The sequence below is a fragment of the Drosophila ananassae genome, unplaced genomic scaffold, assembly GCF_017639315.1.
Source record: "Drosophila ananassae strain 14024-0371.13 unplaced genomic scaffold, ASM1763931v2 tig00000115, whole genome shotgun sequence".
In the NCBI taxonomy this organism is placed as follows: Eukaryota; Metazoa; Arthropoda; class Insecta; order Diptera; family Drosophilidae; genus Drosophila; species Drosophila ananassae.
The window spans coordinates 1,424-73,512 of NW_025319118.1; the positions used below are offsets into that span (position 1 = coordinate 1,424).

The 72,089-nt window shown below is 41.2% G+C and overlaps 2 protein-coding genes across 2 annotated transcripts; both read right to left on the reverse strand.

The window, feature by feature from the left end:
- Positions 1–17,176: 17,176 nt before the first annotated feature.
- On the reverse strand, positions 17,177–37,643 carry LOC116656485 (WD repeat-containing protein on Y chromosome-like). The gene is made up of 4 exons (XM_044718169.1): positions 37,639–37,643; positions 24,184–24,638; positions 23,931–24,129; positions 17,177–17,330 (listed from the first exon to the last, which is right to left on the reverse strand). The coding sequence occupies exons 1-4, from the start codon at positions 37,641–37,643 to the stop codon at positions 17,177–17,179; spliced, it is 813 nt and encodes a 270-aa protein (XP_044574104.1).
- An 8,465-nt stretch (positions 37,644–46,108) lies between these two features.
- LOC123258299 lies at positions 46,109–48,149 on the reverse strand. Its single transcript, XM_044718170.1, has 2 exons — positions 47,567–48,149; positions 46,109–47,454 (listed from the first exon to the last, which is right to left on the reverse strand). Exons 1-2 carry the CDS (start codon positions 48,147–48,149, stop codon positions 46,109–46,111), a joined length of 1,929 nt encoding a protein of 642 aa, XP_044574105.1.
- Between the last annotated feature and the right edge of the window lie 23,940 nt (positions 48,150–72,089).

A 72,089-nucleotide genomic window follows, 5' to 3' on the forward strand; every position in this document is an offset into this window, starting at 1 on the left:
CTTCGTTTGTAACTGACATTTTGACATTTGACAGTTTCTTCTTAGCTGTCTGCCTAAATAAAAAAGTATGGGCCAGGGAGGAACGCTGTCGAACGGGACAAAAAGTATCCTATGTCCTTCTCCAGGCTCTAAGCTACCTCCCTACCAATTTTCACTCAAATCTGTTCTTCCGTTCTTGATTTATAAGTGGTGTAACATAAAACACGATGTTCTTTTATATATATAGATACAAATTTTATACAAATTTTTTATATAAACCATTTTTGGGATATCTACCTCCCAATATTGTTTGAATTTCTTATTCTGTATGAATAAATAAATAAACATTTTTATACAACAACGCAAAGTTGCAGAATAAAAAATTCTTAACCAAGATAAAAAAGGCACTAGCTCAAATTTCAATTTTCAAATTTAATTTTCAATCAAAAATAATTCATATAATTGTGTGCATTTAATTCAGCTTTTATATGTCTCTTTTGTTACACAAAAATTCTTGGTATTAGCTGTACAGTCTTGGTTATTTATTTTCCCTTTCCGTTTTGTTTCCCCACTCCATTTCTGGGAATACGATACGGCCGCGCATGCAGTGTGTGGCACTTTGTTATTTTTATTTTTTATCTTTGTGTCATAGCGGAGGCCCGCACACATATGTAACTAAAGCGAAGGCTCAGCCCTCGCGAGCCCCCTCACCCTACCAATCGCCTCTGTGGGCATGCAATTCGAGCATGAAATTGTTTTTTTTTCTCGGGTTTTATACATAACGTCAGCTCCACATGAGCAATCCCATCCGACGATATAGAAGCGTAAGACAATTCTCCAGTGCTTCTGAGTCCGAGTCCGAAAGACCGGCCAGATCTTCCACCCCAAAAAGCGCGAACGCTAGAGCACTCAAACACGCGAAAATGGCTTTCAGCATGGAACAAATGACAGCCACTATACAGGCGGCCGTTCAGCATGCCGTCCAATAAGCCAATATTGAGAGCCAACGTAGGGAAAATGAACTTCGCCTGGCTATACAGCAGCTTACCGAACAGGTCAACGCAGTACAAATCGCTCGCGCGCAATCGGAAGCTCCCAAAAATGAATGCGTATGAACCCATAGAATTTTGGGACAACGTCAAATGTGACGAGCCCCTAGATGTCGTCAAGTGCCTGCCCGAATTTACGAATTTACTGGCGGCAAGCGGCGGTAGCCGCATATTATATTTTTAGTAACTATGTAAATAGCTCTCGCCATTATCAGGCCGTTATAATTATTAGGAGTTAAATAAGAGGCCCTGCCGATGCCGTACTATCCTCGTTTGGCACTGTGCTGAATTTCTTTCTTTCTCGACTTTACGTACAGTGATAAGCGCCAGATTCACGTTATCGAGCAGGAGATGGGTACTCTCAGGCAGGGAAATTTGACCCTACTGCAGTACTATGACGAGGTCGAGAAAAAACTGACCTTGCTGAAGCCTCGGTGGCAAAGGTTTTGTGTGACAAATTCCGGGACGACGCACTTCGAGTATTTATCTCGGGACTTAAGCGTAGCCTTACGGATGTCCTCTTTTTGGCAAAGGCACGCTTTGGCGTGCCACGAGAGGTACTCCTTCGCGGCTTCGTTTGCCAGAAGCCAGGAGGACAAGGATAAAAAACAATATTCAAAAACACAAGACCACCGTCAGGCTCCTGCGCCGGCGAATGCCCAGAAAAATACTGGCAAAAATCCGTACTACGCCAAGCAACACAAGGCACAAGTGCACTCTGCCCCATACAGCGGAAGCACCCCTGAACCCATGGACATTGACCCATCACTTTCCAGGATGCTCAAGCCGTCTCTAGCCCCGGCATACCAAAACAGGAATGAACTTGAAGGCCACTTTCTTCATTTTACCAGATTTGTCCTCCTTTGATGCCATCATCGGCCTTGACCTGTTAAAACAGGCAGGGGCATCGCTTTGCCTAGCTTCCGGACACCTCAAATGGGGTTCCGAAATAGAAAAGCTAGAATTCCAAGCATGACCCTACCCGTACCCGATGGGGGCAGCCGATGCCAGTCGGCAGAGGCAGTCTCTGTCTCTGTCTCTGTCTCTGTCTCTGTCTCTGTCTCTGTCTCTGTCTCTGTCTCTGTCTCTGTCTCTGTCTCTGTCTCTGTCTCTGTCTCTGTCTCTGTCTCTGTCTCTGTCTCGGTCTCGGTCTCTGCCTCTGTCTCTGTCTCTGTCTCTGTCTCTGTCTCTGTCTCTGTCTCTGTCTCTGTCTCTGTCTCTGTCTCTGTCTCTGTCTCTGTCTCTGTCTCTGTCTCTGTCTCTGTCTCTGTCTCTGTCTCTGTCTCTGTCTCTGTCTCTGTCTCTGTCTCTGTCTCTGTCTCTGTCTCTGTCTCTGTCTCTGTCTCTGTCTCTGTCTCTGTCTCTGTCTCTGTCTCTGTCTCTGTCTCTGTCTCTGTCTCTGTCTCTGTCTCTGTCTCTGTCTCTGTCTCTGTCTCTGTCTCTGTCTCTGTCTCTGTCTCTGTCTCTGTCTCTGTCTCTGTCTCTGTCTCTGTCTCTGTCTCTGTCTCTGTCTCTGTCTCTGTCTCTGTCTCTGTCTCTGTCTCTGTCTCTGTCTCTGTCTCTGTCTCTGTCTCTGTCTCTGTCTCTGTCTCTGCCTCTGCCTCTGTCTCTGTCTCTGTCTCTGTCTCTGTCTCTGTCTCTGTCTCTGTCTCTGTCTCTGTCTCTGTCTCTGTCTCTGTCTCTGTCTCTGTCTCTGTCTCTGTCTCTGCCTCTGCCTCTGTCTCTGTCTCTGTCTCTGTCTCTGTCTCTGTCTCTGTCTCTGTCTCTGTCTCTGTCTCTGTCTCTGTCTCTGTCTCTGTCTCTGTCTCTGTCTCTGTCTCTGTCTCTGTCTCTGTCTCTGTCTCTGTCTCTGTCTCTGTCTCTGTCTCTGTCTCTGTCTCTGTCTCTGTCTCTGCCTCTGCCTCTGCCTCTGTCTCTCTGTCTCTCTGTTTGTCTAAAAAATAAAAATAAAAATTTAGGGGTGGACTACCCCTTACATTTAGGGGGATGAAAAATAGATGTTGGCCGCTTCTCATACCGGATAATCACAAAAAATTTCATCAAAATCGGTCAAGCCGTTTCGGAGGAGTATGGTAACGAAAGCTGTGACGCGAGAATTTTATATATTAGATATTTCTAATATGTATACATAATATGATACATATATTTCTAATATGTCTATATTTCTATGTAAATCAACATCAGTTATATGGTTTTAGTACATAGACTAACAGTGGTTAGTATTTTTTAAGTAGTGTTTTCGCGCTCAAGCCTATATGCAAATATTTGTCACGGTCGCCATTTAATAGTTATGTTTGGTAGTTAAATGTAGTTGAAATACTTAATGCATTTAATAAGTTTCGGTGTCGGATCATTAGGCTGTTTAGCTCTTTATTTTTTGCGCAACAAATGCTGCGGCTCACAGCTCACTGAGGCTGTGTATCGCTCCACCGAATTTATATATCCGGCGTGACTATCCGACGTTATATTCCGTGATATATCCGACCCAGAAATAAAATCGAATGCTTCCTTTTATCAATGACTCCTTTATTATAAGTGTGGTTTGTTTAAAATTAGCTAGTAAGAAAATTAAAAATTAATTAATAAAAAAATATATAAATTGTTAATAGGCAATAAATTGTTATATAATTGTTAAATTTAAAAATAAAAATTTTATAATAAAAGTAATATTATTTTCGTTAAAATTTTAATTTAAAAATTGCATCGTTTTTTCTTTTTTTAGAAAAAAAAATCACTTTTTTTTAATGGTGAGTAATAAACAGAAACCTAAATCCACATAAATTAAAAAGAACATTAAATGTTAATGTAAAAAGTATTTGCTAAAGAAAGAATTATGTTCTAATGTAATGCCTTCTGTACAGAGGATTCCCGCCCAGCTACTGCAATTTCTGCAGCCCTACTCGAGCTAGACTTCTCAGTTTAGCATTACCAAAATTCAGTGGAAATTATTCGGAGTTCAAAAATTGTATAGGTCTTTTCGAGACCTTGTATCCTAAAATTTTATTATTTAATTTCTTGCCCCTCTTGTGAAGCCTTAGGAACTATCAAGGTCACCGAGGCCAAGGCCAAGGTCGAAAAAGTGTATATGATAACGAATGTCTCATCTTTGAGAACCGTCTGCGTCGTCGTTGAGGGGTCTCATCGACACTGGATCATTATGGATCATTATTATCCATTGGAGAAGATACTAAAATTGCAATCTCAGTTATTATAATCTTTAAATTGTCTGCGAAAAGGTCACGCGAAAGCAAAGTTCAAATCGACTAGATGTCAAATCTAAATTTCCCTGCCTTCTGCGTCGTCATTGAGGGGTCTCATCGACACTGAAATATGAAAATAACTTAGATGTTTTACCACCAATCAAATGATGGGTCCATAAAGAGCTTTCACCCTTACCAGTCAGTGTACGTGTAAGATTGGACCCTACCAAATAACTTGCCATTAGCAGACCCATATTATTATAAGCCTTACCGGATAGATATATTAATTGGAGCTGAGTCATTTTTCGAACTATTCTCAGTTGGTCAAATAAAGCAAAGTCCGAACCAACCCACACTTTAAAAAACGCTCCTTGAATGGAGAATATCTCGAAAATATAATGGAAAATTTCTCATCTCCTGAACAGCCGGTCCCTAGCCTGAATTGCCAAGAAGATATATTAGACTACAATTTGAAAAAATTCTGGTCTTTAGAAAAAGATCCATCTTCGAAAAAGGTGTTGTACTTAAAAACATAAGTTTTGTGAGGAACATTATCGGAAGACTACTAGAATACTGCCTTCAGGTCGAGTCAGACTTCCGTTTTGTCATCATATTTTGTAGGTCATATGTTCCCTGCAAGAAATGATTTTCTAGCTACTTCACAAAACGTTATGCTCAACCAGTGTGTCTTCGGCCTCAAAGGTACTTCAATACGCTGGGTTTGAATTAAGTAAATTTTAAAACTCGCCTGAAGTTACTGATTCAGGGCTGACTAAAGCTTTAGGAATTGCTTTGGTTTCTAAAAAGTCATAGTTCAAAGGGCGACTAAGCGGAAAATTCTTTCGGTGACATCAAAGCTATTTGACCCCCCAATTCTTATTAAAGGAATGATCCTGTTGCAGGAGGTGTGGCATAATGAGCTATATTAGGATGCGTCGATTCCACTGCATTTTGAATTAGCTTGGAACAAAATTCAGCTTGCCATGACACAAGTAAAAGGTATCTCAATACCGAGATTTGTGATGAGTGAGCCGATGTCACCAATTCCAATTCATGCCTTTTCTGTCGCATCGATAAGAGCCTATGGAGCCTGCGTCTATATTCGTTGCGAATCTGCAGAAGGTATTAAAGTCTCGTTGTTGACTGCAAAGTCCAATCTAGCGCCGCTCAACACAAAGACGCTCCCCGGTCAACTACGTCTCCGCTGGCAAATGTATTACCTTCGTTGGTGAATGGAACAAGCAATTCAAAATGTCTGTTTCAAGCTCCTGGACGAAATATCAGCCGAAGACGCAAAACCGCAGTCCTCTTTACCTGCTCTCACAACACCCCCGACCCGCCAAGCTAAATTGTGGACCTCTACCCCACTCCACAAGACGACTGATTCTTTCTCTGCAAAGGCATTGGGTAGCAATCGATTCGCGATTCTGGCTGCTGAAGCAGAACCAATGGAACAGGATCTGGAGGATGTTGATTTTATCAATGGGGATACAGGAGCCCTTGGAGGAGATGACCAATCTGCAAAACCTACCAAAATCCGTGCTATCTGCGTTCCGAATGTAAGTGATCCGGTCTTATTGGATAAATCTCTTGATCATAGCATTGGCTCCTCAAACTACTACATTCCCACACAGCGGAGGCACCCCTGAACCCATGGACATTGACCCATCACTTTCCAGGATGCTCAAGCCGTCTCTAGCCCCGGCATACCAAAACAGGAAGCCGGCAGAGTCCGATCGATCGGGTCCACACAAAAGGCAGAGGGTTAACCATATCGTGCAGGCCGCAGGTGAATCCGGGGTGAAATATACAGTCGCAGCTTCAGACGCGGCTCAAGAAATTGACGACGACGCCATTAGGGAAAACGATTCGGACGTCATTAATTTTTTAGGGGAAAGCCCGTCATCAGACGAAGAGTAGCGGGGCTAGAAATGAAGCTTTTAATAGACACGGGCGCGTCAAAAAAATTTCATCCGTCCATTTGAGGGGTTGAAAGGCGTTCGCCCAGTGGATTCACCATTTTCGATTCATTCTATCCATGGCGTTACCACGATCACAAAAAAATGCTTCATATCCCTATTCAACTTGAAGGCCACGTTCTTCATTTTACCAGATTTGTCCTCCTTTGATGCCATCATCGGCCTTGACCTGTTAAAACAGGCAGGGGCATCGCTTTGCCTAGCTTCCGGACACCTCAAATGGGGTTTCGAAATAGAAAAGCTAGAATTCCAAGCATGCCCCAACGTAAATTTTACTGAAGTGGACTGCTCCAGTGCACCACCTTCAGTCAGAAAAGCATTTCAAAAATGCTAAGCGACAGGAAAAATGCCTTCGCTAACATAAATGAGGCGTTACCTTACAACACTTCAGTGGTTGCCACCATTAGAACAGTTGATGAGGAGCCCATTTATGCCAGACCCTACCCGTACCCGATGGGGGCAGCCGAATTCGTCAATGGCGAATTCGAAGTCGATATCCCCAATTCAATAACCCAATATGGGTAGTAGACAGAAAGGGCTCCGACGAGTCTGGCAACCGTAAAATGCGGCTGATATTAGACTTTCGAAAGTTAAATGAGAGGACAATACCGAATCGCTACCCCATGTGAAAATACTTCCTTTTCCGTAAACGGGGGAAAATACGAGTTCCGCCGACTGCCATTCGGGTTGAGGAATGCTGCCAGAATCTTCCAAAGAACCATCGACGACATACTGCGAGAGCAGATTGGCAAATTTTGCTATGTCTATGTCGATGATGTTATCGTCTTCTCAGAGGACGAAAACGCCCACATACGGCACGTAGACTGGGTACTAAAGAGCCTGCACGACGCCAACATGAGAGTGTCGGCGCAAAAATCGGTCTTCTTAAAAAAAGCGTTAATTTTTTGGGGTTTATAGTCACCAGTGAAGGGACTAGAACAGACCCAGAAAAGGTCCGGTCCATCAAGGAATTCCCGGAGCCTAAAAACGTATTTGAAGTAAGGTCATTCATGGGCTTGGCTAGCTACTATAGGTGCTTTATCAAAGATTTTGCATCAATAGCTAAGCCCATTTCGAGCATCCTAAAAGGGGAACATGGAAATGTCAGCAGATACAGATCCAGAAACATCCAGGTACAGTTTACCGAGCCACAACGGCTGGCCTTCGAAACATCCTGGCCTCTGAGGATGTCATACTCAGATACCCAGATTATAAATTGGCATTTGATCTAACGACAAATGCCTCAGCATACGGCATTGGCGCTGTGCTTTCCCAAAACGGACGACCCATTACTATGATCTCTAAAACCTTAAAGGACAGAGAGGTTAACTACGCTACCAACGAAAGGGAGCTGTTAGCCATAGTTTGGGCTCTAGAAAAGCTTCGTCACTACCTATATGGGGCCAAAGACATAAATGTCTACACTGACCACCAACCACTGACCTACGCGGTGTCGGATTCTAATCCAAACACGAAAATTAAAAGGTGGAAAGAACGCATCGACGAGTGTGGTGCCAAGGTTCATTGCATGCCTGGCAAAGACAACCTCGTTGCAGATGCCCTCTTGAGGCAACAACTCAACGTTGTAGAAGAGGAAGAGACATTTTCAAGCGCGGCCACAATCCACAGTGAGCTGTTGCTAACTCACACCATCCCATCCACGGACAAGCCTCTCAATTGCTTCCAAAACCAGATAACTCTGGAGGAAGCTCGCATTTCGTCTAAACGCAGCTTTGTTCTCTTTGGAAACAAGAGATGGCATAACATTGACTTCACTTGCGAGGAGTCATTGCTGGAGGAGCTCGCGGACGTGATAGTTCCTAAAGGCGTAAAGGCCAACCTTTGCGATTTGCACACGCTAGCAATGGTACAGGACAAATTGGTTCGGCAATTCCCTGCCACCAAATTTTGGGCACTGCAAAAACCGAGTAACGGATATTTTTGCAATTGACGAGAGGCGGGAGATTCTCGAAATTTGCCGTCGTCCAACCGGTTCCCTCTAGATCCATAGAGGACCTCAAACCAGCGCTACTACAGCTGATGAACATTTTCCCTAAGGCAAAGGTCATATATTGCGACAACGAACCATCGTTGAACTCGCACACCATCGTGGCCATGCTGAAAAACCATTTCAGCGTTAGCATTTCAAATGCTCCGCCCCTCCACAGTGTCTCAAACGGACAGGTGGAACGCTTCCACAGCACTCTGGTAGAGCTTGCTAGATGCCTTAAAATCGACAAAGGCATCAGCGATACCGTAGACCTAATCCTACTGGTTACAACCAAATACAACAAATCTATCCATTCGGTCATCGACAAGAGGCCGGCTGACGTGGTTCAGACTCAATCAAATGGGCCACAAAACGAAATACAGGATAAGATTAAAACAGCCCAGGACAAGCTCCGAAACACGGAAAACGCTTCCCGACAAAATAGAGTTTTCGAGGTTGGCGAAAAAGTCCTAGTGAAGTCCAACAAACGCCTGGGCAACAAACTCTCACCTTTGTGTGAAGAGAAAACCGTTGAAGCGGACATGGGGACCGCAGTCCTCATTAAGGGGAGGGTGGACCACAAAGACAACCTTAGGTAGGCCAAGCGTGACTATATTATCCCTCGCCTGAAAATTTTTAAATTTTTTATTATCCATTTTTTGTAGCCACTTTTCATAAGTTTTGCTTTCAATATTTTAATCACGCGTTGGTGGTGGGCTACTTAATTTCAAAAATACTTACAGCACTTCCAAATTACAGGTTTACAACCTTATCCTTATCCTTATATCCTTGATTTTCTTTTTGACCAGCTAAATACATTCACATCGTTGATGGCCGAATTCTAGTTTGGGAGGAATTTGCGTTTGTAAACCATTCAGCGAAGCTCTCGGAATATAGGCGCGACATAGAAGAAACATGTTCCCTCAGTCTCACATGCAGAACCTCTTGATTGTTGATGTCGCCCATTTGCGCGACCTGCTCGACTCGTTGAGCATCCATCATAGGGTAGCAAGAAGCTTAGACTTCCTAGGGATCGCGTTGAAAGTAGTGGCGGGAACGCCGGACGCGGAAGACTTCGAGAAAGTTAAATTTAGAGAATTCGAATTAATAAATGCAAACAATAGGCAGGTCAATATTAACAACAAGGTACAAATTCAAATTAATAAAATTTCCGCTACCGTCAACCAACTTCTGAAGTCAGCTAAAAAGTCCCAATTTGATACAGGGCACCTATTCGAGATGCTTTTAACTCGAAATAGGATGATAACAATGGAGCTGCAGGGTTTAAAACTGGCAGAAGCTCTTGCCAAAGTTAATGTCGTTAGCCCTAGCATCTTAGATCATGCAGACCTGGAAGAGCCCACCGAGACCGCGATTAGGTATGTTTTGTCCGTATCGTCCGTTAAGATATTGCAATCCAATAACATCTTACACTTTATTATTAAGTTTCCAAAGATTAAGTCGGCCTGCAACAAGATCACCGTTTCGGTGTCACATCACAACACCATACTCAGGCTGGAGCACAATATTATTGCTGAATGCGACGGCAATATTCACACGGTAGAAAACTGCTCTGTGACAGCAGGGGCTACATTTTGTCAGCTGGCGTGAAGAAGATCATGCGCTCAAGAGCTCCACGCTGGAGGCACGGCACATTGCGAGATCCAGCAAAGCGATTTACACCCCATCACCTATGTTGAAGAGGGGATTGTAATCATAAATGATAGCCCGGCTCGAGTGTGTGTGGATAATGGCACCTGTGCCCAAATAAGGGGCACATACCTCGTCACCTTTGAAGAAGGTGCCACCGTCAACGAAACCCGATTGGTCAACCATGACACAGCCCAGAAGAGGGATCCAGGAGTGGCCAGCTCGCCTACCCTAAACGTCACTGTGGAACGCAACGTTTTCAGTCTTCCTTCACCGGCTGAGTGAACGTAACTTGGAACACATCAAGGAGTTCAGGAAGAAGATCAACCATCACCAAACATATCAGATGGTGTTTATAGCGGGAGCAATATGCTGCGCTTTGATTTGCATCGGCTTAGCCTATCGGCGGGTCACTCAGGCCCGAAGAACCGCGGCCCAACTAAAGGAGATGATAGCCCAAATAGGGTCGGCCGAGGGCGGCCTCATTCTTGAAGGGGGAGTTGTTAACTGAAGTTAACCGCGCAACGGCAATGTCCGATTACTTAAGAGCTCGCTCTGGCCAAACTGCTGACACAGCGTCTGGCCGGATGCTCGTGCATAGCCGGCGAACACTGCATATTTGCGTGGCCGCTATGAAATACATTTTTGTTAGCTTTAAGTTTCAGGTTGTACTTGAGTCTCACACAATAAAGTCTCACACTCCGGCACAAGCCGTAAGATTCAATTCACTTGTACTTGATTGGTTACTCAGCCTCAAGGGCGGTAACAACGGAGTTAGTAACTCCCAACATAACCTCCTCTTAGAAGGAAGAACCCTAGGCAACCGCCAGGGATATTAAATCACCCTCCACTGAAGACATCCTCTCCAGCGAAGAACATACAACAATCCTCATCACTGAAGACATCCTCTACAGCATCCTCTCCTCAACATACAACTATCCTCACCACCTTAATTTAATTAATTTGTATTTACATTCTCTTTTTTAAAATGTAACATGCTATGGTGTAATTTGCACATAATATGGTGCAATACGAGCTCGCTTGGACATTTTGAGTTTGAAATGTGCTTTAAACATCTGTAGCACCAATTCAATTTTTTAACAATATTCGTTCTTTCTTGTGGACTTAATGCTTTAAATTTATAGCAAAAAAAATTAATTGATGCCCGGGCATTTTACACATCGGGCATGTTTGTTAAATTGTGTGATTATTTTGTATTATTTTTCTAGTTGGCAACTCATTTCCAACTGATGTCAACGAACAAAGCCGTTGATCTAAAAATTCTATGACATCTTTTAAATTTTGGATATCATTTGACTATTTTACTCGGCCCTCATATTGTTGCAGAGCCTCAATATTAAATTTCCTCTGATTCTTCGGTCAGATTTGCTTTGAGACGCATCATATGAATTGATTCATTTATAGAATCAATTGTATTTTTTAAATGCCTATATGAGTCCAAATTTATTTTTGGAAGATCAATCAGGCGATTCAATTGGTCTGAAAATATTTTCCTATTATTCTCATACCTTTGTATGAGCATACCATACCTTTTTATGGCTGCATCATAATTATTGCCTGAGCCAAGAAATAAATGGGAGACCACATTTCGTGCTTAGTATCAAGGATGGACTTAAATCCATTCTTGAATGCACAATCTTCTTGAATAACTCATAAAAATGGTCCCAATCTTTGGAGTTTCCAAAGAAACTGGGAACCTCAATTTTTGGTAGGGTAGGTAGTTCGTTTTAGGATTCCTACCTTCTAGCTTTTCTAAACGACCTACTTCGATTTTATTATTCATGAGCTCAATGTGTATTTCAATATGAGCTCTATAATTTTGTGCATATATTTATTATTTAGCCCCACAATATTCTACTCTGCTGAGGAACATTTTTTAATTCTTTTTAAAAAATGTTCCTCAGGAAATGTTTCAGCTTTCCTTTCCTGGATTTCTATATAAGTTTGCTCGAGGTAATCCTCGAGATTCTTTATAGCACCCTCAAGCCTAGAAGAAAGCTCATCCTGGCCAATAATAATTTTAATTTTTTCCTTAGCGGACTTAAATTTTGATAGCATGCTATCGAAATGATTTTTAGTAAAATATTCGTGCTCTACAGCACCAAGTTTACAATATTTTTAAGTGACTCTCTATCCTCTTCTAAATAAGAAGTTTTTTGCGAGAAGCGCATCTACTTGCCGGGTGAGACTAAAAAGAAACTAAACTTGCTGATGACTATAATTTCGCTGTTGTTTTGATGATTTTGTTGTTGATGTTGCTCCTGATGTTGGTGTTGCTGAGGATGTTGTTTCTATGTAGGTGACTGTTGTTACGGCCGATATTGCTCCTGATGTTGTCGCTCGAATTTTCCTTCTGCTTGGGGTGTTCACTGCTGCTGTGACTGATGTTTCTTCTGCTAGTCACGGCTGTTGCTGATGTTTTTTGATTTTGTTTTTTTTGTTAATGTTTTCCGATTTAATTTTCGTTGATTTTATTTTATTTTTTTTGCATTTAATAGGAGTCGGATACGCCAACACACATATTTTTTTTTTATATATTTTAATGTATATATATATATTTTTTTTATTCCGACGTTGTTTTGGAACAAACACGATACAAGGAAACAAAAATATTTATCTATTTATCTATATTTATCTAACAACAGAGGACTACGATATTTAAACTGGGCTATTTTTTACCCAGATCGCAGCCTTATTTTTTAGCTACCCTGGGCTGAGAATTTTAATTTTTTCTATAGCCACTTATAGGTGCCAGTTTTTTAAACCTGAGTCTCTTACCACAGGGGGGAAAACGTAAGGGTGTCACGATGGACCAAATGTTAAGAGGAGCCCCTTAAATAATGCTGTTACTCCAATGAGTTCCGTTTAAAAACTGTTTTAATTACTTACACTTCTCTTACAAGAAACATCTTAAATATATTTAAAACTACTTATCAACGGACTGCACGCTGACATGCTATGTGACCCTTTCTATAGTGCTTCAAGTGCACCACATATATATTTGGTCAGACTGCAGGAGATCGTTTTTCAAACCATGCTGTTAATCACTTATTCCCATGGGTCCGATCTCTTACATTCTATGTTTGGAATTCGTATCATGTTCAATGCTTGAACACTCTGTGAGCTAGCCGCGGCAGTTTTTGCCAGAACAAACAAGCAAAACAGTTCGTTACACCTGTCCCTAGCTACGCGATTGCCTTCGAGTCGAGAAATAACGCAGCTTCAAGATGGGGAGAAGAAGCTGTATATTCGCGCTCGACGGTCGACGAGACAAAGGTCGACGAGATGTTGGTGGTCACGCGTGGATTTGAAGAAAAATTCACAGAGAGCTCCACGCCGAGACAAGGAGTGGTGATTGAGTCAGAAAAGCTCATTCAAAGTCTGGCGGTACCAGAAATTAAAAGTATGAGGAGCATGGAACCGCAAGTTCGAAAGCCGGTCCCGTGCTGACAAAAGTGCCCAAACAAGTCCGGAAGTGATCATTCCGATTCGACGAAATGGGAGATCCACTAGAATTCGTGGACCGAGTGGCATGATCCGCTAAAACAAACGATCCCGAAAAAATATTTTATATTTTATCTTATTGCTAATATCATTTTTTAAATTTTGTAAAATTTATTTTAGAAAATAATTCCATTATATTACGGTTTTTTTCAAAAGGAGGGAGATGTAATAAGCACTACTAATATATTATATATATTTATATGAACCACCAGAAGTACTTAAAGGGTACACACTGTAACACTTTGTCGCAGTGTTTGATTTATTCAAGGTCTCGGTCATAAACCTAAAAGCACCGAAATATGAATCGCCCGCTGTGCCTTTGCTGTACGCCGAAAAGTGCATATGTCCGTATATATGTAACACGAGTGGACCTTATGCATGTCCACATACCTCCGCCTAAGCGAACATATATACTTAACATAGCTATATACTTAAGAATACATAGCCGTATCTCCGCTGCCGCTTCAGCTGCAGCTACGAGACTTAGACTTCCTTAACTCCTAAGTAAATTTGTAAAATCAGAAACTCCCATGAGCTCGGAGCGGCGACAACAGCTGCTCTGAACATAATCTAAAATAAGGAATGATTAAACTTAACAACAGCTATCTGTACAATTAAATTGGGAATGAGTTTACATTCAGAAACAAACTACATAAAACTACATGGAGAAACTTCGATAAAAATAATACATGGCGACCGTGACAGGACATCAAAGGATCTCCAACAAACAGGACAACGAAGGATCCACAAATAAGACAAAAAAAAAAACAACACAGCAGCGGCCACTTATGAGACAAACGGAAAACAAAATATCGCAGTAAGTAGAGTGTGATGTGTGAAAAAAGAAGTACATGGTGCAAGGACTAAAAGCCAGAAAGGCTGAATTACTGAAGCTACTAAAAAGCAGAAGTAAATGAAATTAGAACAGCTTGGTGAAAATACACGCCGAAGTTGAGCACATTAAAAATCTATTCAACCAAAGAAAAAATAAAACCACAGCCAAACACCCATTCACCTACGCTGCAATTGAAAATATAGCAAAAGCTACAATAAAATCATATCCACAACCAAAGCAGGAAATACCCAAGTGCTTCCAGCTCAACCCGGAACAGTAAACCGACAGCGCTACCCAGAGCGCAACTGCAACTGCGTTGCATATTTTTTTTTGTATAAAAACCATAAAAAAACTAATCAGGTTTTTATGTAAGAAAAAAAATAACAAAAACAATAATATAATATATATATAGCCAAAGAGGAAAATTTACGATTTAAATGAGCCAAGCTGAATGGCGAATAAATAATAAATTATATTATACAATTTACGCAAAAAAAAATTATATACCAATTTCGACTTCCTCTCTTTATCTCAAAGTGGACGGACGTGTTTTTTTGTGCGCACTGCGTTTTCATAAAATTTGCTTACTAGCTTTCCATAAACAATCGGTGTTTATTTCTATTCACATAAATAATAAAAATAATAAACAAATTGCAATTCATAGATCCGTATCGCTTCGGGTGTGCAGTGATATATTTGGAGGTAAAATAATAATTTTATTAATTTTTCTTCCTAACATAGCACTGCTCTGCTTCTTTATCTCTTACGGTGTTGCTTCTATTCTATTGCTCCTATTTCTCGCTCAATAGAGATTCTTATCTCTATTCTTTGCATTTTACTAACTCGCACTAACTGCTCTCTTCAATCTCCCCCTTTCGTTTCCCTGGTAAAGTGGTACAAAGTTCATCAATACTATTAATAAATTAATTATTGAAGTTTTTAATAATTGTTAATAAATTAATTATTTATATTTTTAATAATTATGGAATTTAAATTGGTCTGTGCGTTGAAGTCTTTTAATAAGACAATCTCGTCTTCCCAGCCTACCATCCACTGCTGGCTTTGTGAAAACGTTTTACACGCTAAGTGTGCTGGGTTCACGGCCTCAGTTTCGGATGGAATCTCACGTAGGTCTGGTCTCCACTTTTGCTGTGACGGTCGTCGTGCTGTTCAGGAAAAAATGAGATCGTTCATAAGGCAGACTAAAAGCGGATTCAAGGAGTTGCTTAATGGTTTTCGTAAAACAATGACCAACTCTGTGCGCTCGATATACAGTTTAGTTGTCTTCAACTACTAAATGAGTCTCCAAAGCGTAAGAAATCCTCTTTTAGTGATGTGCTTGTGGTGAATAATCTTCAGCCTGCTCAGCCGACAACTATGCAACCGCTTATATTTCTGGCCACCCCAGATATGTGAGGTAAAAGTGAACAGACGTCCCGTTTGGCGCTCCCCCCGAAATGCCAGCTGATGATGCAATGCACGTAGGCTGAATTTTGAGCACAACGTGACCCCTACCGGGCGCTACCCATAAAAACGCACACCAGATGGATCTGGGCAAGGGGGCTATTCTGGCCAAGTGCTGGACCCTGGCGGTCTACCAAGCGAACCCAACACCAAACCCACAACCTTAGAATACTAACGGGGCATGACCTGGTTTGTTGTAAGAGCCCTTCACTCCAGTTTCGGAGGGGGAGGTCAAAAGCTACGCGAGAAAGTTCGACACTATTTAGACTCCAGGGCACGACGGAGTCGCAAACGCCACCCTAAAACAGGCAATGGAGGAAAAACCAGTGTTCTTCTCAGAGACCTTCAACAAGTGCCTCCAGCAAAGACGCTGATTTATGAGACGAATGAAGGAACAAAACTGTATGTTCCACAAGGATCGGCTCTCGGACCGCTTCACTGGAACATCATGTACGACAAAGTGCTCAGGATCGAGCACCCGGAGGGATGCAAGCTCATCGGCTTCGCGGACGACCTTGCCCGGGTGGTGGTGGCCAAGGAAACAAGGAAGTGGAGACCAGGGCTAACAAAGCGATAAAGTGCATATCGTCATGGATGGCGGACTCGGAATTATACTTGGCGGCACCCGAAACGGAGGCGGTCCTCTTCATAAGCAGAAAGAAGGTGGAACATAATACCATCCAAGTAGGCAAATGCTTCATAAGATCCTAGGATACAATTAAGTATTGTGAGGAGATTAGATATCCTACAAGCCAAGACAGGAGGCAAGAGGGGCAGCATGACCTACACATTAACAATACGGATCGGAGGCCCAAGCGGGGCGGCGGGAATTGGAGAAAGTTAACGGCGTGATCAGAGGAGCAAAGGATTAACGGCAGGATGCGAGATTTGCAAGGAATAACGGGCGCCTCAGGCACTATATAAGGAGGGCCCCTGGAGCAAATCGGAACCGAGTCTTCTAGGGAAGCTGGAGGAGTTGAGTGAATGAGTTTGCGATCATTAGCTTAAAAACCTCCTGTGGGTAAGTCCGGCGACGGTACGCGAATCAGTCAAGGAGTAGTAATCAAGGAGCAAGTGGGAAAAGGATCAATGATCCGCGGTGGAACTGAAGCCCAAGGGTAAAACGAGTCGGATTGGGTTATTATCCTGGTGTCATAGCCATAGCGACGGATCGGCCAGGCGTACTCCTTGTCGATTCCTGACCGTTAAGACCACGTGTGATCCTGTAGCGAGGTGTAGCCAGCTCGGGAACTCAAGCCCAACAGTGAAACCAAACAGGGACACCCCGGTAAAGTCAATAGAATCCTGATCCAGGCGCTGGGGCGTATGCACAGCGTATCACCTGGAGTTAAAGGAGACGCGACGTCAAAACCTCTGGTCTGCCATAGATCCTGCGGGGCGTATGCACGCAGGTGTTTGGAGGCAAGTGGCGAACGCAAGGGAGGCGTGTCCTGTGGGCTAGGTAGGCGCTTCGTGCCCTGATCTGGTCTCCCTAACGCCGCATGTCAAACGTAATAATGCTGCGTAATATTGCTGCGAGCGCTCTCCAAATCCTTCTCCAGCTCTGGGATCCTCTTCAAGGCATCGGCCACCTTTGGTTTCTTCTCGGCTTCAGTACCGCCTGAGCAGATGGACCGGGACTTCACTGCCTCGGCAAACCTGGAAGATAAAAAATCTTATTTTGCTGCCGAAAGGGAATAAGCCGACTGATGACCCATTAGAATACAGGCCTCGATATGGTAGAGGTCATCCTCGAGATGACCATTGCTACTCGCATCTCGAAATCCATGGAGGAGAAAGGAGCTCTCTCAGTGAACCATTATGGATTCCAGAAGGCACGTTCTACGATTGACGCGATCAAGGCGGTGAGCTACTAAATCTGTAAAGTTTTACTGAACCTGCTGATACTGCAAGGGATTTTTTGAACATAGAAACAGTTCTTTCTTCTATTAACTCCTATTAACTCCTATTTAATTGGAGAAAATCTTATTTAACTAACTATATTAAATTCAAAAAATTTATTTTGAGTTTATCCTTAAATATAAAATTAAAACATGGTATAATCTATAGTTTTTAATAAGAAAGACAAAATCTTCCATAGGAAAATGTTTGAAACAAAATCAAAAAAGCACTGAAATAAATGTAGAATATAGAAGATTTTAACTTTGTATGAGTATTCCAAAGATATGGTAACTGCTAGATGTAATATTTATATTTTATATATGTTCAATGATGGTCAACTCCATTGCTCCCCCAATAGACCAATGCGGGAATCGAGTTCTCCTAACGAGTGTAGGGGGAACGTTGATTCTTCTCTGCTTCTCCTTCTGCATAGGGCAATCCAGCCTCCCACGTCAGTCTATTGCGTCTAGAAACCACACATCCAAAAAGTGTATTTTGGGCAATCGAGAGGCAGTGACCTAAATGGATTTGGCCAACTGACAAAAGGTTGAAGAACAGACTGGCTGCAATTAGCAGGTCCACACCCTGCGGTCTGTGGAAGTTGGCATCGGCCAGAACTACTTCGTGAGAAATATTCCAAAATATAAATTTATGTATGTGGTTAGTCGAGACTTCACACATACATTATCGCAAGATCCTTCCGTACCAAACCCGGCGAGACCGGCGACCGCTACACAGCATTTGGAGCGACAAATCTGAAGTTGACTTGCCAGCCGCGATGATATAAGGTGAACTTGTGACCCAGAGTCCAATAACACTCTGCAAGGCAGGAAGACACCTGATAGACTACGGATGAGGATATTGGCGGTTGGCAGAAGCACTTCAGTATGGCGATCCTGAGTCAAGATGGTGTTGATTGAATGGTAAAATGGGGTAGCAACGGAAACACAAGCGGTTGCACGTTGGGCATCGGGAAACTGAACATCCGCGTGCAAAATGATCATCCTCCAAACATACAAAACAGCGGGACAGCCGTCGCACTTCGTCGTACCGTTGACTAATTGGCAAGGCAATAAAGCTTGGATTAATAGGAAGCGCGTGCGCCAAAACACCACACAGGGCGCATAGAGCTGGATAGGCGTTAATAATCATGCACGAAGATTGGTTATCCGAAGATCTACCTCGGCCCACTTGGTTAGCTGGTGGATACGCAGCAAAAGAGAAGTCCCACTTGGCTTTTGTGACAGGTTCCAACTTCTGAAGGACAATCTGGATGAGCAAGCATCCTTGGATCTCGGCAGCTGATCCGGATCTCATGAGAGCCCGCATATGTCCATTGAACCGATCCGATAGCTCCCGCAAAGTAGCATCAGACTCTGGCTCGACCACACGAAGCTGCAGGATCTCATTGATGTGAGACTGGAAAATTAAACGCCGATTACAAAAACGATTGCGCAATAGGTCAAGGGCCACATCGTAGTTTGCGTCAGTAATTCCCAGCACTCTCACCGTCTCCAAGGCTGACTCCCGCAGGCATGAAATAAGCCACCGGAGCTTTTCCACTTTTTTGGGGGGGGGGGGGGGGGGGGCTGGCTTGTATGGCATGGGTGTGACATCGGCCTTATCGAGAAGTGTTGTGTGGGCAGCGATTTTAATGGAGCGCTTGGCTACCTCCACCTGAATGTCCACCTCCAACTGCGAGTCGCCAACTGCGAGAATTTCCAATACAGCTCACTTCCGTCGGGGTCACCAAATTATAGCGCTGCCAGCTTTTTGATAGCGGCCGAATAAAAACAGTGGCAATTCCGTTTTATACTTAATTGAGAGCTAATTCCGCTCAATATCACAAAATAGCGGCCCGTCAATAACAACCCCAAAATATGCAAGCTTTTCCAAAGCTCCCAAAAGCGTATGCTCTACAAATGTCAACAAAGTGCATGCGAAACTGGGAGACAAAAGAGAAGATTAAATGAAGCTGCAGCTGAACAAATCATCAATATTCTAATTGGCTTATCTGATGGCTGCTTAGCCCAACAAAGAGAATCAAAATAAAGAACTAGAAGCAACATTTAAAAACGAAGATGATTTACAAAATACAGGAGCTAATATCAGCGCCCTAGAAGACATTAGCACATGTATTTAAATCATTAAAAAGATTTCAAACATCATCACCTACCTAAGCAGATTTTCACGAGAAAGTAATAAATATTCATGAGAAAACTATTCATCAATGTATTAAAAAAACATAATAAAAACATAATAAATAAATGCGATATTTGTAATTTATGCAAGGCAGAACATAGAAAAGTAGCATTAACCTTTGAAATTTTAAAGAAACCAACTTATGAAAATTTACAACCGGCAGGGTCCGATGCGCTTTCCGGGTGCTGTGGGCTGAAATTTAAGTTCAGATGTTTTTTTTTTGGTTTTAAGCCCTCATAAGGCTGTTTCACTAAATAAACTACTATCACTATTACCACGCTCATTAAAAAAAACTTACAACATAAAACTTAAAAAATATCCTTAGACTTATGCGCCTTTCGCTATGCGCTGTCTCGTTCTCCACAGGATCTGTTCTCCCGCACTCACAAATACTGCGATGGCACTTTCTAATGTAAGCCATTAGATTACATAGCTTTTCCTCCACTCCACCGAAATCACTAGATTCTGCGAAAGTTATCCTGCAGAACTGGATGAGGAGTTCGATATTCGAATATTTTACATATTTTTTTGAGAAACTTTAGTTTAGCCAAGGGGAGGGGAGTTCAGAGTGGGTTTTTTCCTTTTTTTGTTTATTTATAATTAGCCTATCCTATCCTATCCACCGAGGTGTGATACGCGTTTTGCAAAAAAAAAAAAAAAACACAAAAAAAAACAAATTTTTTTTCAATAGTAGTGTATTTTCACAATTTTCAAGATATTGATCTGAAAATCAACCGTACGATAGCCGCAAGTCTACAGATTGTAATACAATTGTACAACTTTTTCGCTTCAGACGACTTGTTTCAGCCGAAGTCGGAACACCAACTGCCCCACTTTTTTTGGAAGGCCTAACTTTGCAGCGGTCCTGTCGCTGCCATTTTCAATTTAAAAAAAAAAATTGTTTACGTTTTTGTAGATAAAATGACAGAAAAACATTTGAAAAAACCCGCTGGATAAAATATTGATTACTTTTCCTACAGCAACTTTTCAAAAAACCCGCCGTAAAAAGGCGTTTACATGGTAGGACCCCCCTTATGATCTAAAACAACAAACATGGCAACATTTCCACTCTTTGACTTTTGGTACAGAAACACGCTGGAAAAATCTTTGTGATTCTGCCGGCTGGGTGGCCTCAAATTTGGGACGTTGGTCCTCTTGCACTGACTATCAGCTGCGATGTAATCTTTTACGTCTGCAATTTTACCCGGCCAATAAAAATACCTCCCCTATCATGTTTTCGACAAAAAAGGCATTTCTCCTTGTTCCGTTTGCAGGACTAACAACCCACCAGCTCCGGATTTACTGGCGTCGCAGTGCATCAAAAATGCCCGAGATAAGTCTGGACTACGTAGCAATTGAAAGCATAATTTTCAAGGACTCGACAGCTTTTTCCCTTCCGAAGTCATACTAAATTTCTGCTTCGGCTTCAGAGAATCGGTGAACGTTTCTGATATGACTGAAAAGTTATTTATAAAATTCCTATACCACCACGCTAAACCCAAAAAACTCCTTAATGCCTTTAATGTGGTTTGTTGGGACTTGTGCCAACATCAAACTTGGTAGAGCTTCTGCGCAAGCTCTTAGTTATTTTCTTGTATTCACGTGTCCGAATGAACTCCACCTATGCGCAAGATACTTCACTAAACGCATACAAAAATTGCTTTTTGCTATGTTGATTATTATAACTTTGCAGAGGGTATTATAATTTTGGTCGAAAGTGTGCAACGCTGTGAAGGAAACAGATTCTTGGTACAGATTCTATTTTGGATAAAATAATATGATTTGCTGAATTGCACAAGGATCGGCCGACTATATCCAATAGCTGCTATATAATTGAACGATCTGAATTGGCATAACTTTGGTGTATTTTAAGCTAGAATGCGGATTCCATTTTGAGCAATCTAATTTGTTCTGCGAAATTTCATCAGGATCGGCCGACTATATCCTATAGCCGTCATATGACTGAACGGCCGGAAATGGAACAACCTTAACTGCAAGGGTATATCAACTTTAGCTCCGCCCGAAGTTAGCTTTCTTTCTTGTTTTTTTAAATTATTCCTATCATGGTTTTCCAAAATTCTCAGAATTGCACATTATTACGATTAGATTGAAAAATAGGTTATCCGCTAACAGACTGCTGAATCTAACTTATTTTCTCTGAGCTGCTGGATTCGCGGGAAACCTGATCGCCTGGCGTGTTCCAGATGTGTTCCTTACACCGTTTTTTAAACATTTTATTAAACTGTATATTAAGAATTTCTGGTTTCTTCTAAAACGCACTCTTTTTTTGCGCTAAACATCCTTAAGGTGTTCTATCGACGTTAACGCAATATTTAATATTATGTGTTGGATTTCGGGCATTAAATTTCGTTGGACTGGTATAAGGTATATCTAGTGTCTGATGTGTGCAAGCTTTTACCCTATATATAAAGTTGTACATCCTTAAACCGCAGTTTTTGCAGAAAAACCGCAATTTCCTGGTATTCCAACTCGGCCTCTGAGCTTTTTCATCTTTCATTATGTACAGGAATTGGAAATGCCTAATAGGTGTTCCAAAGGAGCATTCCGCCCATATACACTTTCATGTTGCACATTTCCCTCAAGCCCTTGCCCTAAATGAGCTTCAATATTAGTCTGAATATCTGCCCTGATTGAATTGTCCTAAGACGATAAATCTACCAAATTTGACTCACTGTTATAACGCAAAAGCGATACATATAAGACCAAAACTTGCAGTCCCTTTCTGTTGCAAACTAGACAATGTGATGTCACTATATACTAGGTCTTAGTACATGTTATACGAAATTCAATAATTCCACACCTCCTGGTGTGTTTATTTTCTGGTTCTATCAAGCTGCTACAAAGGCTGCAAGTACTGACCGGAGAAGATACCTACCTTTCAAAACTCCTATCTAATTATAACCACCTGATAGACGTGATCAGCAATCAGCTACTTATAACCATACCGACTGCATACCTAAGCATCTTGTCAAGCTATCAAATTCTCCTAGAAAATAAAGAAAAACCAATCAAAACCACATTATTTTTTTGAACGACAAACGAAGCATCCTTACAGAGGAAAAGATTTTTATTATTTTTTTGGTCAAACTAACCTTGATGAAGATGGTCATCCAAAAAAGTATAATTGCAGCCCAATTACGGAAAATTAATAAAACTCAACTGCTTGACAAGCACCAAGGCTTTTGAAATAAAATAAAATGGATAGAAAACTGTCATTCCAAAATATAATTTTATATTTTCTTTGAAGAAACTTAGTCAGGACAATTAACATCTGGCACGCCACGAAAGCGCTTTCTGGATCTGCAGCTAATTTCACTAGGGGGCCCTTAGAAAGGTCGATGCACTTTGTATAAGTTATATAAAAACAAAAAAAGAATTAAAAATAACTACCCAATCCCACATGCGTTTTATTCGCAGTCTCGTTTGCGCCAGCCCTTCTCCAGCACTCATATTAGATAGTGCAGGTGTTTGCTTTTGGTACTGCTGTCAGCTGGTTTTTCAGTTTTGTCTCCTCTTCTTACTCCTATATAGCACCACAGTCGCGGGCGATGTATTCTTACTTCAGGCTAAGGACTTCTTTTTTTTGGCACCAGCTAATCTTGGAACTGTATTCCCTTAATCGCGACTTGGTATTTACCTTAATAACTTATTCTACTTATTTAATACCTGGTAAAAATACTTCAAATACCAGATTCCCAAGTGAAAAAAATTAAGGGCTCCTTCGACCGAGAGCAGCTACATGATACATTGGGACTTTTGGAGCCCCTATTGGTGGTGTTGGTGGCTTGTTATCAGCATTATTCTTCTGTCGCTGATTCTGTCCAGATTCACATGGACTTTGTTGTTATTCGTGGCGCAAGCGCTTTTAAGAGCTTAGAAGAGCTTCTGCGAGCTTGCTCTTTGTTATGCATTTGTTTAGTGGAAGTGATCGTTTCACCGGTTAATTTAGGTTATTTTCGTTCTTCTTCGCAACTTTCTAATCTCATAGTTTCTGAAATTCAAGAGTGGTCGGATAAATGCCCATGGCGGCACGTACCAACAAAACAGAACCCCCTAGATATAGTAACAAAGGTAAATAAAATTATGCATAGAGCAAATTAAACATATGATTAAAATAAACAATAAAAAACATACCAAAAGTTTACAATGTACCAAATCTTAACATAACCAAAAGCAGTACCAGTGTAAAGGAAGCGATTCTTTCGGTCTGTACACATGGTAAGTACACAATCTCCGGTCTTATGAACGGCAAGAAATTCCATCATGTAGCCACCGCGTTGGTGGTGAGAATATACCTGAATGTAACCGGTGTCAAGGGAGATAAAAACACTTCCTGTGTGGAATAAAATGTAATAATAGGTTTACTTAAATATTGAAAAATGCTCACCATGTTTTAAAGTTTGAGGTCGCGTTTGAAGGAACAAGACAGCCTGAACCGAAATAGGTATATTGGCTCCATAGTCTCTATTATCTTCAGGTCGATTAGTAACTGTAGATCTTCCAGCACGACTCATTTGTAATCCATGAATACCAGTATGTGTCGGACGTGAAGCTAATCGTTTACTTCGTCTTAACGACTTTTCTTCTTCAGCAGTTAATTTAAGCTCTATGAAACGGGTAGGATCCATAACACTATATCGACGATAAGGCTGTCCGGTTTCAAGTTTCCAAAAAATTATTTCTCCGGAGTAAGTTGCTGTTACTACTCCTTCGCCAAGCTTAACGTCAGCGCAGGTAATATCATCCGTGTGAAACTTGGGCCATTTTTTCGGATCACCATACTCCCGCCCCACTACATCGTTAAATTCTGTAACTTGCCTATCCCAACCCATTGCAAGAATTCTGAAAAATTGAAAATATAGATCAATATAGATCAATATAGTCTAGCAAAAATAAGAAAAGTCGAATACTGTAATATATAGCTACAGTCGATTTTTCCGACTAAATGATACTCAGTACCTATCTTTTCAATCTAAACTTTATGCAATCTTTCAAAAAATAGATTCCCTAAAATCTATAAGGAAATTTTAACAAAAAATTCAACTGTGCCAAATTCATATCTTTATCTCATATATTCTCTGAGATTCACGTATTGAAAAATACAATAAGCCAGTATGTTAGGCCGATTGTAATTTTCTATCTACTTGTCTGCAGCTTGTTTTCCAGATATAAATTAGCCAGACAATTAAAATGACATCCAAATACCATAGAATATCAAACTCTTTCTAATAGTTTCCTGAACTAACGTTACCAAAATATGTCCATGCCGAAAAAAAACATAAACAATCAATATCAACAATCAGAAAATAATGCATTTTTTTTTTTTTGTGGTCAGAAAATTAAGTCCCTGCTTAATAGAAATTTTTTAAATTTATATTGAGTTATTGCATACATTTTTAATTAAATACAATACATAATGAGTTTACTTATTTGTTGCTTATTACATAGGCCAACAGCAAAAAATCTCCACGCATAAATTCACCTGCTCCATAACCTTTAAGCTCCCCTGAACCAAAGGTTTTATCGTCATAGGTTCTAAAGCTGTTTCTATGTTGAAAACGAATCTATTGCAGGTTCAGCTTGTTTATTAAAGCTTTACAGAAATTGTAGATAGTCATGGCTTTTTGAAAATATGAGATTAAAAAATGCAATTCAATCGACGAAAATATTGTTTAACCACGTATAAAAAATTCAATAAAATTATTTTGAGTTTTCTTTTAAATCCAAAATTAAAACATGGTATGATCTACTGATTTCAATAAGAAAATACAAATTTTCCATAGGAAAATGTTTGGGGAAAATCCATAGAAGACCAAAAATTAATATAGAAAGTCTGAGATTTTAACTTTGGGTGAGTGCTGCTAGATACCATTTTTTAATTTTAGTTGGTACACATACATTTCAAAAATGAAATGAACTCAATTAATGATGGTCAAGGCAATTACAAGGCCTTTATACCGCATACAGCGGAAACTGTGGGTGATAGAACCTATGTTTTTTCTGGACTTTGGTTCAGGGGAAAATCTATAGAAGACCAAAAATTAATGTAGAAAATCGGAGATTTCAACTTTGGATGAGTTTCCAAAGATATTGTAAGTGCTAGATACCATTTTTTAATTTTAGTTGGTACACCTACATTAAAGAATGATATGTTCTACAAACAATGATGGTCATCGCCGTCAGCCTAAATATTATGCAGGTAAGATTATGCGTGAAGGAAAAAAAAAGTTGGAAATTGTCGGCCTGTGTTTTTTTGTTGTTATTCGCAAGCCGTTTTTTTCTCAACCGCATCTTAAGCAAGCGAGTTTTCGTCCAGCCTGCAATCTAAGGCGGCGGCTTACCCTCAGAAATTGGACCAGTTTTTGTTATTTTCCAATTTCATCTGCATTTGGTTATGTTTAATACTATAAGGTTTTGAGTATAAATCCTTTTTGTTCATTTTGGAACCTCATTGAAAAATCTCTGGACTTTTACTTTTATAAATGTAGAAATTTTATTCTTATGAGCCGCTGCTACCCAATTGGCAGCTTAATCTAATCATCTATAACAATTTAATATGAAACTAAGTCTAAGCGTTGCTTAGGGCGAGAAGGGATTTCATGGGATCGTTTTAGTCTTCTCTTGACTCGATTTCTTGGATCAGCGCTGCAAATAGCAGCGGTGCCAAGTCTTTTGGCTACGCTGTTAAGGTGATCATTTAGTCGTTGTTGTCGTTGTGTTTGGTTCGGAAAAATCACAGAGATCCTTCGAAGAGTTTTCGCTTGCCAAAACCCGGATTTTGTTGAGGTTGGTTTTAGCAGCGATACCATAAACCTGGAATCCGTAGAAAAAAATTGGCGCTAATATGGACTTATATATTTGGACCTTCCATCTCAGCCCAAGCTTATTGCGTGGTGCGAGAAGCCAAGCCACCCGAGCCTTTTTGTTCCTAAAGGAGTTTTGAATACATGTAATGTGCCTGCCTCTGATTGGACTTCTATTGAGATTGACTCCAGGGCAGGTACTTCGACAATTGGTGAATGTAACATTGGCACATTTTTTTTAATTTATTCGAATGATCCAGTTCATGGCCCATTGGTGAAATGCATCCAAATACTCTTGCAAAGCAAATGTTGCAGCCAAGATACTACTGCTTCTGGCCAGGGCAGCAGCGTCATCAATATAGGTCGCAATTAGAACGTCTTGCTCAATCACTTCAGTGATTGGAGTTTGTGTAGGCATATCTGACGTATAGATAGAGTATAGAGTAGGGGCGAGGACGCTACCGTGGGGAACTCCGGCCGAGATGGTGTAAAAAGACTTTTGGCTTTATTCAGGAGCCCAGCGTGCCACACTCTATCAAAAGCCTATTTAATGTCAAGAAAGGCAGCCAGTGCATACTCCTTCTTCTCTAAGGCTTCTAAAGCAAAGTTGACAACTCTATGCAATTGCTAAGGAGTTCCATGCTGAAGACGAAAGCCGAATTGGAATTCTGGAATCGCACTGATGACATTCTCGTAAGAAAGTTGCCTGTTCAGGATCAGTGTTTCAATGTGTTTTCCCAGAGATGGTAGTAGACTAATGGGCCTGAATGAGTCCAAGTCAATTAGCGACTTTCCAAGTATGGGATCATGTATTTGGTATATATGGTAAAATTCGATCAATTTCTTCTCTTAGGTGTACCGTGAAAACTGTGGCTGATGGAACCCATGTTTGTTCTGGACTTTGGTTCAGGGGATCCTAAAGGTTATGGAGCAGTTCTATCACCCACAGTTTCCGCGGTACACCTAAGAGAAGAAATTGATCAAATTTTACGATATATTGAATTATGTAGGCCGTGTAATGAAGATGACCATCATTGTTTCTAGAACATATCATTTTTGAAATGTATGTGTACCAATTAAATTAAAAAGTGGTATCTAGCAGTTACTATATCTTTGGAATACTCATCCAAAGTTGAAATCTCAGATTTTCTATATAAATTTTTGGTCTTCTATGATTTTTCTCCAAACATTTTTCTATGGAAGATTTTTATTTTCTTATTGAAATCAGTAGGTCATACCATGTTTTAATTTTGGGTTTAAGGAAAAACTCGAAATAATTTTATTGAATTAATTATAGGTGGTTAAACAATCTTTTCTTCAATTAAGTTGGAGTTTTTAATCTCATATTTTCAAAAAGTCATGGCTATCTACAAATGTTTCTTTGTTTTTAAAACGTATCTATTGCAGGTTCGGCTTGTTTAGTAAAGCTTTACAGAAGTTGAAATAAGCAGATTGGCAAATTTTGCTATGTCTATGTCGATGATGTTATCGTCTTCTCAGAGGACGAAAACGCCCACATACACGACGCCAACATGAGAGTGTCGGCGCAAAAATCGGTTTTCTTAAAAAAAGCGTTAATTTTTTGGGGTTTTTAGTCACCAGTGAAGGGACTAGAACAGACCCAGAAAAGGTCCGGTCCATCAAGGAATTCCCGGAGCCTAAAAACGTATTTGAAGTAAGGTCATTCATGGGCTTGGCTAGCCACTATAGGTTTTTTATCAAAGATTTTGCATCAATAGCTAGGCCCATTTCGAGCATCCTAAAAGGGGAACATGGAAATGTCAGCAGATACAGATCCAGAAACATCCAGGTACAGTTTACCGAGCCACAACGGCTGGCCTTCGAAAGGCTTCGAAACGTCCTGGCCTCTGAGGATGTCATACTCAGATACCCAGATTATAAATTGGCATTTGATCTAACGACAGATGCCTCAACATACGGCATTGGCGCTGTGCTTTCTCAAAAGGGACGACCCATTACTATGATCTCTAGAACCTTAAAGGACAGAGAGGTTAACTACGCTACCAACGAAAGGGAGCTGTTAGCCATAGTTTGGGCGCTAGAAAAGCTTCTTCACTACCTATATGGGGTCAAAGACATAAATGTCTACACTGACCACCAACCACTGACCTACGCGGTGTCGGATTCTAATCCAAACACGAAAATTAAAATGTGGAAAGAACGCATCGACGAGTGTGGTGCCAAGGTTCATTACATGCCTGGCAAAGACCACCTCGTTGCAGATGCCCTTTTGAGGCAACAACTCAACGTTGTAGAAGAGGAAGAGGCATTTTCCAGTGCGGCCACAATCCACAGTGAGCTGTGATTTTTTTTTTTGTTTTTCTTGCACGTGCCGAACAAGAATATTTTTTATATGCAATTTTGTACACCTATATAGCATATTTTCGTCACTAAAATTGATATCAGATATTTTGGGTTTCGCATGCAGGTTCGTCACCGGTACTTTACCTCGTCAAGAGGTTTTTTTATATGATATCAGTTGTTTTTTTGTATATATTGAGCTTCAATTATTTAATACAGAACGCATAATATATAGAATATATATATATGGAAGTAACCTCTGGACAGGCGATTCACACAGTTAGCAATACTTTAATTGTAAGGATAAACACCAAAACTCTTTTTTTTTAACTCCATATTTGAACTCCAGATTTTGACATTTAAGAAGGTGGAATAATTAAAAACCTTTCCAAAGAAGTAAAGAATTTTTCAATAGCTTCAGTGGTTTTGAAGTTATACGTATTTTTAATTTAAAAAGATTTTGGAATTTGGTATGTTTAAAAATTTTAATTAAAAATTTTCCCAAAAATGTATTTAAAATCCAAAATTGTTTCGTAGTTGTGGGAAACCAAATTGTCTCAAACAGATGAGACGCCTATCCTCATGAGACTTTTACTATATAATAAATTATAAAAAAAAACAAGGAAGGAAAGCTAACTTCGGGAGGAGTCGAAGTTGATATACCCTTGCAGTTGTGCCATTTTTGATCGTTCAGTTATATGGCGGCTATGGGATATAGTTGGCCGATCCCTATGAAATTTTTTTGCGCGGTTCCCACTGCATACGTACAGCCCACCTCCCGTCCAACCGACCGAGGGACGCTGCCGCGTAACGTACGGCTCGAATCGCGGGAATAGATCCGAGATAGATAAGCGAGGATTAGGAGAAAGATATTACGAGGAAGAGTGTTGCATAGATAAGGCGGTTAATATAAGCGATTTAAGATTGTTAGTAGAGCAAAGTGATAAGATGTGGTAGAGACCATTGTAGTCCGAACATAATACCCTGAACGGATCGTGTTGGGCATATGTCGAACTACAATGGCTGAGGAGTAGAGGACGAAAGTTTCTAGTCCTTCTAATAGAAACGTTAAAATTTTCATAAATAAGATTATATAGAAACATGACACCCAGCATCGTTCTACGGTTTCTTAATGATGGTAAGTTGATTAGTAAAAGTCTACTACGATATGAGGGGAGGTAAAGATTTACATCCCAATTAAGTCCCCTAAGAGCAAAAGTAAGGAAGTTTTTTGAACAGATTCAATGTGATCTTGGTGTACTCCATATTGAGGACTCCAGACACACGATCCATACTCAAGAATCGGACGGACCAGTGATGTATATAACGTTTTTGTTATGTACGGGTCATTAAATTCTTTTGACTTTTAATAAAACCAAGCACACCCATAGCTTTATTAACCATGGTAGATACATGGTCGGTAAATTTAAGTTTCAAATCTAATAGGACACCTAGATCGTTAACCTGAGTTAATCGTTCTAAGGCGTTCCCATAGAGAAAGTACATAGCCTGGTGAGGACTAGATCGGTAAAAAGACATAAGCTTACATTTCGATCCATTAAGCTTTAGGTTAATTGCTAAACACCAATTTTGAAGTTTATCCAAATCGGATTGAAGTCTAGACTGGGCGCTAGTGAATTTATACTGAAGGCATAGCTTAACGTCATCAGCGTACATAAGTACAAGTGAATTAGTTAAGGCAAGGGGCAAGTCGTTAATACACAGAGTAAAAAGTAGGGGTCCAAGATGGCTTCCTTGGGGCACCCCCGATGTGGCGCGGACTACACGCGAGGTAACATCTTTAAAGAAAACACGTTGGGTTCTCCCTGATAAGTAGCTCGAAATCCACATAAGAAGATCAGTTGGGAATCCCAAAAGACTGAGTTTACTTATAAGAAGCGAATGGTTAACAGAGTCAAATGCTTTACTGAAGTCAGTGTATATGACGTCTGTTTGTAAGCCATTCCGGAAGCCATCCGTGATAAAAGATGTTAGCTCCAATAAGTTGGTAGTGGTGGAGCGGCGCTTCAAGAAGCCATGCTGGCACGGAGTTATTATTGAACTACATAGGTGTTGCAAATGTGGAGAGATAAGTTTTTCAAAAAGCTTTGGAATTGCTGACAATTTAGAAATGCCTCTATAATTAACAGCGTCGGATTTTTTCCCTTTTTTATGCAGCGGAATAATGAAGGATTCCTTCCACATAAGGGGAAAGATCGAAGTTTCCAGCGATAGATTAAAGAGTTTAACAAGCGGTTTGCACAGTGCCTCGGCGCAGTACTTCAGAACACAGCCTGGTACTCCATCAGGGCCTGGCGAATACACGGGCTTAACCTTAAGAAGATCCGATAACACACCACTTTGATCGAAAGATGGGCAAAATATATGGTTGGCTGATTGGATATTATAAGTGTAAGGCTGAGCTAAACTGCTGCTAGGTGAATAGGTAGTTTGAAAAAACTGTGCAAAGAGATCGGCCATTGCCTGATCGGTGTTCGCATAAGAGTTCTCAAACGTAAGCAGTGGGGGAAAAGATACATGTTTACGCTTAGTGTTTACAAAGTTATAAAACTGCTTCGGATCCTGAGTAAACTGAATCCTGCAGCGGCGAATATAACTCCTATAACATTCTGCGTTATGCACGGTGAAATTGGACCGAGCTACTAAGTATCTTGAATAACTAACTGTACAGCCAGATAATCTATGTTCAAAGTGTAATAAAATTTTTGTAATGCGATGTTTATATCCTCGCATGCCAGTAAATCAGACCAATCAAATTCCAAAATTAACTTGTTTAATTTCATAAAGTCAGCCTTACGAAAGAAAAGAACTTTCTGAGATTTAACTGTAGACTTAAGGTCAAAAAAGTAATTATTTTCGATTGAAACCTCAAGAGTGGGATGATATGGATCCTCAGGGTTAGAAAGGGGCAAAGTTCGGGAAAGAGTAATTCCATCAGGATCAGAAACGAAACATAAGTCCAACAGCCGACCTAAAGAATTTCTAACGTGGTTAATTTGCCCGAGTGACATGTCGAACATGCCCTCAGGGAAGTCATGGTGGGAGTTAAGCTGTAAAGACGGTGAATTATCAACATTTGACCACATAAGTTCTGGGATATTAAAGTCACCCAGAGCTATCAGCTGGTCACCATCAGACAGACGATCGAAAACCAAACGAATAGCGGAAAAATGTTGCCAGTATGTTGGCGGTTCGGACCAAGGTGGTATGTACGAACAGGTTACATACAAAGATTGATCGGAAAAAGTGATTTTGATGCAAAGAAATTCAATGTCACCAAACTCTTGTTTTTTTTTTGGGTTTTTGCTTTGGCTTTGATGTAAGCCGAGATATCAATCTCCGAAGTATCAGGGGCAAGCCGGGAAACAAAAATGTGTTTTGATGGTGGGATCACCTGCAAGGGTTTTGGTGCCGCCGTAACTAATACTGCGGCATCAGTGCGTACCAAGGGTCCGGACGGTTTATTACCCTGTTTGGTGACTGTTACAGGAGTTTGAATTATTGGGTCTGGGATCACTTGAAGCGATGCCACAGAGGACATATCGGACAATTGCTCACTGAGTCCGAGACATTCGGAAGCCGAATTTTTCTCAGGTCCGGCCCTTGGGGTGGCCAGAGATATAAGCGGCTGCATAGTTGTCGGCTGAGCAGGCTGAAGATTATTCGACCCGAGGACATCACTAAAAGCGGATTTCTTACGCTTTGGAGACTCATTTAGTAGTTTAAGACTACTAAACTGTGTATCAAGCGCACAGAGTTGGTCATTGATTTTTCGAAAACCACTAATCAACTCCTAGAAACCGCTTTTAGTCTGCCTCATGAACGACCTCATTTCGTCCTGAACAGCACGACAACCGTCACAGCAAAAGTGGAGTCCAGACCTACGCGAGATTGCATCCGACACTGAGGCCGTGAACCCGGCACACTTAGCGTGTAAAACGTTTTCACAGAGCCAGCAATGGATGGTAGGCTGGGAAGACGAGATTGTCTTATTGCAAGACTTTAATGCACACACCAATTTAAAATCCATAATTATTAAAAATTTGAATAATTAATTTATTACAAATTATTTAAAATTAAATAATTAATTTATTAAAAATTATTAAAAATTTAAATACAGTAGAACTCCAATTATCCGAACTCCGACTATCCGAATCGCCGATTATCCGAATCACAAGTCTTGACTTGACTTGTCTTAACTTGCCGTTGTGCCTACACTGACTTCCCCCGCGATTGTTTGTTTTGATTAAAAAGTGTGCTATTCACTTACTCGAGGACGCTACTCTTTCGCTATGGCTTACTTTTGTTTGTGCGTGTACAATACTGTATTGTTTATATACCATGGCTTCGAAAAGAAAACGAAAATCCGATTATCCGAATATTTGATTATCCGAATGGGTCCCGGTCCCCATTAATTCGGATAATTGGAGTTCTACTGTAATTAATTTATTAAAAATTATTAAAAAAATTAATAATTAATTTAAAAATATTATTTTATTTTATTAATGAGGAACCTTGAACCACTGCACCAAGGAAACGAGAAGGGGAGATTAAAGAGAGCAGTTAGTGCAAGTTAGTAAGATTTAAAGAAATAGAGATAAGAATCTCTATTGAGCGAGAGTAGAAGCAAAAGAATAGCAACAACACCGTAGGAGATGAAGAAGCAGAGCAAGGCTATGTTTGGAAAGTAAGTTAAATAAACTATTATTTTACCTCCAAATATATCACTGCACACGCGAAGCGATACGGATCTAAAAAATTGCAATTTGTTTATATATCAGTAAAGAAATAAACACCGATTGTTTATAGAAAGCTTATTGCAAATTTTACAAAAACGTAGTGGGCACAAAAAAAACACGTCCGTCCGCTTTAAGATAAAGAGAGGAAGTAAATTTGTCAAATTTTTGGCAAATTTGGCAAATTAAATTATTTTGTCCAAAACAGAATCCGTACCAAGTCCCATCTTTCTAACTTAAAAAACATCAAAGTTATGCCAATTCCGATCGTTCTATGACAGCCATTTTGCTTATAATGTATTTTGGTCAAATATAACATTTGTGGAAAGTCTCAACTCTTTAACTTAAAAACACCAAAGTTATGGCATTTCTGATCAATCAATTATATGGCAGCTATAGGATATAGTCGATCGATCCCGGCCGTTCCGACTTATATACTACCTGCAAGGAAAAGAATGATGTGTGCAAAGTTTCAACTCTATAGCTTTAAAACTGCGAGACTAGTTTTCGTAGAAACCGACAGAAAGACGGACAGTAAGACAGACGGACATGCTTATATCGACTTAGAAGATGATCTTGATCAATAATATATATATTTTATAGGGTCGGAGATGTCTCCTTCATTGCGTTGCACACTTTTGACCAAAAATATAATACCCTCTGCAAGGGTATAAAAACAAGAAAGGAAAGCTAACTTCGAGCGTAGCCGTTGTTATACCCTAGCAGTTAAGCAGAAGCTTATGCTATTATTATATATATCGATTCGTATATAGTTGTCCGATCCTTATGAGAATTTCACCATTAACAAAATTTCTAATAAAAATATTGGAAAAATCCCCAAGCATCTTTTCCGATCTTTCAGTTATATGGCAGGTATAGGATATAATCGGCCGATTCTTATGAAACATAGGATTAGATTGCCTAAAATGGAAACCGTAGATAGTCCCATCATTCTAGCTTCAAAAACAACAAAGTTAAGCCAATTATCCTAATAAAATTTTGCAAATCGGATAAGATTGCCCAAAATGTAATCTGTACTAAGTCCCATCTTATTAATTTAAAAAACATTCCACTGCATAAACATATGACAGCTATAGAATATAGTCGGCCGATCCTTATGAATTTTGCACATAAGATGTTTTGACCAAATTTAACATGTGTGGAAAGTCCAAACCCTCCAACTTAAAAAAACACCAATATTAGGCATTTCCGATGGATCAGTTATATGGCAGCTATAAGATATAGTCGACCAATCCTTATCAAAATTTTTTCAGATCGGATAATTTTTTCCAATGTGGGATCCATAGACAGTCCCATCCCTCTTACTTAAAAAAAAAACAAAGTTATGGCATATCCGACCAATTATATAATAAACATGTATTACATATAAAATAAATGCGCAAAATTAAAAAAAAAAAACCTTTTTCCTTTTTTTTTAGTTAGTTTTCTAGTTAAACCAATTGTTGAATGTAACACTTTATTTTGGGAGTATTGGCGAGAAAAGTATTGGCGGAATTGGTTTGCCTAGTTTTTTTTTAGCCTTTAATCCATGATTTGGCCCAAAAACAATGGTGGCTGTAATTTAAGTAATTATATGCTCAGTAAGGGCATATGCATATAAAGCTTTCTACTCGTAAAATTGTGCATTTGTAAGTCTTCTCATTAAGACATGAGACACTGAAACACAAAGCAGAATTACATCAAAAGTTTCCATTAAGCAGTAAAGTTTGAGGTTAGCCGAGTGGAGAGCGTCATGGTTCCTAACACGGAGGGCCTGGGTTCGAGTCCAAGTTGAGTCAATGTTTACGTTTTACTTTTTAAGCCCTTTTTTATTTGGATTTTATTTTTAAATAAATAAACTAAAATCTGAAAAGATATACTCCATATTTTTTAGGGTATTGACCAGATATATGCAGACTCCAAAAAGCAAAGTTGCCAATCAAATACACACACATGTATAAGTAAATGCAAGCTTCACAGGAGGCTGTACTAAATGGGTAGCTGCACTTACAGGACTATATCTTGAGTTAAGGGATTTTGCCAGATATGAGCGATATATCAAAAGTTGCGTCATCTCAAAAGTTATTTAAACGTGCAAAAAAAAGTTTATTTTCAAAGTATTTTTTTTTTTTACTATATAGACGTTTGGTCTCAAAGAAAGTGAAATTGATATTTAAAAAACCATTTCAACGGTGTAAAGCTCTTTTTAATATCTTTCTTAATTATAAAGTTATGAATTTTTCCATTAACAAAGTTTTTTTAATTTTTTGACAAACATTTTCAAATTTTTTCCAGGATTTTTAAGAAAAAAATAGTGCAAACAGACAAACCGACAAACCGATGCAAACTGGCTTCATTTTGAAAAGGAAGAAAAAATCGAATTTTTCGAATAACTTCTGAATGAAATGTCGGATCGGGTCCATTGAGGTACCAATCGACGCGTATTTCGCTCTAGAATATATAAAAATATTCTATCTGGGGACTAAAATGAGTCGCCCAGCCCCGCTTTAGTGATTAAAATTTTTTTTACTTTCACCCTAATTTCTCCCAAACCAAATAACTTTTAGATCGGTTGCCTACAGAAAATTTTTAATTCTTCGGCTATATATAGGGTTTTCTCGCGCACGCCTAGGCATGCAGGTCGTCACCTCGTGGACTTCCGTCCACAGTGATATAGGCCGTGTAATGGCGATGACCATCATTGTTTCTAGTACAAAAAATTTTTTAAATGTGTGTGTACCAACTAAAATTATAAAATGGTATCTAGCAGTTCCCATATCTTTGAAATACTCATCAAAAGTTGAAATCTTAGATTTTCTACATAAATTTTTGGTCTGCTATGATTTTTCCCCAAACATTATGGAAACATCCTATGGAAGTTTTTTATATTCTTATTGAAATCATTAGATCATACCATGTTTTAATTTTGGATTTAAGGGACAACTCGAAATAATTTTATTGAATTTATTATAGGTGGTTAAACAATATTTTCGTCAATTAAGTTGGAGTTTTCTTTTCTTCAAAAAGTCATGTTCAAAACGTATCTATTGCAGGTTCAGCTTGTTTAGTAAAGCTTTATCGAAATTTTTCGAAAGTGGCTTCACTTTAGTTTACTTGGTTTGTTTAAAATACAAATTTCCATTTTTTTTGTTTAAATTTTTTTTATTTGATTTGTGTTTTTGGTTTTTGTTTTATTTTATTTAATTTTTTCACTTTTTTTGAGTTTTTTCGAGTTTTGACTTATTATTTTAACTCTTTTAGTATGTTGGAAGTACAAATTTTTACTTTTTGCTGGTTTAAAATTTTTTTTCAATTTTTGATTTTTTTCTTTATTTATATTTTTTTTTTCACCTTTTTCGGTTTTTTTTTTTCTTGACTTGTTATTTTTACTTTTCTTTGTACGTTTGAAGTAAAAATATTCACTTTTTGGTGGTTAAAAGAAATTTTTTTATTTAGTTTGTATTTTTTTTTTGTTTTTGTTCTCCTTTTGTTTAGCTTTTTTCTTGACCTATTATTTTTATTTTTCTTCGGTTTGGTTGTTGTCTTATTTTCTTATTTTAAAATTCCACTTTGGCTATTGTAGTTATTACCAATTATAATCACGACTGGTTATTAAGTTAAAAAAAAAATATTTAAACTTTTTAAGACACTAAAACATCACATCAATGTAATCATCACATAATGTACATATATCATTTGAGGAAACGCCAAAACAAATAAATAAATTGTATCAATATCTATAAATCGAACTGTGGCTTTTTTTATTAAAGACAATATTTGGAACGTGATTGTGCTTCAAAAAAAATTTGTGCTGCGCGGCTTAAAATATATAAACATAAACAAATAAACAAATTAAAAAAACATTATTCGTTTTGTAATTTGTGCGCGAAATATTAGCATCTGTTGACATACATACTTACGCTATTTGCAGAGTGCTACAATCGCTCATACATATATTACCCCATTACATAGAAGTTGCACAGTGGGCCGTGAGCTGACAATAAATAATCGAACAAATAAAATATTTTTGTTGCGAAAATGAATCCGTTTGTCGATTGTGCCTCTCCTGGAAGGAAAGAATTCCTGAGCAGTTGTCCTTTTTGAGGACCTTCAAGGATTGCTGTTCTCCTTAAAAGAAGTGGGGAAATTTCCGGAGGCGATGGAAAGCATCGTCGCGGATTTCATGAGCGCACACAAGCTGCTGTGCGAGCTGGATGTTTCAGAACTCAGGAGCGATTTGCGCGTCAACTTCAACGATGCGGCGATGGAGGCTCGATTCATCCTGGACCAGGAGATTATGCGGCGCTCCAGTTTGTTGCCGGCGAATTCAACGCTAATCAACGGTACTGCTGCCACCAATTTTGATGCGTCGTTCGGCAGATCTTTCCAGGCACTTTTAGTGGAGGTTATGCGGAGGGGCTTGAATTTCTGTCACTATTCATTAGTCGGGTCGAAAAGCTTCAACGGTTACGGTCCTGCCTTCGTGAATCTGCCTTGGAGACTATTCGATCGTTGGAGCTCACGGACAAAAATTATGAGGTCGCATTGGAGCTGTTAAACAAAAGGTTTAGTAATCGCAAGCATATTTTTTAAGCCCATATTAATCCAAGTGATGTTGTAGAAGGTTGATGATGCCACGCAGTCTAAGTGGAAGGAAATTCAAGCTGAATCGGATTCCTTGGATTCCATTCCAGCGTGGGAGTCCATCGTCAGTTTTCTTGAACAAAGATGCCGGACTTTGGAGAGCATGAATTTGCTGACGACATTACGTGCACCAAACTTTGCGGTAGGGCGACGTAGACCCTTTCATCCAGGTAGCTCTGCATTTGTGATCACAAACTCTTCCGCATACATGATCTGTGATGGCCATTCTCACAAGATAAACTCCCGCCCAAGGTTTTTAAGCTTGTCGCCTGAGGATCGTTTAGGCGAAGTTAGACGATTGGATTTATGCCGTAAGTGCCTTGGAGCTGGGCACCTATCTCGGCATTGCAATGCGTCAAGCTGCCGTGCGAGTGGACGCAGACATCATAGTCTGCTGAATTTTGGTGGCAATTCGCCCACAGGGCGAACATCTAGCGACGCTGTTTCTGATTCAGCGTCCGCCGCCGTCAATGGTTACGAGGGCGCGCAACAAGACGAAGGAGACAACAGGTCGGATAAAATTACCGTTGATATCTTATCAATGTTGGAGATCTCACCCACATGATTCAAAATTTTTTTGGTATTAATTTTTAGTAATTATTTTTAAGATCGACAATATTTTGTAGTGCAAGGGTACACATCGGTTCACTGAGACGCTCCAACAACAACGCACAGCCGCATTGGATTGAGTCCCTACATGGGGGGGGGGGGGGGGGGGGGGTGAGAATGTTGCCACCTAGTGCCAAGACCTACTACCCTATATGCACACTAAGTAATTGGATCTAATCAATATGCAGCTAGCTATTCCGAAACGCATGTACAAGCTGTACATGAACAAACAGTCTGCAGACTCAGAGGTGGGTGACCCTTGCATTAACATTAGTTTTAGCACGTCCATAACATTGACCTTCCTTAGATTTAATTATGTATAATTTAGCATCTTATATAAGAATTGTTCTTCTGAAATAAAGGTTGTTGCAAAATCATACTGAATTGTCTGGTTCTCAGTGTCTGAACTACGGAACTTAAAATCAACCTACTTCGCGTGGCTCCAATGTAAACGGACCACCAGTAGAACTTTCATTATCTAACCTACTAACCTATCTAACCACAAGTAGAACCCGCGGCATACCAGTCTACTTCGAGTGTTGCTCCCGTGAAACGGACCACCAGTAGACCCCGCGACATCCAACCTACTGCGAGTGGTTCCCGTGTAAACGGACCACAAATAGAACCCGCGGCATACCAGTCTGTTTCGAGGGTTGCTCCCGTGAAACGGACCACGAGTAGACCCCGCGTTACCCAACCTACTTCGAATGCAGCTCCCGTGAAACGGACCACAAGTAGGACCGGCCGATACGGAATCAGCCGAACCACCACACCACCGGTGCTCGAGGAAAACCACCCCAGGACTTCATGCACATCAACTCCAGCCTGATCACAGCAAGCGTCTGGTCAACCCAAGCAGTCCCTTGCAGAATCCAGGTAAATTGACTAATCTGACTAGATTTTATTCATTCTTTGACTACGACTCCGGGATCTACCGGTATGCCCACGAGTTCAAGTTTGATGCAGTGGCCGCATAACGCACTACGGACGAAGAGATGTATAGGCTGTATAGGTACGTCCGACTGTCTCAAGTGCGGGACTTAGATCGAGTGGGCATGGATCCGTGATACGTGGCTCAAGGACCCCCTGTGTCATCAAACAAGGGAACGTCAAGGAGCAATTGGGAAAAGGATTTAGGATCCACAGCGGAACTGAAGTCCAAGGGTAAATCAAGTTTGGTTTGTTTAGAACAACAGCGAAGGGTCGGTCTGGCATATGCTTATCAATTCCTGACCGTTATGACCAGGTGTGATCCTGTAAAGCGAGGGGTGACCAGCTCGGGAACTCAAGCCCGCGTAGGCACGCAAGTTTTTGGAGGCGAGAAGCGAACGCAACCAGCGAGGATCCGGCGGAGGAGTCAACTCCGGTGATATTCACCCATTGTAAACCAGATAGAAATAAAAACTGATATTGTTAATCAAAGCACCCTATGATTTTTCCGGGCTCGGGCACTCACGTCGAATAAATAAATTCAGTAAAACGATTGTTGCGAGAACAAACAAGCAAAACATTTCATTACACCTGGCGCCCTAGCTACGTGATTTCATTCGAGTCAAAAAATAAAGCAGCTTCAAGATGGGGAGAATAAACTAGATACACGCGCTTCGCAAGAGTCTAGGTCTCCCAGCAGAGGGAACTGTAGGCAATAATAGGGAACTAGTTGCAAAGTGGGTCCAAGAGACAAAGGACGACGAGATGTTATAGGTCACGCGTGGATTTGAAGAAAAATTCACACAGAGGCCCAAGCCTTGAGTGAGTCAGAAAAGCTCATTCAAAGTCTGGCGGTACCTGAAATGAAAAGGGTGAGGAGCATGGAGCAGCCAGTTCGAAAGCCGGTCCTGGTGCAGGTGGACTACGCAAGTGGCCGAACAAGCCCGGAAGTGGTTATTCCGATTTGACGGAACGGAAGATCCACTAGAATTCGTGGACCGAGTAGCATGGTCCGCTAAAACATACATAAACACGATCCCGCGGGCAATGCCGGAATTACTCCAGGGCAGAGCGCAGAGATGGTTTATAATGAACGATGAGGAGTTTCAAACTTGGAAGGAGTTCAGAGACCTTCCTGCCGAAAGGTTACCTCGAAAAGTTGGGAGCCCAAATTCGGCAGCGGAAGCAGCAACGAGGGGAACCCTTCAAAAAGTATATGGTGGACCTTCAATCTCTAATGAAGCCACTAGGGAAATCCACAAAGAGGGTTATAGAAAGGCAGGTTGAAAACTACATGCCACGCATGAATTTGTTCATAAGGCCAAACGCATGTGCTTCGATAGAAGAGGTTATGAGCTTAGCCGAAAAGTTCGAAGAGTTGGCAAATAGAAAAATAGGCGTTCAATAGGCAAGCCTCCACAGAACCACGCAGGAATCTCAGTCAGCCGGCAGTAGACAGGAGAAGGAGGAACCGCGCTTTGTACCTATTGTACCTGGGCCACCGGATATCGAGTTACGGCGATTACAGAGCTGAAACCCTCAACAAACGTGAAGGGGCTACGTCAGTTCATTGGGATCGCTTAATGGTATCGGAGATTCGTCATAGACACGAATCTGATGGGTCGCAAAACCATTATAAGATCTCCTACGAAAAGGGCCAAAGTAGGAGTGAACGGCCAGGACGACCAAGAAAGCCCACTAGGATAGATTGCGAGATGTGTCTTTAAACTGCATATGGATAAGCACTCTGCAGAAGAAAATACCAGAAAGCCCACAAAAAAGTCCAGAGTACATTAATAAAAAAGGGCCTGGTCGGTACATGTCGGTAAATGTTCCACATAGAGCCGAAAACGAAGAAGTGGTATCATGGAAGATGTGTGTTTGACGATTGACATCAGACTGCAGGTGCTGATGGAGAACAACGACGCACCAACAGCGGGACATTTAGGTACTTCTGGCCAGGGATGCACATAAGGGGGACAAAAGGCAATATGTCAGACAGTGCGAAACATGCATGCGGTAAAAAACCAAGTCAGATACAGGCCGCAGGGAAAATGCTGAAACAGATTCCAGAGGAGCCTTGGGCGACGGTATGTGCGGATTTCTTAGGACCTTTGCTGAGATCCAAGCATGGGAAAAGGTCAGACTCGGCAGGAGACGGAGGAGTAGTGCCGCAGAAGATTTGGCCGCCAGAGCTGCGACGCAATCTAGAAAAGGAGGCGGAAGAAGACTTGCAGATGGAGCTACGTCACCCGGATTAGGATAAAAAAAAGGCCAAACGGTAAAATCAAAAAAAAGTTGGAAAAAAAAAATTTTAACAAAAACGCACACTAAAAAAGAGATAAAAAAAACAAGAAAGGAAAGCTAACTTCGGGCGGATCCGAAGTTTATATACCCTTGCAGTTGAGTCGCAGTCCGCTAGGTTGCTCCACGCATCTTATATTATTAGGTATATAGCGGATCGTAAATTTGGCATATCGAATTATTTTGACAAATGAGGAATCCATTGAAACTCCCATCCTTCTAACTTGAAAAACAACGAAGTTATAGCATTTCCGATCAATCAGTTATATGGCAGCTATAGAATATGGTCAACCGATCCCGGCCGTTCCGACTTATATGCTGCCTGCAAAGGAAAGAAGCATGTGTGCAAAGTTTCAACTCGATAGCTTTAAAACTGAGAGACAAGTTTGCGTAGAAACAGAGAGACGGACATGCTCATATCGACTCAGGAGGTGATCCTGATCAAGAATATATATACTTTATAGGGTCGGAGATGTCCCTTCACTGCGTTGCACACTTTTGACCAAAATTATAATACCCTCTGCAAGGGTATAACAAGAAAGGAAAGCTAACCCACCCCGGGTTTTGTATACCCTTGGAGTTAGGTAGCAGCTTATCTAATATATCACGGGTAGTTCTACTTTTCCTGCCCCTGATGTAAATGCTCGATGAACTTGTTAGCGTTGTTGGTCATTTCTTCTAAGTCGATTAACTATGAATCTGCGTGCTTCTCTTCGTTGCAGTTGTCTTTATTGACTACGTTCATCTCGTGCCTCTTGCGATTCTGATTGACGCAACTGCGGCATGCTCATACGCGCATTTGCATTATCTTCTTCGATTTGTTCGCCTGATCTTCGTGCTCTTCTATTTCGCTCGGTTGTGGATTTGGCCGTTCGAAGACTCAAATTGGCCCCTTTTCCTTTTTCTGGCATTGCGACAGTAATACGTAAACAATACAAAATGGCTAAAAATGTATAGTGAGTAAGATAGGAGACCGGAGTGATAACTGGAGCCGGGATAACTGATATTCGTAGTTGATAAATTATCGACCGAAGAAGGCGGGAGAACAAATAGGGGGATGAAAAATAGATGTTGTCCGATCCTCAGGCCTAACGAATATGCCATTTCTTCAGGGAAGTGCTATTCTACCTGGGCCACCGGATATCGAGTCAGGGAATTGGCATGGAGCCCGGAAAGGTTGCGGCGATTTCAGAGCTGATACCCCCAACAAACCTGAAGGGGCTACATCAGTTCATTGGGATGGCGTCATGGTATCGGAGATTCGTCCCAGAGACGAATCTGATAGTTCGCCGGGGTAGCAAAACCATTATACGATCCGATACGAAAAAGGACAAAGTAAGAGTGGACGGCCAGGACGACCATCTGACCAAGCCATAACAACAAAAATGGAGGAAAAGTAAACAAATCTTCAAAATTGTCCAAGCTTCTTGGTGGCATACTAGGTTTGTCTGGAAAATTAACCGTTCTTTCTAAAAATGTCAGTGTGCTACCGCACCGAAAGACGGGAAGTGTCCACACACGTCAGACAACACATGAAGGAGCTATGAAACCCGCGATCGCACCTCCGTTTGCAATATCACCAGTAGAAATTTCCAAGTTTGTCGGGGACTACCGACATTGGCTACGATTCTACGAAATTTTTGCGGAATGCATCCACAATCAAGACTACAGCGAGGCAGTAAAACTCCGTCATTTGGAGAATCATGTAACAGGTGAAGCAAAAACCTAATCTCAACGTCAATTGGCGGACAGACCAGTTACCAGGATGCCTGGCAACAACTTAAGAATCGATTCCAAAATTAACGGCTGAGAACTTTTCGGACACCCCAGAACAAATGGATCAGCGGACCAGCTGCGCAGCTTACATGATACCGTGCTCCGAACGATCGCCACTCTCAACGCACTCAAGGTGTCAACAGACAATTGGGAGCCAATCTTGATACACATAATTGAGGAAAGATTGAGGAAAGAAGACCCACACACGCTGTCATCTTTTGAACTAGCCGTCACCGATCCATCCAATCGACAATCTCTGAAGCGTCAGTCAACCAGTCAAGAAACAATGCAGAAAAATACGTCAACCACTCCACTTCGATCCAATTCATCACGAGTTTTGTGTTTAGCCACAGCCCTGCTTACAGATAAGCCCACCGTTCTGTTACCAACTGCCCAAGTGGCAATACATGGACCAGCCGGAACCCCTCAGCAATGCCGCACAATCCTAGATTTTGGATCACAGATTAACATAATCACCAGAACGATGGCTGAGACACATGGACTACAATTGGAGCCATCAACCTTGAACATCGCTGCACTGGGAGGAGCAACTAAAAGATCACGAAAAAAGGCTTTGGTGACCCTATCATCACTGACTTCAAAGATCAAATCAACGTCGTTGTACTACCGGAAATAATGCCCAATCAACCATCCCACCCTATTCAAGAGCCAAGAAATATCTCACCTTAGTTGCGTTTAGCCGATCCTGAATTTACACAGCCCCAGAAGAATATTGATCTGTTGTTGGGCGCCGAAATCATCTCCCAGCTTATGAGGCCACAACAGGCATATTTGGGAGAAGGACAGCCCCTACTAAAGAATACCGCGCTGGGATGGATTGTGATGGGGCCAGTGCGACCGGAATCAGCTCCTAATATCAAGGTAGAACAAGTCTTCGGTAATACGGCGGCTTGGACACCGGAAGCACGTGCCGAACAAGAATATTTTTTATTTGCAATTTTGTACACCGATATAGCATATTTTCGTCACTATGCAGGTTTCGCATGCAGGTTCGTCACCGGTACTTTACCTCGTCAAGAGGTTTTTTTATATGATATCAGTTGTTTTTTTGTATATATTGATCTTCAATTATTTAAAACAGAACGCATAATATATAGAATATATATATATGGAAGTAACCTCAGGACAGGCGATTCACACAGTTAGCAATACTTTAATTGTAAGGATAAACATCAAAACTCTTTTTTTTTAACTCTATAGATTTTGACATTCAAGAAGGTGGAATAATTAAAAACCTTTCCAAAGACGTAAAGAATTTTTCGATAGCTTCAGTGGTTCTGAAGTTATATTTATTTTTAATTTTCAAAGGTTTTGGAATTTGGTTAGTTTAAAAATTGTAATTAAAAATTTGCCGAAAAATGTATTTAAAATAAAAAATTTTTTCGTAGTTGTGGGAAACCATATTATTTTAACAAATTAACAGATGAGAGGCCTATCCTTATAAGAGTTCCACTATATAATAAATTATAAAAAAAAAATCAAGAAAGGAAAGCTAACTTCAAGCAGAGCCGAAGTTGATATACCCTTGCAGTTAAGCAGAAGCTTATATTATTGTTATACATATCGGATCCTATATAGTTGTCCGATCCTTATGAGAATTTCACCATCAACAAAATTTCTAATAAAAATATTGGAAACAGCCCCAAGCATCTTTAAAAATAGAAAGGTTGTGCCATTTCCGATCGTTCAGTTATATGGCAGGTATAGGATATAGTTGGCCGATTCTTATCAAAATAGGATTAGATTGCCCAAAACGAAACCGTAGACAGTCCCATCTGTCGTCTCTCGTGTGGGAGATGCCTTAAACAAATGTACGGCGGCGATGGGGCAACCCGCTTCCAAAACACAAGCCAATGTGTATGCGTACAACGTATGTTTTATTCTATGGGGATACATGTTAGGGTAAGAAGAATGATAAAATTACAAAAGCTTACCGCAGTTTAACCTCCCACACTCTATGACAACAATCACAAATTCACCACACGCGCCATTATTTTCTATCCTAGTGTGCCCAATCTCTTCATGAGTGCACAAAAACAAAATTCTACTTAAATACTAACTATCGATTATCGATCCGCGACATCCCCACCTCCGTGAAGAACTTCTTCACTCAAATCCAAAGCCGCCAACTTTGAAGCGGGGCGCATTATCCAGCGGGTCCGATCTCCATCCATGATCCTAACGCGGGCTCGTCTGACCTCACCATCCGTTCCAGCAAAGGTCTCCTCCACGACGCCTTTCCGCCAGTCTTGACGCGGAATGGCTGGATCGCAAACGAAGACAATGTCTCCTCGTTGAATCGGCTTCTCTCTGCGGCATCTCTCCGTGTCAGCGTGGGTAGGTACTCCAAGACCCACCTCCTCCAGAATCGGTCTCTCAACATCCTTGCCACGCGCCACTGCTTCCGCGTAGCTCCTTCCTTGACGAGGCCTCCATCCAGGCCGGGGGTATCCGGTGGGCAAGCTGCTCCCTTGAGGAGATCGTTGGGCGTGAGAGGGGCTTCCTGGTCCGCACTCACTGGCAAATGGGTGAGTGGACGAGAGTTAACGACATTCTCCGCCTCTATCAGGAAACTCTCCAGGACGTGCTCCTTCGGCGCCACTTCCTTCACTGTGTGGCGTAGCACCCTCTTCACGCACTGCACCATTCGCTCCCAGACTCCACCCTCTGACGGGTTCGCTGGGCAGTTTAAGATACATTCAATTCCTTTGCTTGACAGCTCCGACTGGATCCTCTCGGGTTCGAAGATCTCCGCAAATCTCTTGGCCTCTCTGTCTGCTCCAACGAAGTTCCTGCCATTGTCGCTGCGCAGTCTATGTACAGGCCCTCGACGGCAGATGAAATTCCTGATTGCAAGTATGCAGGAATCAGTCGACAGGTCATGTGCCAGTTCCAGATGAATCGCCCTGGTCGTCAGGCACGTAAACAAGGCCACCCATCGTTTCTCCTGGTGCCGAGCAACGGTCACTAGCAGCGGCCCAAAGTAGTCGAGGCCTGTGCTCTTAAACGGCCAGCCATAGGCATCCAAACGATCATCTGGCAGGGGTCCCATAATTGGCGGCATCGGCCGTGCTCTGTGCAGCTTACACTCGCTGCATCCCGAGATCACATTACGAAGCACTCTCCGCAGTCTCGTAATCCAGAACCTGGTCCGGATCTCCGCCATCGTAGCATCCACGTTTTGATGCTTCATCCTCACATGGGCGTCGCGCACAATCATCTCCGTGAGACCATGCCGGTGGGAGAGGATCAGTGGCCTCCTGGCGCTGTAAGGTATACATAGCGCCGCATCGATCTTGCCATACGCTCGCAGGATTCCATTGCCATCTAGGTATGGCGCCAGTCCACATATGTCGCTTCCTTTAGCGACGTCCAAGTCCTTCTCTGCGGCCTGCACCTCATCGGGGAACGCCTCACGTTGTGCTCTACGGAATAACAAGTCCTCAGCTGCTTCACACTCAGCTACATTGAGGCCGTAGTTCTCCAGCTCATCTCGTTGTCCACGGCATCGACGTATGAACCGTAGTCCTCAGCAATCGTCTGTAGCTTGAGAATCTCTCCAGCGATATAAACGGGTCACTCGCGCCAACAAGCACGAACTCACCCGGCATCTCCTCTTCGTCTTCTGCATCCGCTTCGTCGGTGGGTGCAGTTCCTGGCCAGCTGCCCGCTGGTCTCCTCAGGAATGCCGGTCCTCTTAACCAGCGTGACTCCTCGCTTAGGTCCACGCTGCGTTGCGCTCGAGTTGCATCATCTGCCACGTTGTCGGCGGATGGTAGCCATCTCCATTGGGCCACCTTCGTCGACTCCAGAATCTCGTCTACTCTGTTCCCTATGAACTGCTTGTAGCGCCAGTGTGTGCTGACAATCCAACGCAGCACTGTCTTCGAATCCGTCCATAGCACAGTCTCTGCAATGGCCACACTATGGTCCTGTCTGATTGTGTCCATCAACCTCGTTCCTAGCACTGCTGCCTGCAGCTCCAACCGTGGAATCGTCATCGTTCGCATCGGTGCACACTTCGTCTTTGCGCACACGAACCTCACTTGCAATGCCGACTGACTCGCATCCACAAATACGTGCATCTCGACAGTCTTCACCAGCCCGGATCCAAAGTAGTGACGTGGGCACCGAAAACGTTCCACTTTCTCCATCTCTTTTCGCCAATCCATAAAGGCGTTGTACATCTCAGCCGGTAGTGGTTCATCCCATGAGATCTTCCTCCTCCAGACCTCTCGCAGCAACAACTACGCTGTTATCATTAGACAACACAGGAATCCCAAGGGGTCGAACGTTGACATGACCATACTCAAGAATTCCCTTTTCGTGGCAATTCTCTTCCCATCGGACACGACGGGGGCGACTTTGTGGTACTTCACTCGAAACCTGAAGTCGTCCGTGGCTGGCTGACATAATGACATAATCATTAACAATCCGGGAATATTCTTGGGCGAATCTATTGTACGCCATATCATAACTACGTGGCAGCACAATGTTATCCGTTTTCCACAATAATCCCGTCTGGTATCGGTGGCCAACTCGCACCGTTGTGTCCTCCAGGATCTTCTGCGCCCTCATGTCGTCGCTGGCTGCGGCCGCTGGAGCCGCCTTCACACCGAAGTTCTCGATCTCGAAGTAGTCCTCGACGATCCGTTCCACGTTATCATCCAACGACGTGGCTAGCAGACAAGACCTTGGTGATGGCGTGTCTCGTCGTCCTTCTACAGGCCCCAAAACAACCCATCCTAATTCGGTTGCGGCCGCGTACGGACCCTCGCTGGCAAACCGTCTCGTTTTCAATGGCAGTCCTAGATGCCCATGGTCCAAACCAATAAGCAGCTTCGGCACTGCATTTACGTCGGGCTTCATTGGTAGTCGAGCGTCCTTGTTCACGCTCCTAACATCCCTTCTGTGCAGGCTCTGCATCGGCAGACTCAAGCTCGAAATGGCATAGACGTTTCTCAGCACATGTCGGGAGGACTTGCCTGCTCCACTGATCTCCAGACGTACCACGTTAGTAGGCTCTCTTGTGGCCCTGCCTCCGAAACATTGAACGTTCAGCTGACGACGTACTCCTTGTACGCCTAGCTCTGCAACCAGCTCGTTGTCGACCATCGTCACCGAAGAACCTTCATCCAGAAGAGCGTACGTATCCACCTGCTTCCCACCTCCGTATAGCGTCACCGGCAATACACGGAACAGGAGTCGTTCTCGGTCCTCGTCGACACCTCGTCAAATTTCTCTCCGGTGTCGCAGAGGCATCCACGGATGAGGCTGCTCCTTCATTCACTTGGACGCCTTCCCTCGGTCCGGCTGCCTGCCGGTTGTAGCCTCTCCAATTGCCGCCTCGCTGTGACGGTCTCCTGAAGCCTTCATTGTTTTCCTCATGAAGAAGACGGTGATGCTTCCTCCTGCATCCATTCACGGGGCACTCTTCTGACGCAGCGCAGGATCCAGTCATATGCCCGGTTTGCAAGCACATGAAGCATAGGCGATGTCTTCTTGCGAGTCTCCACCTCTCTGTAGGTATGGCTCCAATAAATCGTTGGCAGTCCCGAACTGCATGTTGTCCAAGGCCTTCACAAATTGGACAATTCCTGTGGCAGCTCTCCTGTTGCTCGTCCTGCTCTCGGTCGACGCTGGCATGAAGCAATCGACGCCTTGGCTCCCTTCCATCAATGTCCGCCACCACGCAGACCACGTTGGCTAGTTCCATCAACCACGAACTGAAGTCCACAATCGTCGGATAGGGCTGAATAGTTGCAGCGTGCCTTGCCCAGTCCACTCGTTTGCTTATTGGGAGCTATGCCACAAGCTCTTCCATCAGCATAGGGTTACCCAGGTGCTGCTCCGCCTTCGCTGACTGTAGGAAAGCCTTGAGGTTGCTGACATGGGTGGCGAATGCGACGAGCTTTCCCAGGTTGTGCTCCGTAATTGCAGGCACATCTCGAATGCTGTTGAGCTGGCTGCGTATTAGTTGCTCCGGTCGGCCGTATCTGAATCGCAGCTGCTCCACCGCTGCATTCGCATTGCTGGGGTGAATCAACAACGACTTCACCGTCTCAGGCGCGTCGTCCTTTAACGCCTTCAGTAGCCTTTGGTTGTTCTTCAAGTCCGTACAACCATACGCTTGCGTCGTCTCCGTAAACGCGCAGTAGAAAATGGGCCAAACCTCTGGCTTCCCTCCGAACGTAGGCAGTTCAGGAAGCTTTCGTGGCGCCCAGCGGTTCCTGGCGCCTGGCTGCAGTTCCTCCAATGCTCGTCGCCCAAGCACCGTCTCCAGGAGAAGGCGCACGTACCGATGTTCCGCCGGTCACTTCATTCTGCAGCCCGAAACCATGCGCTGGAACAGTTGTGCCGGTAGCGCAAAATGGCGATGCGTGATTGATCCTCGTGGTACAGTTCTGCGAGCACGGTACCGTTTGAGATCCGCTCCAGGATGGCGGTCTCTCTGACGCCGCATGATACACACTTGTTGCGTTGGGTACGGTCAGGCCGATTGCAAATGGCGGCTGACCTACCCCAACCTCACTCGACATAACGGGGTCAGTGCGCTCCATATTAGCGCTGCGAGCGCGTTCCAACTCCTTCTCCAGCTCGGCAATCCTATCCATCAGGTCGGCCACCTTCGGTTTCCTGGTGGCTCCAGATGCTGCCAGCTGCGCTGATCCGCCGGCTTGCGACGCTCCTACACTAGGTTGCGGGGCCGAAGCGCTGCCATCTACTAGCGTTGCGATATTCTGTCCATCGTTTAGTCGGGGACTCCTTCTGGGCGAATGGTGCATCATGTCGTCCAGGCAATATCGATCCTCTCACCAGGGTGCTATTCCAAAACAATGTCGCCAGTCGCCTGACTGCGAATAAAAGCTTCTGTCGTCTCTCGTGTGGGAGATGCCTTAAACAAATGTACGGCGGCGATGGGGCAACCCGCTTCCAAAACACAAGCCAATGTGTATGCGTACAACGTATGTTTTATTCTATGGGGATACATGTTAGGGTAAGAAGAATGATAAAATTACAAAAGCTTACCGCAGTTTAACCTCCCACACTCTATGACAACAATCACAAATTCACCACACGCGCCATTACTTTCTATCCTAGTGTGCCCAATCTCTTCACGAGTGCACAATAACAAAATTCTACTTAAATACTAACTATCGATAATCGATCCGCGACACCATCATTCTAGCTTCAAAAACAACAAAGTTAAGCTAATTATCCTAATCAAATTTTTCAAATCGGATAAGATTTCCCAAAATTCAATCTGTACTAAGTCCCATCCTTCTAACTTATAAAAAAAAAACAAAGTTATGGCATATCCGATCAATCATATAATAAACATGTATTATATCTAAAATAAATGCGCAAAGATAAAAAATTAAAAAAAACTGGAAATTACGTTTTTCCAGTTTTTCTAGTTAAACCAATTGTTGAATGTAACAATTTATTTTGGGTGTGCGATATAAAATAATAAATATTAGAAAAGTATTAGCGGAGTTGGTTTGCCTGGTTTTTTTTAGCTTTTAACTCATGATTTGGCCCAAAACGGTGGTGGCGGTAATTTAAAGAGCAGAGTTTTATTTATATGCTCAGTGGGGGCATATGCATATAAAGCTTTCTACTCATAAAATTTTGCATTCTTCTCATTAAGACATGAGAGACTGAAACACAAAGCAGAATTACATCAAAAGTTGCAATCAAGCAACAAAGTTCGAGGTTAGCCGAGTGGAGAGCGTCGTGGTTCCTAACACGGAGGGCCTGGATTCGAGTCCAAGTTGAGTCAATGTTTACGTTTTACTTTTTTAAGCCCTTTTTTATTTGGATTTTATTTTTAAATAAATAAACTAAAATCTGAAAAGATATTTTTAGGGTATACTCCATATTTTTTAGGGTATAGACCAAATATATGCAGACTCCAAAAAGCAAAGTTGCCAATCAAATACACACACATGTATAAGTAAATGCAAGCTTCACAGGAGGCTGTACAAAATGGGTAGCTGCACTTATTGGACTATATCTTGAGTTAACGGATTTTGCCAGATATGAGCGATATATCAAAAGTTGCGTCATCTCAAAAGCTATCTCCACGTGCAATATAAAAAGGATAAGTCGACCAAATTTTGAAAAATAATTTTTTTTCTTAAAAAAAAAGTTTATTTTCAGTGTATTTATTTTTGTGTACTATATAGACGTTTGGTCTCAAAGAAAGTGAAATTAATATTTAAAAAACCATTTCAACGGTTTAAAATTTTAATTCTTTTTTTAATATCTTTCTTAATTATAAAGTTATAAATTTTTTCATTAACAAAGTTTTTTTAATTTTTTGACGTAAGCTTAAGGTATTTCAAAAAGTTGTAAAACAATAGTTGCTCATATGATAGTAACAAACATTTTCCAATTTTTTCAGGATTTTTAAGAAAAAAATAGTGCAAACAGACAAACCGACAACTGGCTTCATTTTGAAGAAGAAGAAAAAATCGAATTTTTCGAATAACTTCTGAATGAAATGTCGGATCGGGTCGATTGAGGTACCAATCGACGCGTATTTAGCTCTAGATAGAATATATAGAAATATAGAATATATAAAAATATTCTATCTGGGGACTAAAATGTGTCCACTAGCCCCACTTTAGTGATTAAAAATTTTTTTACTTTCACCCTAATTTCTCCCAAACCAAATAACATTTGGAATATGTTTCGAAAAAAATTATCTAATTAAAACAATACCTTTCGATTGGTATATTATTCATTTAGATCGGTTGCCTACAGAAAATTTTTAATTCTTCGGCTATATATAGAGTTTCCTCGCGCACGCCTAGGCATGCAGGTCGTCACCTCGTGGACTTCCGTCCACAGTGATAAAAGTATATAGTAAATAATATAATAGTAAAATCCAGAATATAACATAGTTCCCCACTCATGGCGGATCAATAAGGAGACCACAAGCCCTAGGTCAGCCGAACCACCATACCATCTGGCTTTGAGGAGTACCAGCTCAGGATTTCAAGTACCCCACCACATCAACTCCAGCCTGATCACAGCCCGATCAGTTCCTTGCAGAATCCAGGTAAATCAGTCAAGATTTCATACATTCCTAGACTACGACTCCGGGACCTACCGTTATGCCCGTGAGTTCAAGTTCGACGTAGTTCGACCGCATAACGCTCTACGGATGAACACCCCGGTTTATTCAAACAAACGCGGCTGAGCTGCCTACAAAAGCTCGGCAGCGATCAGTCGCAGCTATATTCATATACATATATATTTCTATGGTCGTATATGAGGCTGGTAGCGGCCCGAGCGTAACTCATGGGAATTTGCTGACCAATGCACTTCCCAGGAGTGAGGCTTTAAGGCATATTTATATAACTGGCTATTTGGCCGGGGCATTATGTTCATATAACAACACTGTAGCACAATATTGTATTGCTACAGTGGATGCTTCCTATAATACTACATCTCCCTCCTTTTTTAAAATAACGTAATAAAATGGAGTTATTTTGAATGAACTTATTATCTATTGATTATATATATTTAGTGTAGACTTTAAAGATTTTCTTAATATGTTTTAATTAAATTTTAGTAATATATGATTTTTGCTTATTTTGTTCAATCATCATTCTCGCTCTTTTATAAGCGTTTTCGAGTCTGAATTTTGATTCTTTTGCAAAGTTTTCTACGTCATACAGTGGTGTAATATATTCGCTGCTATTAAATTTAATGTTTAAGGTTGGGGTTTTACTAATCCCTAGTTCATATGGACAGTATCCATGTACAACAGAGGGTGTTGTATTGAAACAATATGTAAAGTATATAAGCCAAACATCCCAGTCTGTTTTATCTGACAAAACGTATGATCTAACGTATTCGTTAAATGTTCTATGGCTTCTTTCTATTGTCCCCAATGTTTGGTGATGATGTGCAGTTGATGTTATATTATTAATTTTGAGATATTTGCATAAATCATTAATAATTGAATTCTTATATTCAGTTCCCATGTCCGTAATGAACGTCTTCATTGGACCGTACTTTAGAATAAAAGATTCGAATATGGCTTTCGCTACTGTTTTTGCACTTTTGTCTTGTATAGGGATTGTAACGAGATATTTTGTTAAGTCGCATATTAGAGTGACTGCATATTCGTTACCTTATGTGGCGAATTTAGGTAATGGACCGATCGTGTCCACTAATACTATATCAAACGCTTTTAATGGGGTTTCTGTTATCGTCAAAGGCGTTTTTGTATGGATTGTGGTTTTTGATTTTTGGCATTTCAGACATTTCTTTACGTGGTTTGCAACGTCACGTGTCATGTTTTTCCAATAGTAATGTCTTTTTACTTTTGCTAGCGTTTTTGTTATGCCTGTGTGTCCGCCTTGTAAAGGATCGTCATGTAATGTAAACAGAATAGCTGCCTTTTATTTTTCATTTTCTATTATGGTCACCGGCTGGAGTAGCGCTACTCTTAAATTTAATAATATTTCATTGCCCTTATCTTTAAATTTATCTATTGAAACGAGTTCAAAGATTTTTTCACTCGGTGCCATTTTAAGTTGTCTAATCTTATTTATACCGGCTATTTTTTCAAGCCTTTGGAAAAATGGATCTAAATCGAATATTCCATTGGTATATAGACCATCAACGTTTATTCTTGCATATATCTGTTTTCCCTTCTTGAGAGAACACTTCGATATTGTTAAATTCAAGGTCACTACTTTTTTAACATCTTCGTTATGAATGACGTCAAATATCTTGGGCTTAGAAGCTGTCGGTTGCTTTTGCAAATTGTCTATTCATTTCGTTTAGTTCATCGATGCTTATTCTTGATAAGGCATCTGCCACATAATTGTTTTTTCCCTTAAGGTATACTGCAGTAAATTGATATTCTTCCAAGTCTAACCTGATTATTGTTAACTTGGAAGTTGGGTTTCTCATTGAAAATAAATATGTTAATGGTTTGTGGTCTGTTTTTATAGTGAAATGTTTGCCATATATATATGGTCTAAAATAGTTAACTGCCCAATGTATAGCTGTCAATTCCTGTTCAGTTGTGGACTTATTTCTTTCGCCTTTTGTAAATGTTCTTGAGGCGTATGCTACCGGGAGGTCTATCCCATTATATGATTGGGTTAGAACTGCACCGCATGCCTGCTTACTAGCATCTGTTGTTATACAAAATTTTTTATTAAAATCTGGGTATTTTAATATTGTGGGTTGGACTAGTGCGTTTTTAAGATATTCAAAAGCTTCTTGACACTCAGTAGTCCAGTTTAATTTTATGTTTTTCTTGCACAAATGGGTAAGGTGTCTTGAATAATTCGAGAAATTTGGAATGAAACGTCTGTAGTAATTGCAAAAGGCTACGAATCTTCTAGATTCATCTGCATCGGACGGAACAGGATAATTTGTTATTACTTTAAATTTTTTATCGTCGGGTAAAATTCCTTTGTTTGTGCATTTGTGTCCCAAAAATGTTACTTCGTGCATAAAGAAAGAGCATTTTTCAGGGTGTAACTTAAGGTTGTGTTTTCTAAATAGATTAAATATATTAGTTAGATTTTTTATCATATGATTTTCTGAACAACCTATAACTACTAAGTCGTCCATATAAAGGAAAGCTTGGGATGGTTCTAATCCCGAAAATGCTAATGTCATCATTCTTTGGAATGAATTTGGTGCTATTTTTACTCCATAAGGTACTAACAGCAATGGGCTGTTGTATTCTGATACTGATGGTTCTACTATATCATCTTTTATTAGCTTTTCTACTTGTTTGTTTATTTCATCTTTTTGGCTATGTGGTGTTCGATAGTTTTTAATGTAGACTGGTGTAAAATCTTTTAGTCTCAGCTTCTGTTTATAGAAATTATTTGCTGAGATTGGTTCGGTTTCTAATCCGAATATATCTGTAAATTCGGTACATAGTTTGGTGAAAGTGCTTTTATACATTGTAGGAAAATTTTTCGTTAATTTTGAAAGGACATCTTCTTTTCTGGTTTTAGTTTCGTTTCTTTGGACAATTTGATAATTTTCCAATGGTTTGTACTTTAATTTGGAAATGTTTATAATTTTATTTTTATCGGTCGTATTTAATATTCGGACAAATGTGTTGCTTGAATCAGTTATAGTGCTGGCTATAATGATGCCTTCACCTATACACTGATTTTTAATAAGGACTTCTTTGTGGGTGGTTATTATATTAATTTGTCTCACGGCTTTGGATCGTGCTGGGATAAATAAGTTATTATTAATTGTATGCATAATTGGAATATTTATGTCTTGATTGAAATCTGATGGTCTTGCTATTAAGCAAGTTTTGTGTTACTGTTATTGTAGCCAATATTTCCACCACGGTTTTTACCTCTAGAATTTCCACGACCTCTATAATTATTGGTGTGGTTATTAGTTTGGGTTATACCCATTATTTTGGTTATAACCGTTGTTTTGGTGGTAATTATTGTTATAATAACCTCTTCCGTAACCTCTTCCGCGGTAATTTCCTCTGAAGTTGTTATTGTGGTAGGGTTGTCCTCTTCGGTTATATAGGATTGTACTTGGATTGCCTGTCATATCAGTACTGCATTGTATGTACTTAGCGATGGCTTCGTTCATTGTTGCAATGTTGCCTGCTTCTAGTACTGTTTTAAAGGTCCATGTTCACAATTTTTAGTCATTCTGTTGATTGCCTCTATTGTGCTGAATTTATCAGCATGTTCGGCAGGCAATCCCTCATCGATATACGATGCGCCAAGAAGCTTTCGCAAGTTTTTGATTTCAGTTGTGAACTTTTCAGCTGTTTTACCTTTTTAGAAGTGTTTTTGACATTTTTGCTTTGATGACATCTGATGTTTCTCCGATTATACTGTCTTTGAGTTTTTTAATTATTCCATTTATAGTGGTTTCATTTTGGACTTTATATAGGGTTGATCCTCAAATTTTTGATTTGATTACTTCAACCGGTATGTGCCTTTTTTTTAAATTCACCAAATTCAAGGCTGTGATAAATCTTTGAAGATTTAGTTTTTGGCCATTGAACTCTGGGATGGCATTTGAAATATCTTTTATGTGTGCCCGTTGGGTAATTGTTTCGTCTGCCATTATAATTGGTTTTTGGTCTATTATGTTGTTGGAATCTATATCCTCTTCGTCTTGGTCTGATAATTCAGATTGCAAGAGAACTGCAGGTATAGTTAGATTGTTTAGGTCTTTTTCTTCTATTTCTAATCTTTCAGAGTCTAAATGTTCCAACTCTACTTGGTCTGTGGTTGGTAGTTCTCGCGTTTCTAATTCGTCCCCAGGTTCTACTGTTAAGGGTGTGTTTAAGATACTTGGCACTGAAATATCCAAGTCATATCTTTCTTTTAAATTTATTAGGTTAGATCGCAATGTTGTTAGGAACTTTGAAACTTGTGACCATCGATTTTTATCTAATACATCTCTCTGAATATATATTAATATCCGCGCTTTATTGAAACGGGCTACTAATATTTCGGCGTGTTTGTGTATGGTATTCTGTTGAATTGTACGATTTTGAGTTAAAGATTTATATGATTTATATGATATGACGGTTAAAATTAATTACTGAATACTACCATAACAAGTGTTTTGCCTAATGTTTCATGTTCTTCCAGTACTGATTTTATTTGTTTTGAGCGTCAGAATTCGAAGCGACAAATTAAAAAACCGTGTGTATGCTTCGGAACTTTATTTGTGACTGAGGAACAATTGATATACATATTTTCTTATTCGCTATTTCTTACAGTGGGACAATTATAACTACTCCAAGATCTCTTTCTCCTTCCTATATCTATAAAAGCGTGCATTGTAACATACCAAAGTATACAGGGTACCTTATTTTCTACACCCTTCCTCAATGCAAACTTGTTTACAAAAATAAATATCAAAACAAATTAAACATATTTGTAAGCTCTTCCTGTTTCGTTTTAGGAAGATTTTTTGTCAAAATATGTGCTATCATTTCGGTTGTGCATTTGTATTTCAACAAAACTTGCCCTTCCTTAACAACGTCTTTAACAAAATGATAACGTATATCAATGTGCTTTGTTCTGGAATGATGAACGGGATTCTTAGTTAACGCCTGCGCACTTATATTATCCCCATAAACGACGATCGGTGTGTCGTTGTCTCCGCAACCAATCTCCATAATCAGCCTTCGCATGACTATCGCCTCCTTAAATGCTGCCGATAGTGCCATGTACTCCGCCTCGGTACTGCTCAACGCCACACTTCGCTGCTTTTCCGAACGCCAAGAAATCGGACCACCTGCTAACAGGTAGATATAACCAGTATAGGACTTCCTGTCAAGCCTATCACCTGTCCAATTCGCCTCCACGTATCCACAGAACGATTGACCACATTGTCGGTAGTGTAGTTTCATGTCAATCGTAGATGAGAGATATCTAAAGACGTGCTTTATGCCTGCCATGTGTTCAGCATGCAGGTTTTGATTCCGTTGTGCCAATTTTGACACCGAATGCAATATGTCTGGCCTTGTTGTAAGAGCTAGCCACATAAGCTCTCCTACTACGGACTGATAAGAAGTAAGATCCACCTTTTTGCATTGGGGGCTTGTGCAATCTATTTGAAAACCAGGATCCAAAGGTGTCTTCGCCGATTTGCAAAAATCAATCCCATGGGTATGCAATAAGTCCTTGATATATTGCATATGTCCTAAAGTAATTGCTCCAAGATCGCCGTCCCGTTCGATTTCCATGCCCAGGAAATGGTTAAGTTGACCCTTGTCAACGCACTCGAATGATCGTGAGATGCTGCTCTTGATTTTTAGCAAATCCTCGTGCGATTGGCTGGCTATAAGTATATCGTCAACATATACAAGGATTAATACAAGATTACCTTCTCCACAATGTTTGTACAAACATGGCTCGTTATCACAGGCAACAAATCCCATATTAACTAATACGCCATTTAGCTTCTCGTTCCAGGCCCTTCCGGATTGCTTTAAGCCATATTCTCTATTGCTCTATTATTCTCTATTGCTCTCTATATCATTCTCTATTGCTCTTTTCAGAAGCAATACCTTGTCAGGATTTGTTTCATCTGAGTACCCTTCCGGCTGCTTCATGTAGACCGTCTCACTCAGATCACTGTTGAGATACGCGGTGCACACATCCATTTGATGAAGATGTAGCTTGAGCTCCGCCGCCAGTGCTATAATAAAGCGCACACTCTCCAATCGGCATACGGGCGAAAATGTTTCTAGGTAATTTACGCCAAACTGCTGGGAGCATCCTTTTGCTACCAGTCGAGCCTTGAAACGTTCTATTTGGCCATCTTTATCACGCTTCACGTTGAATACCCACTTGCATCCAATTGCTCGCTGATTTTTGGGTAAATCAGTGATTTTCCAAGTCTGGTTGGCAACTAGAGAATCATGTTCTCTTTCCATGGCTTCACGCCACTCCTTTGCATATTTACTCTCCAGCGCCTCTTTGCAAGTTAATGGAATCGGAACATTTTTCGAAACAAGGGCGCCTAGTATATTGTACTGCTTCTTTGGGCGTCCAGGTTTTCCACTCCGAATGATCTTAGGACGACCGGGGCCCCTGCGTGCCTCCTCCACGACATGCTCCCCTTTTTCTTCGGCACTCTCGTACTGAACACTGAGTACAGAACTCTCATCGGAGCTGCCGGCGTCGATGGATTTGTGAATAGCTCTCTTTCGCAACACATACGGCTTGTTGCGCCACTATCAAAACACCATGTTGAATTGTCAATGTTGTTGACGTCACAGGCGTGCAGCAGGCTGGTTTGGCGATTCACCAAATTTCTTGATGCCATGCGGTGATCTCACTCACACTCATTTTGTCACTGAAACTTAATGTGTCCTTGTTCACCACACATGAAACAAACGATATTCTCTCTTTTCTTCTGCCCATAGGTTTTCGTCTGTGACTCGTTCATCTGCTATTCCTTTTCTTACGCTCTCCTCCTTTAACTTTATGGTGAGAACTTCGAACGAAGGCAACTTATCTCGTGTCTCCATAGCAACCAAGAAATGTTCAAATTGCTCTGGAAGGCTTGATAGCAAAACGATAGTGCGAAGTTCGTCGTTTAGCTCTATTCCAACTCCAGTTAGATCATCCAGAATTTCACAAATTCACTTATGTAGGTCGTCATGCTCTGCCCTTGCTCTATCCGTTTATTAAGCAGTTTCTTGTATAACTGCACCTTTCCTACAGGTCTGCTTGGTTGATGAACCTCCTTCAACTTGGTTCATGCCTCTTCAGCCGTCAAGCAATTCACTCAATGTTATTGTTGCCAACGCCTTATTTTCCAAGGCCGCAAGCTTTTGTCCTTCTGGAACATTCGTTTCAGTTAGCTCTCCAGACGTAACACTCCACAAACCGGAATGCAAAAATACAGATCGCATCTGTATTTTCCATGTGTCATAGTTCGTCTCCTCTAACTTATCAATTTGATAAAGAGCACTCATTGTTCTTAATATCGAGTCACACACCGAATAACTTGAATTCTCCAGTGCCTGGGCCCATAACCTCTTGAGCGGCAGAATTCGAAGCGACAAAATTAAAACACCGTGTGTATGCTTCGGAACTTTATTTGTGACTGAGGAAAAATTGATATACATATTTTCTTATTCTCTATTTCTTAGAGTGGGACAAATATAACTACTCCAAGATCTCTTTCTCCTTCCTATATCTACAAGGTACCTTATTTTCTACAATTTGGACACCTGGAATGGTGCTTAATACAATCGCTTTTTGGGTTTTTGAGCAATGTATTAATGGTGAATTTTCGAAATTAAATGTTTCAATTAGAAGGTATTCTAATTGATTTATGCTTATTGGAGTCGTTGGGACTATTTGTTGAACATGTTCTTTAAAATAAGCATCCCTTTCGTAAACCTTTCTAATGGCTTCTATGGTGGTCATCTTTATTTTAAATGAAGTATATTTTTTTGTTTTTTTTTTTCATTTATTTTGCATCATTAATATTTTTGTTTGTGTGCTTTGTTCTCTTTTCTTTTTTTTTTTTATATTTTTTCCAAGTTGTTCGCTTGGCTCATATATTTTTTTTTCAAACATTTATTATGAGGTTTATATAGTTTATAAAAGCAATTGTCACACATTATGACAACAATTATTAATAGAATAATATTTACAAATTCCAAATTAATGTTATTTGGCTCAACTTTAATTATTACGTTAGCAGTGGAATCCACTGTCTTAACGTCAACTATAGCCATTGTTTTTTTTGTAAAATTATAATTGTAGGTATAATTATGAACAATTTTCCCACTGAATTTACTTATCGAATTACTTCTCATCTATTATTTCTTAATTATTTTTGTTTTTATTACACTTATCCTGCCTATTGTTTCGCATAGCTTTACGGGCTATACTTCTAAATGAGCGAAAATGGTTTCGCACGCTTTTACAAAATTTTTGTCTTATATTATATTATTTGTATTATATTAAAAAATATAAATATAAACATAGTATAGGCATGCTCCGGTTTTCGAACTTTGATGACCCGTATCTTTTGCGTCAGCTGGTCGTCGCCCGATGGCTTCACTGACGCTCCTTCGTAGGCGAAAGTGGCGGTTTGCCCCTCTCGCTGTTGATCTGCTGCTGATGTTTGGGACCTATTGGGTTAGGCGGTGCCGGTGCCGATCTTCGTACAGGGCTTCAGGCATGTGAAATTGCATGCCGTAGAGTAGAGAGGTCCGGGGCAGTCGGCTGGGAATGTCTTTACCTGCGCCGGTATCTTCTTCGCTGGCGGTGGTTGAAGCTTTGTTATTGGCTTGTTTATATTTTGTATTTTATGTGAGTGTGTTGCAACAATTGGGCGTGTCTCTGCGAGGCTTGTTTTTAAAAAAATCAAGCTCGGCCTGCAACTTTTGTGCAGTAGACCACGCGGGAGGCGGTGTTTTAGAAAATAATAGCCACTTAATGTGTGCTATTCTTTTATTCTTATTTTATTCACCGCGTTTTCCCATTACTTGCACACAACTCACTGAGTTATTTTTGTTCTCCGTTATCATCGCTTATTGGTGGGTTGGTTGTAACATCATCGTATCGGTCATCTTTCGCAGGGCAGGTTTTCTTATTGGACTATTAATGTGCTTCCTGCTGCTGTTATTGTTGTTTGGTATTTTCAGGTTCTTTTGAACCCTCACGGTCGCCATGTAACTTTAGTTCAACATATAATCTTAATTGTGTTTTTGGGTTTTTGCCATGTAAACTTTATTCTTTAAAAGTCAAATCCAGAGTGAATTGATATTCTGTTGCTCGGCAGCGATCAGTCGCAGCTATATTCATATACATATATATTTCTATGCTCGTATATAAGGCTGGTAGCGGCCCGAGCGTAACTCATGGGAATTTGCTGACCAATGCACTTCCCAGGAGTGAGGCTTTAAGGCATATGTATATTTGTGCTGGCTAAAGACAGACTAACCAAGAATATTGTGCACTCTATTGCACTGAGAGGATAATCTTATTCTTAATGATCTAAAAAAAATTTTTCTAGAAAAAATATATATCGGAAAACAACGTTTGCTGGATTTTCTTGTATTAATGTAAAATATGACTTAAACTTCTAGTTAATTTGCACAAGCTCAAAAAAATTATTCCCCAAGCTTCCCAGGTGGCTGCAAAAAATTGTTAGCTGCACTTATAGGACTATAACGAATTAACGAATGGTTAACGAATTTTGCCAGATATAAGCGATATAAAAAAGTTGCGTCATCTTTAAATATGCGTCATCATAAATACGATCAAATTAGCCAATTTTGAAAAATAATTTTTTTCTCATACGTCTGATTCTTTTATCAAAATTTGGTGGAAACCTGATTCTAAATCTATAGTATAGTGAAGCTTTTCCCAGATTTAGCTTTTCCTAGATTTGAATATGGTTATGGAGCAGGTAAAATTTTGCGGGGAGATTTTTTGCTGTTGGCCTGTGTAATAATTCCCAAAATAAAAAACCATAATAGCTATCAGCACAATAATGGTCGGTATAATCCAAGTTATAACGTGGACTCAAAGGAATAATACATTCCAAAACAGAAGCGAACCTATGGAAGTGGATACCAGCATCCAAATCCAAAATAAAAATAGTAACCAACCATTTCCAAATAGTAAACAGTACCGAACTATAAATAGCCTAGTAAATGCGCATAAATAATATCAAAGAGGAACAATTATTAGGAGAAGAATAGGTCTGCCTATTCGATTTGATTATCTAATATGTAAAATTCACATGTCACTGTGTTAGTAGCTCTTCTCGTCCGAAATGGCTCGAGCAATTTTCGTAATATTTTGTGGGCATATTCTTTAGGGCTGAGGATCTGACAACATCTATTTTTCATCCCCGTAAACGTTAATGGTGCTTCGCCCCTAATTTTAGTTATTTTATTTTTTTCGACAAAATTTTTGGTTTTTTAGTTTTCTATGGTACAGCATATAGAAATATTACACATTTTTATTCTATCTACAAATCCGTAATAGCTTTTCTAGGTGGTATGGCAAGCCTAAGTGCTTACGATAGCACAATCAAACTCGATAACTCACGGGAGTATCGATATCGCTGGAGGCCATCTTTAGAAAAACAACACATTTGCTCCTAATGACATGATAGCCTCATCCCCCGCTACTGCTACGTCTATGTTACTTTTATAAGTTTAAGTAAATATATAGTGAATAAACGAACATTAAATTGGTGACCCCGACGTGATAGCGACGACGCTACCACCGGTGCTTACAATGGCAAACAACGACACCACACAAGACGATGCCGACGCCTTTCACAATACCGTTACTCGTTACTTAGCTAAGTTGACGCCAAATAGGCGCCATCCAGCAGCACCGTTTTCGACGAACGTCTTGACCGCATCGAGCAACAAATCAACGCGCTGTTCAAAAACTATTACCGCAAGAACAGTTCATCCACATTAACGGATCTCAAGAGCGTCACGACTTCAGGCTTGTGTTGGTACAACAGCCAATTTGGCAACGCCGCCAAGAAATGTCGTCAACCGTGCTCGTTTTCATCCGAACCAAAAACCTAAAATAGTCTTCGGATTCGGCGGACAAATTCAAAGAAGACCACAACACAATTGCCCGCCTTGCCATCAACGTCAATTCCTCCAAAACTCAATTTCTCATCGACACCGGCGCCGACATTTCAGTGATGCCACCCTGCAGAAACGCAAAAACTATGCTCACTCCAAAGCTTCTTTTCGCCGCCAATGGTACGAAGATACAAGCCTATGGAGAAAAACGCATAAAATTGTCGCTGCGATTGGGGCGAAACTTCGTTTTTAAAACTATCCGTGGAAGCCATCCGCCACTTTAAAAAACCGCTTATAGCTAAAGATTTGAAAAAGTTTCTGGGTATGATCAACTTCTATCGGCCGTTTATCCCACGTGCTGCTGATAACCAACACATACTCCAGACGCTAATCCAAGGCAATAAAAAGAGCGACAAAGCCACGATACTCTGGTCTACAGAAGCCGACCACGCATTCGACGCCTGCAAGAACGAGCTTGCAAACGCTACGTTGCTGAACTATATGGCACCTAACTCCCTACTAACACTAACCACCGATGCCTCCGATGATGCCATGGGTGCCGTGTTACATCCGATTGTCAACGAGCAGACGCAACCACTGGGTTTCTTCTCTAAGAAATTCACCTCGACGCAAAAGAAGTACAGCACCTACCAAAAAGAACTGACTGCCATCTATCAGGCCATTTTGCACTTCAAGTTCGCATTGGAGGGCAGAAACTTTATAATTTTCACCGACCACAAGCCGCTAATGTACGCTTTCACATTAAAAGCTACCTTAAAAATCGACAGCGCCAACTGCCCAGCCAACCGAGCAGTTGTCAAGATCAGGACGGCGAGTCAGTTCCCAGCAAAGTATCTTTCCTAACTGGAACTCTAGGAGGGGGTACCGAGGCAACCCTAAGTGCTTACGATAGTACAATCGAACTCGATAACTCACGGGAGTATCGATATCGTTGGATGCCATCTCTAGAAAAACAACACATTTGCGCCAAAAACATTGACAGCCTTATCCGCCGCTACTGCTACGTCTTTGTTACTTTTTATTAGTTTAGGTATAGTGAATAAACGAAGATTAAAGTGGCAATCGAATATAATAATTTAGTACCATAAATTCTTATTCAGAGCTTACCATTTCAATTTCCTTTAATGATGATTTGTTTTAATTTGAAATTTGAGCTCCCTCCTTCGCCGGTCGTTAATTTATCAACTACGAGTATCAATCGATCAGATATCCCCGCCAGGTGTATCCAGTGGTCACTCCGGTCCCCTATCTTACTCACTACACATTTTTTAGCCATTTTGTCTTGTGTACAATCGTAGCAGTGACGGATATACGTATTACTGAAACGGGAAAGGGTTCAATTTGAGTCGTCGAACGGTCAAATCCACAGCCGCGCGAGATAGAAGAGCACGAAGATCAGGCGAACATATCGAAGAAGATTATGCAAATGCGGGTGTGAGCATGGCGCAGTTGCGTCAATCAGAATCGCAAGAGGCACGAGATGAACGGAATCAAGAAAGACAACTGGCATTTTTCGACTAGCATTCCACAACGAACCTGATGTTTAATATTCTGCTCATTCCAAAGTTGGTACTGATTATAAGGATAAGGAATGCCTGTATTGTCATGCACTTAAATTTAAAAATGAGCCACTTGGGATGTGATGCTCATCAGGAAAAGTAAAGCTACCCGAAATTGAAACACCATCTGAACCATTGCGCTGTTTACTTCTCGGTACAGATCCAGATTTTACCCTGTTCCTGAAGTCAATTCGTAAATTCAATTCATGCTTCCAAATGACATCGCTTGGAGCAACAGAAATAGTTAAAAACATTGCTGGAAACGGTCAACATTTAAATTCCACGTTCAAAATCAAAGGCCAAGTATATCACAAAGTGGGCTCATTGCTGCCAATGCCGAACGAAACTTATAAATTTGTACAAATCTACTGGGTGGCGAGGACTCCACAAGAGCACTCACTAATCGTGTGGATGCACGTTGCGACCACCATAATCTCAATTCACCGTTTGCCAGGCGTATCATGTCTGTTAAATGAGCACAATGACTTATTGAATTTATTGAAATCACACATGCACAAGCTAGAAAGTGACAATCACGCTATTGTCATCAATCCTTATGGAACACCAGCTGGAGAGCATATACGTAGATTCAATGCACCTGTTGTTAACGAGGTTGCTGGAATCATGGTTGGTCACTAAATCACTAAATTTACCTGGATTCTGCAAGGGACTGCTCGGGTTTTCCAGACGCTTGCGGTGATCAGGCTGGAGTTGATGTGCTTGAAGTCATGGGATGGTTTTCCTCAAGTACCGGTGGTACGGTGGTTCGGCTGATTCCATATCGGCCGGTCCTACTGGCGGTCCGTTTCACGGGAGCAACACTCGAAGTAGGTTAGATAGCGCGGGGTCTGTTGGTGGTCCGTTTCACGGGAGCAACACTTGGAGTAGTTAGGTAACGTGGGGTCTACTGACGGTCCGTTTCACGGGAGCAACACTCGAAGTAGACTGGTATACCGCGGGATCAACTCGTGGTCCTTTTCACGGGAGCAACACGCGAAGTAATAAGGAGACGCGGGGTCTACATGTGGTCCGTTTCACGGGAGCAACACTAGAAGTAGACTGGTATGCCGCGGATTCTACTTGTGAACCGTTTTACACAGGATCACTCGAAGTAGGTTGATTTTAAGTGCCGTGGTTCAGTCACTGAGTAACAAGACGATTGACTCTGATTTCGGAACTGTCTTTATTTCAGAAGAACTACTCTTATATAATATTCTAAATTAAAAGGTCAATGTTATGGACGTGCTAAAACTAATGTTAATGCCAGGGTCACCCACCTCTGAGTCTGCTGACTCAGATTGTTTGTTCATGTACTGCTTGCGCATTTCGGCTTAGCTGGCTGGTTTTTACTTGCATCGGTCAGTCGGTCATTCTTCCCGCCGATATGCTGATTCTGCTTTTGGCGCCGTCTACTAGTGCTGGGTTAATAGCTTATTACTAATTGTTTATAGGTGAGAAAATCGGTTAGTGGGTTTGTATATTGCGACATGCTAATGCATATTGATTGGAATAAATTACTAAGTGTGCATATAGGGTAGTAGGTCTTGGCATTAGGTGCCAACATTCTCCCCCCCCATTGAGGGACTCAATCCAATGCGGCTGTGCGTTGTTGTTGAACCGTCTCAGTAAACCGATGTGTACCCTTACACTAGAACATATTGTGGATCTTAAACCTAGTTACTAACTAGTTACTCTAATGTTAATAACAAAAAAATTTTGCATCATGTGGGTGAGATCTCCAACATTGCATATTGTCTCCTTCGCCTCTCCAACATGTTGTCTCCTTTGTCTCCATTCTTCTTGGGCATCCCATGAAGTACTAGACCTTCTCTCTGGTTGGTCAGTGCGCATACAGGACTCTTGGTCCTCTCTTGACGTTGCTTCTTGCTCCCTTTTGGAGATGCTTGTCACCCATGCCAGATAGGAGGTGACTTCAACTTCTTGACCTTCCTTGGTTACTGGCCCATGCACTCTGTGCTCTTCAGTTGTGAGTTGACAACCTTGGGCTTGTGGTTTGGAGTCCGTCTGCGGCTCTCCTTGTTGATCTTGTCGTGGCTCGTTAGCTTCTTGTTGATCCGCAATGAGTGGGGAACTATGTACTCTTCCGGATTTTACTATTTGCTCCTTGCCGATGCATGCAATCAAACTTTGTCGTGGCTCGTTAGCTTCCGGTGTCCAAGCCGTGGTATTACCGACGACTTGTTCTGCCTTGATATTAGGAGCTGATTCCGGTCGCACTGGCCCCATCACAATCCATCCAAGCGCGGTATTTTTTAGTAGTGGTTGTCCTTCTCCCAAATATGTCTGTTGTGGCCTCATAAGCTGGGAGATGATTTCGGCGCCCAACAACAGATCAATATTCTGGGGCTGTGTAAATTCAGGATCGGATAAGCGCAACTGAGGTGAGATATTTCTTGGCGCTTGAATAGGGTGGGATGGTTAATTGGGCATTATTTCCGGTAGTACAACGACGTTGATTTGATCTTCGAAGTCAGTGGTTAATGATGATAGGGTCACCACAGCCTTTTTTCGTGATCTTTTAGTTGTTCCTCCCAGTGCAGCGATACTCAGGATTGATGGCTCCAATTGTAGTCCAAGTGTGTCAGCCATCCTTCTGGTGATTATGTTAATCTGTGATCCAGAATCTAGAATTGTACGGCTGGTCCATGTATTGCCACTTGGGCGGTTGGTAACAGAACGGTGGGCTTATCTGTAAGCAGGGCTTTGGCTGAACACACCAATCGTGATGAACTGGATCGAAGTGGAGCAGCTGACGTATTTTTCTGCATTGTTACTTGACTGGTTGCCTGACGCTCAAGATTTTCTAACATCTGCTTCAGAGATTGTCGATTGGTTGGATCGGTGACGGCTAGTTCTAGAGATGACAGCGTGTGTGGATCCAATCTTTCCTCAATGATGTGTATCAAGATTGGGTCCCAGTTGTCTGTTGACACCTTGAGCGCGTCGAGAGTGGCAACCGTTCGGAGCACGGTATCATGTAAGCTGCGCAGCTTGTCCGCTGATTCATTTGTTCTGGGGTGTCCGAAAAGCTCTTGGATCGCGGATTAAATCAACAGCCGTTCATTGTGGTATCGATTCTTTAGCCATGCATCCTGGTAACTGGTCTGTCCGCCAATCGACGTTGAGATTAGGTTTTGTGCTTCACCTGTTACATGATTCTCCAAATGACGCAATTTTACTGCATCGCTGTAGTCTTGATCGTGGATGCATTCCGTAAAAATTTCGTAGAATCGTAGCCAATGTCGGTAGTCTCCGTCAAACTTTGGAATTTCGACTGGTGGTATTACAAACGGAGGTGCAATCGCGGGTTTTTTTGTTGATGCTGAAGTTGATTGCGATTCTTCGCTCAAAAACGAAAAGTATTCTGCTCGTACAACCGGAAATCTGTCATCGGTGTGTCCATCATTTTTTATGCCTGATTCCAGGTCGATGAGATCATGGTATCCCGTGACGATTTCTTTCCATAGCTCCTTCATGGGTTGTCTGACGTGTGTGGACGCTTCCCGTCCTTCGGTGCGGTTGCACAGAAAGTCTTCCATATCGTCTAATCGTCCTTTATGTCTTCGTTTTAATGATGTTAATCGAAGGTCTTCTCCTTCTTTTCCTCGTGATGATTGTGCCTTTGGCTCGAGATTTTCGCCTGTTTTCCGGGGCCTTTGTGACGGGCCTGACACTGATGGGAAAATATTGCCATCCGAAAATATCCATCCGAAAATATTGCTTCATATTTTTTCATAAGCTCTTCTAGCGCTTTGGCCTTTGTGAAATACTCATTCTCAGGACTTAGTGCTAGCTCATGAAGCTTGGCATCATTTTTTTAAAACTGGGTCCATGAGTGAGTTAGCTATCTGAGTCTCTCCTCGAAGTATCCTCCCTTGAGTTTACGGTCTGTGGAGTCCTTAGTGAAGTTTCTTATTAGCCTTTGGATGGCTATGTTGCTTTCAATTTGCTCATCAATGAGCATTTGGATTACAGGGTCTGATTCTGATCCCATTGTTGCGATGTATCTCTCCCTTTTTTTTCTCGTTGAGTTAAATTGCGTTGAGGTTTGTATTCAAGTTGTGATCCTAAAGGATCATGTCGGGGTCACCAAATGTTCGTCCGTAGAGCGTTATGCGGCAACTACGTCAAACTTGAACTCACGGGAATAACGGTAGGTCCCGGAGTCGTAGTCAAAGACCGTAAATAGTCTTGACTAAATTTACCTGGATTCTGCAAGGGACTGCTCGGGTTTTCCAGACGCTTGCGGTGATCAGGCTGGAGTTGATGTGCTTGAAGTCCTGGGGTGGTTTTCCTCAAGTACCGGTGGTATGGTGGTTCAGCTGATTCCTTATCGGCCGGTCCTACTGGCGGTCCGTTTCACGGGAGCAACACTCGAAGTAGGTTAGATAGCGCGGGGTCTGCTGGTGGTCCGTTTCACGGGAGCAACACTCGAGCTGGACTGGTATGCCGCGGGGTTTCCTCGTGGTCCGTTTCACGGGAGCAACACTTGAAGTAGACTGGTATGCCGCGGGATCAACTCGTGGTCCGTTTTACGGGAGCAACACGCGAAGTAATAAGGTGACGCGGGGTCTACTTGTGGTCCGTTTCACGGGAGCAACACTAGAAGTAGACTGATATGCCGCGGATTCTACTTGTGAACCGTTTTACACAGGATCACTCGAAGTATGTTGATTTTAAGTGCCGTGGTTCAGACACTGAGTAACAAGACGATCGACTCTGATTTCGGAACTGTCTTTATTTCAGAAGATAAACTCTTATATAAGATTCTAAATTAAAAGGTCAATGTTATGGACGTGCTAAAACTAATGTTAATGCCAGGGTCACCCACCTCTGAGTCTGCTGACTCAGATTGTTTGTTCATGTACTGCTTGCGCATTTCGGCTTAGCTGGCTGGTTTTTACTTGCATCGGTTAGTCGGTCATTCTTCCCGCCGATATGCTGATTCTGCTTTTGGCGCCGTCTACTAGTGCTGGGTTAATAGGTTGGATATAGTTTTATGCTTATTACTAATTGTTTATAGGTGAGAAAATCGGTTAGTGGGTTTGTATATTGCGACATGCTAATGCATATTGATTGAATCAAATTACTAAGTGTGCATATAGGGTAGTAGGTCTTGGCACTAGGTGCCAACAGTATTGTTTGATAATTAGACGCGTCCGATACAATATCATTTTCCGATTTCGTAAGCTTTGTCAACAATTTATGGTCGACATGTATGTGAAGATAGAAAGTGAACGACTACAATACTTGCGACATAATCAAAAGAAGCTGCGTGCGGAAGAATATATCCTATATATCCTGCTATTGCGAACAGCGCTGACACTGCGGAAATTTTTAACTCTGTTATCTTACCATCATCGTACTTAGGTAGCCCACGACACTTGCAAGGATACATATGCATGTATTTACAAATGTAATACAAATTGCATGTATTTGGGCCTACACGTTGTTGGATGTATTCAGTCGAGTGGCAAATGCGTGGATTACCTTATGCTCATATTTTAATTTGGTTAGTTTATAAAATACGTCCTGAAGACATCGATAGTTTAATTTCTGCAGAGATTCCCGATCCGTCTGTTGATCAATTATTGAACGGGATCCAGCCTTTAGCTGTTCATCTTAAAAACGGCCAGCGCGTATATTTCATGAACGAAACAGCGCTTGATCGTGCTGCTAATCTACCAAAAACCACGCTCACCGATTTTTTTGAACTGTGCAATCTTGCTGATGCTTTTGGTGATTTCGCAAGAACACTGCTGTATTCTGATGTGCTCAATCAAAAAAATGGATGCCCCGCAAGAAAGGGACACCAGCTGATGCGTGCCCCGGTTTATTCAAATCAAATACTTTGGTTCGTGTATATACAGTCAATCCACGGCAGATTGAGTATTTTTATCTGCGACTGATGTTGGTTAATATCACCGGATCATTGTCATTTCAACGTATCAAGACGCATGCCTTGCTTTAGGCTTGGTTGAAGACGACAACCAATGGAACAATATACTTGCTGAAGCAGGACTAAACTGTTTCTTTAGCGAACATAAAATTTTTCTTATTAATAATCTTTATTAATTAATATGCGTGTTATGAAAACCGCTAAAAAAAACTTCGTGCTTCTTCCACACGTTAACTTTACCGTATTTTTCTTTTCTATCTGCCTAGTGATGACCGACGCCTTGCCTTCTTTTGGGGGTCACTAACCTATCGATAAGTTTACATATATGTGGAGAAAGAGCCGAGAGGTTTGCACTCTTGCCACCTGTCTTGGTGTGTGGGAGATCTAATCTCCTCACAAACTTATATACTATACTCATTATACTAACTCGAATTTATTCCCGCGATTCGAGCCGTACGTTATGCGGCAGGTGCCCCTCGGTCGGTTGGGCGGGAGGTGGGCTGTACGTATGCAGTGGGAACCGCGCGAAAAAAACAGCTTGTTCAAGCAAAGC

Coding starts and splice junctions, on each gene's coding strand:
- LOC116656485 (XM_044718169.1), bottom strand. Junction 24,130..24,183: donor ACCTCAAACTTTAAAACATG/GTGAGCATTTTT, acceptor TATTCCACACAG/GAAGTGTTTTTATCTCCCTT. Junction 17,331..23,930: donor TGGTACATTGTAAACTTTTG/GTATGTTTTTTA, acceptor TTTATCTTCCAG/GTTTGCCGAGGCAGTGAAGT.
- LOC123258299 (XM_044718170.1), bottom strand. CDS start 48,149: ATGTACAACGCCTTTATGGATTGGCGAAAAGAGATGGAGAAAGTGGAA. Junction 47,455..47,566: donor AGACGAAGAGGAGATGCCGG/GTGAGTTCGTGC, acceptor GTGGACAACGAG/ATGAGCTGGAGAACTACGGC.